A 71,414-nucleotide genomic window follows, 5' to 3' on the forward strand; every position below is an offset into this window, starting at 1 on the left:
TCCGTCCTATAACTATCACCCCTTAATTTAAAGCTATGTCCCCTCGTGCTAGCTTTCTCCATCCGAGGAAAAAGGCTATCACTGTCCACCCTATCTAAACCTCTAATCATCTTGTATGTTTCAATAATGTCCCCTCTTAGCCGCCTTCTTTCTAACGAAAACAACCTCAAATCCCTCAGTCTCTCCTCATAGGACCTCCCCTCCATACCAGGCAACATCCTGGTAAACCTCTGCACCCTCTCCAAAGCCTCCACATCCTTCCTATAATGTGGGGACCAGAACTGCACACAATACTCCAAGTGCGGACGCACCAGAGTTTTATACAGTTGCAACATGACGTTGCGGCTCCTAAATTCAATCCCCCTACCAATAAACGCCAAGACACCGTATGCCTTCCTAACAACCTTATCTACTTAATTCCCAACTTTCAGGGATCTATGCACACATACACCTAGATCCCTCTGTTCATCAACACTATTCAGAGTCCTACCGTTAGCCCTATACTCTACACATCTGTTATTCCTGCCAAAGTGAATTACCTCACACTTTTCCACATTAAACTCCATCTGCCACCTCTCGGCCCAGCTCTGCAACTTGTCCAAGTCCCTCTGTAAACTATGACACCCCTCTTCACTATCTACCACTCCTCCGACTTTGGTGTCATCAGCAAATTTACTGATCCACCCAACTATACCCTCATCCAGATCATTTATAAAAATTACAAACAGCAGTGGCCCCAAAACAGATCCCTGAGGCACACCACTTGTAACTGAACTCCATGACGAATACTTACCATCAACCACCACCCTCTGTCTCCTATCTGCTAGCCAATTCCTGATCCAATTAACTAAATCACCCTCAATCCCATACATCTGCATTTTCTGCAGAAGCCTTCTATGGTGAACCTTATCAAACGCCTTACTAAAGTCCATATATACCACGTCAACTGCCTTACCCCCATCCACCTCTTTGGTCACTTTTTCAAAAAACTCAATAAGGTTAGTAAGGCACGACCTACCCTTCACAAAACCGTGCTGACTATCTCCAATCAATTCATTACCCTCTAAATAACTATAAATCCTATCCCTAATAATTTTTTCTAAAACTTTGCCCACAACAGAAGTAAGACTCACCGGTCTATAATTCCCGGGGAAGTCTCTGTTCCCCTTCTTAAACAATGGGACAACATTCGCTAAGCTCCAATCTTCTGGCACTATACCTGTGACCAACGACGACCTGAAGATCAGAGCCAGAGGCTCTGCAATCGCCTCTCTTGCCTCCCAGAGAATCCTAGGGTAAATCCCGTCCGGCCCAGGGGACTTATCTATTTTCAAACCCTCAAGGATATCTAGCACATCCTCCTTATCTACTGTAATACTATCCAGTTTACAACTCTGTAACCCAGTGTTCTCCACAGCTACATTTATGTCTCCCTGCGTGAATACCAAAGAGAAATACTGGTTCAGTGCCTCTCCAATGTCTTCCGGTTCCACACATAACTTCCCACTGCTGTCTCTAACTGGCCCTAATCTTGCCCTAACCAATCTTCTGTTCTTAACATATCTATAGAACGCCTTAGGATTCTCCTTAATCCTACCAGCCAAAGTCTTCTTGTGTCCTCTTTTAGCCCTTCTTAACTCACTCTTTAACTCCCTCCTAGCTAATCTAAAGCTTTCCCGTGCACTACCTGAGCCCTCAAGCCTCATCCTGACATAAGCCTCCTTTTTCCTTTTAACCAGCGAATCAACTTTTTTAGTGCACCACAGTTCCCTTGCTCAACCATTTCCTCCTTGCCTGACAGGGACATACATATCAAGGACTCGCAGTAGCTGCTCCTTGAATAAACTCCACATTTCGGACGTTCCCAGCCCCTGTAGTCTCCTAGTCCAACCTATGCCCCCTAATTCTCTCCTAATAGCCTCATAATTACCCTTCCCCCAGCTAAAACTACTGTCCTGAGGTTCATGCCTAACACCTGGTCTGGCTCATTTCCCAGCACCAAATCCAATATAGCCTCACCTCTAGTTGGCCTATCTACATACTGAGTCAAAAAACCTTCCTGTATGCTTTGTGTAAAAACTGACCCCTCTAACGAGCTAGAGCTATAGCTATTCCAATCAATATTAGTAAAGTTAAAGTCCCCCATAACAATTACCCTATTACTTTCACTCCTGTCCAGTATTGTCTCCGCAATCCTTTCCTCAACCTCTCTAGAACTTTTAGGAGGTCTATAAAAGATTCCCAACAAGGTGACCTCTCCTCTCCTATGAATTGGAATGAATGTGTTGGGATTGAGGGAGTGAGGGGATTGGGATTGAGGGGATGAGGGGATTGGGATGTACTGACGGGATTTACAGTACAGTTTGATGAAATTCCCAGTTGTGACACAGGATCTGGGCCATGACTGACTTCGGGTTGAACATATTGGGAAGTGTAAATTTATCCCAATACTTGGAATGAACATTGAGGATCCGGATGATTTCTACTCTGCGATCTCCAATATCTTTTCCCTTCTCACAGATCCAGGGACAACACCAACTCTGGGAGCCGAGGATAAATCCCAGCCGGAATCCAGTGACCCAGATTCCCCAATCCCGACAGAATCTCCAACCTCAGGTATCAATGTCCCACAAGTTTGTCTGGATTAAATATTCCCCAAATATAGTGCTGGGATCCCGGACTCGGATGAATGTGTGTGGAGACTGAGTGGAAGTGGGGTGTAGTGAGTGAGGGGAGTGGGGTGTAGTGAGTGAGGGCAGTGGGGTGTAGTGAGTGAGGGCAGTGGGGTGTAGTGAGTGAGGGCAGTGGGGTGTAGTGAGTGAGGGCAGTGGGGTGTAGTGAGTGAGGGCAGTGGGGTGTAGTGAGTGAGGGCAGTGGGGTGTAGTGAGTGAGGGCAGTGGGGTGTAGTGAGTGAGGGCAGTGGGGTGTAGTGAGTGAGGGCAGTGGGGTGTAGTGAGTGAGGGCAGTGGGGTGTAGTGAGTGAGGGCAGTGGGGTGTAGTGAGTGAGGGCAGTGGGGTGTAGTGAGTGAGGGCAGTGGGGTGTAGTGAGTGAGGGCAGTGGGGTGTAGTGAGTGAGGGCAGTGGGGTGTAGTGAGTGAGGGCAGTGGGGTGTAGTGAGTGAGGGCAGTGGGGTGTAGTGAGTGAGGGCAGTGGGGTGTAGTGAGTGAGGGCAGTGGGGTGTAGTGAGTGAGGGCAGTGGGGTGTAGTGGGGGGGGACGGTGTGTTGTAGTGGGGGAGGGGCGGTGTGTCGTGGGGGGGGCGGTGTGTCGTGGGTGAGGGGGGGCGGTGTGTCGTGGGTGAGGGGGGGCGGTGTGTCGTGGGTGAGGGGGGGCGGTGTGTCGTGGGTGAGGGGGGGCGGTGTGTCGTGGGTGAGGGGGGGCGGTGTGTCGTGGGTGAGGGGGGGCGGTGTGTCGTGGGTGGGGGGGGGGCGGTGTGTCGTGGGTGAGGGGGGGCGGTGTGTCGTGGGTGAGGGGATTGGGATTGAGGGGCTGAGGGGAAAAAATAATAAGCTATTGACGGGGGGAATGGAAGGAAAGACTTTGATGGGTGATAGGAATTTTGAAGCATAATTTAAAAGGATTATAAAATTATAGAGTCGTATACAGGGATGAAGGGGCCCTTCGGCCCATCCAGTCTGTGTCAATATGTCACAAAAACATGTCCTCCGAGCCATTTATCAGCAGTTGGCCCAATGCTTGGAATATTATGACATTCCAAGGGGACATCCAGGTTCTCTCTGACCCCCGAGTTCTTTACTCCCCCACCGTTGGGAACATTCTTTCTGATCTAACCCTCTTATCATTTTATAACTTTCGATGAGGTTTCCCTTTTCTAACCTCCTGGAGACCCCCCCCCCCCCCCACCCGCAGTGAGACGAGGGCTCTACTGATGTTTCTGGGTTGCCTGAGTGAGTCTTGCTTATGATGTACAATGTTCAATCGTTCTACCTGAAGACTGTCTGTATTTTGGGGATGCCTCAAAGGAAGCTTTCAGAGAGAAAAAAAAATCTATTGACAGGGAAGGGAAGGAGAGGCTTCGATGGGTGATTAGAACGTTGAAGCAGAATTGTAAAAGTTTATAGCATTATAAAATCGTACTGGGAAGAAGAATCCCTCCAGACCAACACGGACATGTGAGGAACACTTTCCCTCCCACGTCCCAGGTGATTATCCAGGTAATCTCTGACCCCGAGTTCTGGACTCCCCACTATTGGGAACATTCTTTCTTAGTCTACCTTATTAACTCTCTTATAATCATATACATTTCCATCAGATCCCCTCTCACTCTTCTAAACTCCAGTGAATATAATCCTAACCGACTCAGCCTCTCCTCGTATGACAGACCTGCCATCCCAGGAATCAGCCTGGTAAACCCTCGCTGCGCTCCCCTCTATAGCAAGGACATCCTTCCTCAGATAAGGAGACCAGAACCACACACAATACTCCAGGGGTGGCCTCACCAAAGCCCTGTACACATTGCAGGGGATGTTCTGACGGTTATGAGTGCAGACAGATAAGGGCCAGTCCAACAAACAGGACAAAAGTGGAGAGGGAAATGAATGTGTTAAAGTCTGCAGCCTGTACAAGAATAACCAACCTGAATAGTGCAATATTCAAGCAGGAAATAAAATACCAATACCTCAGCATTTATATAGCCTGTAACAGAGGGAGAAATGGGATTGGAAAGGTTGAGAAATGGCTTGTTGACATAAATTGCAGAATTTAGGTGTACCTTCCATTTCTGAACATCATTCGTTGCTACATTTTTGTTTGTATTTACTGATTATCTGGATTTAACGTCTTTATGTATGAATAATATCAAGATTCATATCATTGAATAACATTTATCGTCATCATTCTTGTACTTTGCTTTCATAGTAAGAGATTAGTGTAATTGTTCTATCGTTGAGGGACCCTGAAATCATTGTTCTTGAATTGAATTTGGGTGCTAATAATTCTCCAGTTACATTTGTACATTACTCAGATGTATTTTGCTGTCGTATGTGTTATTTTAATTTATTATTGAAATTCATACATGTGTATATTGACATGTTGGTTTAATTTATTTATTCAATTCTCGTTTTTATCATCTCGTTATAATGCAATTAATATTTGATATGTTAACTGTGTATAAGTGCAGGGTGAGGATGTTCTCGGTTGTATTGGGTGCAGTGTAGAAGAGATAGTTCACAGAATCCGACAGTGCAGAACGAGGACGTTCGGCCCATCTTGTCTGCACCCACCACAAACCCACCCATCCCCATAGCCCCGTACATGTAAACTAGCTAGTCCCCTATTTAGCATGACCAATCCATCTAACCCGCCCATTGCAGGGTGTGGGTTCCCCCTTGTTATTGGAAAGAAATTGATAAACAGGAAAGATGATTCGCGAGGATATTGCCACAACGAGCGGGCCTGAGTTATAGGGAGAGGGTACCAAGCGACGAATTTATTCGTTGGAAAGTCGGAGAATGAGAGGTGACCCTTATTGCCATGTACAAAATAATGAGGGGCATCGATAGGATGAACGCACACGCTCTTTTCTTCCAAGGATTCGAACCCGGGTCCCCAGAACATTGGGAGATTTTCTGGATTAATAGTCTAGTGTTAACACCATGAGGCTACCACCTCCCCACATGCCAAAATATTATTGCCTTCTGCATTTATTGCTTTTCGAGCCTACTAAACAGTTAGTCTTTAGTGCTATAGCACTATAGAACGTTACAGCACAGAAACAGGCCTTTTGGCCCTTCTTGTCTGTGCTGACCCATTTTTCCGCCTAGTCCCACTGACCTGCACTTGGACCATATCCCTCCCCACCCCTCTCACCCATGTACCTGTCCAAGCTTTTCTTCAATGTTAAAAGTGACCCCGCTTTATCCGTCAGCTCATTCCACACTCCCACCACTCTCTGTGTGAAGAATACCCCCTCAATATTCCCTTTAAACTTTTCTCCTTTCACCCTTAACCCATGCCCTCTGGTTTTTTTCTCCCTTAGCCTCAGTGGAAAAAGCCTGCTTGCATTCACTCTATCTATACCCATCGTAATCTTATACACCTCTTTCAAATCTCCCCTCATTCTTCTACGCTCCAGGGAATAAAGTCCTAACCTCTTCAATCTCTCTCTGTTACTCCTTCCAAAGTGAATCACTTCACTCTTTTCCGCATTAAACTCCCTTTGCCACTGAGACTGACACTGAGGGAGAACATAGCATGGCCCAAAGCACCCTAACCAGCACGTCTCTCGGACTGCAGGAGGGAACTGGAGCACCCGGAGGAAACCCATGCAGACATGGTGAGAATGTGCAGACTCCGCACAAACCCAAGGCTGGAATCGAATGCTAGCCCCGGGCACTGAGAGGCAGCAGTGTTAGCCACGGTGCCATCAGACAGGGAGAATAGATATGAACGATATCATCGCCAGTTCCTCTTACAGCATTTCCTTGTATTAACTACGCAATCTTCCCCGTTATCTAACCAATGCGCACTGGTGATATAAGTTACCTGTTTAGATGCTTGTGGAGGGGTTTGCTGCCTGTTCAAATGTGTTCCCCACACTCCAAATTCTGTCCGATTATCGATAATCCTTCATTGGTTTCGAGAATTCTCCTTCTGTTCTGGCCTATCGCGAATACTGACAATACAGTGTCGCTGTCTCTTTAATTCACTGCTACCCTTCCCTTCTGTAGTTAGTCATGGATGTCTATCCTTGTTTTGGGATTTATCTTTCACAATGGAGTATGTTTTTTTATTGGAAGTTATAGTTTATCTGCTTCTATAATGTCCACTGATTCTCTGCAGTTCTACCTTTTACCCTACTTACTGAGTACGGGTCAGCCAACTCAAATAGAACCCCAACAGTGCAGGAGGGGGTCATTCAGCCGATTCAGCTCTCTGAAAGGGAATCTAATCAGGGATTTCACTCTGCACTATCCCAGTTAACCTGTGCAGTTATCAAGGGCATTCACCCAGCCAACACAACTTTAGACATTAAGGGGCAATTTAGCATGGCCAATCCATCTAACCTGCACATCTTTGGACACTAAGGGGTAATTTAGCATGGCCAATTCACCCAACGCGCAGATCTTTGGACACTAAGAGGCAATTTAGCATTGCCAATCCACCCAACCTGCACATCTTTGGACACTAAGGGGACAATTTAGCATGGCCAATCCACCTAACCTGCACAGCTCTGGACACTAAGGGACAATTTAGCATCTTTTGACATTCAGGTCCCCTCCCCCTCAGCCTTCTCTTCCCCAAGTAGAACGAGCCCAGCCTCACCAGCCTCTCTCTCCATATTTGCAATGCTCCAGCCCAGGCAGTGTCCTGGTAAATCTCCTCTGCACCCTCTCGCTGTCCAGTGCAATCACATTCTTCCTGTAGTGTGACAATCGGAGATACACACAGTACTCGAGCTGTGTCTGACCTGATCCATTGTAATCTTCCTCCTCTGATATTCCGCACCATCCCTCTCCCTTCAGTCACTCTGTCCCTCTACGCTCAATCACTCCATTCCTCTCCCCTCAATCATTCCGTCCCTCTCCCTTCAGTCACTCCGTCCCTCTCCCCTCAGTCACTCCGTGCCTCTCTCCTCAATCACTCCATCCCTCTACCCTCAGTCACTCCGTCCCTCCACTCCTCAATCACTCCGTTCCTCTCCCCTCAGTCACTCTGTCCCTCTCACTTCAGTCACTCTGTCCCTCTCACTTCAGTCACTCTGTCCCTCTCACTTCAGTCACTCTGTCCCTCTCACTTCAGTCACTCTGTCCCTCTCACTTCAGTCACTCTGTCCCTCTCACTTCAGTCACTCTGTCCCTCTCACTTCAGTCACTCTGTCCCTCTCCCCTCAGTCACTCTGTCCCTCTCCCCTCAGTCACTCCGTGCCTCTCCCCTCAATCACAACGTCCCTCTACCCCTCAATCACTCCATCCCTTTCCCCCTCAGTCACTCAGTCCCTGCCCCCTCAATCACTCTGTTCCTCTCCCCTCAATCACTCTGTCCCTATCTCCTCATTTACTCCGTTCCTCTCCCCTCAATCACTCCATTCCTCTCCCCCTCAGTCACCCCGTCCCTCTCCCCTCAGTCACTCCATCCTTCTCCCCTCAATCACTCTGTTCCTCTCCCCTCAGTCACTCTGTCCCTATCTCCTCAATCGCTCCGTTTCTCTCCCCTCAGTCACTCTGTCCCTCTCCCCTCAGTCACTCTGTCCCTCTCCCCTCAGTCACTCTGTCCCTCTCCCCTCAGTCACTCTGTCCCTCTCCCCTCAGTCACTCTGTCCCTCTCCCCTCAGTCACTCTGTCCCTCTCCCCTCAGTCACTCTGTCCCTCTCCCCTCAGTCACTCTGTCCCTCTCCCCTCAGTCACTCTGTCCCTCTCCCCCTCGGTCATTAGCCATGTTAAATTGTCCCTTAGTGTCCAATCATGTGTAGGTTAGTTGGATGGCTAATAAAGACAGTTAGCCCATTTTTAACCACCTTATCTCCGGGTCCTGCTGCCTTCAGGGATCGATGGGCAAACACGCCAAGGTTGCTCTGGTCCGCTGTCCTTGCATCCTAGGGTTCATTGTGCTTTCCCCTGTCCTTTTGCGTCCCCCACTGAAAATACCTCACCTCACCCTTTTCAGCGTCAAATTCCATTTGCCGGCGGTTTTGCCTCTCTGCCCAGCCTGACCATTTGTGGTGTCTCTGTTGGGTTTATTGCCGTGTTCCCATAGCCTCGGCTTCAATTGTTCATCTGGAACAGAGGGTGCCGTGTCTGAGGTGTGAGGTAGAGGGTCAGGATTTCACTGGGAGACAGATAGAAACCTGGTTCGAACAAGGGGGGTAAAGATTTGAGATTGAGTGTGTAATATTTTCAATCGGGTGGTGTCAGGAGCAGAGCAGGTGTCGAAGGCGAGGTTTTCGGTTCTTTGATAATCAGAATTCTCTTTGGAAAACGAACTGCAGATTGTATTAACATTAAACCTGTCTCTGTGTCTCAGTTCTGGACTCCGCACACACTGACCCTTGTGAGGATCACACTGTGCTGAGCGATACCTGGAGGAGCACAAGTTGCAGACGGACAGAATGTGTCAGGGACGTGAAGTGTGATTATGATCTTCGTCCAGGCTGGTACCGGTTTAAAAGGTAGAGGCAGCGACATTTCCTGATAAACTGGGCACAGCGGGAGGGAAGGGTCAGTGTGGATACAGTCACTGCAGAGAGACTGCGATGGTCAGAGATACCAGTGCGGGGTGGGGGGGGCGTGGGGGTGTGTGGTGAGCCGGGGGTGGGAAACAGCAGTCGGTAAATTCTTCCCGTGATGATGTGAATGGTTGTTGGTGAGAAATGAGTGGCCTGCGGGGAGATTTCACACTCAGCCAGGTTGCTGTGTGTGTGGAGTCTTACGCAGGCCAGACCGAGTAAGGATGGCAGATTTCCCTCCCCATCAGTGGTGAGTAACATTCACCCCACACAAGTGCCAGGCAATGACCATCTCCAGCAAGGGAGGATCTGACCGTCTCCCTCCTCCACATTCAACCATCACTGCATACTCCCCCACCACCACCACCACCACCACCACCACCACCCCCACTGTCACCCTCCTGGGCGTTACCATTGACCAGAAACTGACCCAGGGCCCAGCCAGTTAGAGAGAACTTAATCATCTCCCCGCTTGACATTCAATGGCTTTGCCGTCACTGAATCCCTCCCTGTCAAACACCCTCCTGGAGGTTACCATTGACCAGAAACTGAACAGTCATTGATACACTGTGGCTACCAGAGCAGGTCAGAGGCTGGCAATCTGCAGAAAGGAACCCACCTCCTGACTCATAAGAACATAAGAAATAGGAGCAGGAGTAGGCTATCCATCCCTTTGAGCCTGCCCCGCCATTCAATAAGATCATGGCTGATCTGAAGTGGATCAGTTCCACTTTCCCGCTTTCTCCCTGTAACCCTTAATTCTCTTGTCTATCAGAAACCTCTCTACCCGTGACCCTTAAATATATTCAGCGAGGTAGCCTCCACCACTTCAACGGGCAGAGAATTCCAGAGACTCACCACCCTTTGAGTGAAGAAGTTCCTCCTCAACTCCGTTCTAAACTGCACCCCCACTTATCTTGAGGCTGTGCCCTCTAGTCCTGCTGTCCTTTCTAAGCAGGAAGAATCTCTCTACCTCTACCCTATCCATCCTTTTCATTATCTTGTAAGTCTCTATAAGATCCCCCCTCAGCCTTCTAAACTCCAACGAATACAGACCCAGTCTATTCAATCTCTCCTCATAGTCCAACCCCTCATCTCCGGTATCAGCTTGGTGAACCTTCTCTGATTCCCTGCCAAAGCCAGTCCACCACGTACAAGCACAAAAGTCACGAGTCTGTTGGGATCCTCTCCATTTACCTGGACGAGTGGGGCTCCCGACAACACTCGAGAAAGCTCAACACCATTCGGGACAGGACAGGACAGCTGGATCGACACGCTAACTACAAACATTCACTCTCTCCACCACCAACACATAGAGATGGTGGGCCGAAGGGCCAGCAAAGTAGATGAAATGGAAACATTTGGAAAGGACGTTGGGTAAATGCTGGAAGGAGAGGCGTAAAATCCAGTGGGGAGAGGAATGGGAGGAGAGTGAGACAACATTGGATAGATCATTCACAGGGGCTAGCAGGGACACAGAGGACCGAATGGCTCTCAATCCCAGCTGTATCCCTCTGTAATTTTCTGTCTCTGTGATTGTTGTTCCAGTTCTGGAGGATGGAAGATTCCGGAGTTTCGGGTCGCACCGGGACACTGCTCCACAGGATCTCCAGGCTGGTTAAAGGGTAGAGTCAGACTTTCCAATATCAGATTTACTCTCACTGTCCAGCACTGTTCACATCGCTGACACTCTCCAATATTTATACACCTCATTTCAGGATCACGTCCCACCCTGGAACAGGGGGAAGTAAAACGGACAGTTTGTTTTAACTGGGATGGGAATCACTGCAGGTGGAAGCGAGAGATAAAGATTAAAAACTGCAGCAGTTACTTTGTCTATGAGCTGAAACCGACACCAGACTGTAATGCTGCTTATTGCACAGGTACATTGCTGTTTCAAAATGACCCAGGAGGGTGAGACTGGATATACCGGGACACTGACACACCCAGTGACTGAGGGGGAGAGGGACGGAGTGCCCGAGGGGGAGAGGGACGGAGTGCCCGAGGGGGAGAGGGACGGAGTGCCCGAGGGGGAGAGGGACGGAGTGCCCGAGGGGGAGAGGGACGGAGTGCCCGAGGGGGAGAGGGACGGAGTGCCCGAGGGGGAGAGGGACGGAGTGCCCGAGGGGGAGAGGGACGGAGTGCCCGAGGGGGAGAGGGACGGAGTGCCCGAGGGGGAGAGGGACGGAGTGCCCGAGGGGGAGAGGGACGGAGTGCCCGAGGGGGAGAGGGACGGAGTGCCCGAGGGGGAGAGGGACGGAGTGCCCGAGGGGGAGAGGGACGGAGTGCCCGAGGGGGAGAGGGACGGAGTGCCCGAGGGGGAGAGGGACGGAGTGCCCGAGGGGGAGAGGGACGGAGTGCCCGAGGGGGAGAGGGACGGAGTGCCCGAGGGGGAGAGGGACGGAGTGCCCGAGGGGGAGAGGGACGGAGTGCCCGAGGGGGAGAGGGACGGAGTGCCCGAGGGGGAGAGGGACGGAGTGCCCGAGGGGGAGAGGGACGGAGTGCCCGAGGGGGAGAGGGACGGAGTGCCCGAGGGGGAGAGGGACGGAGTGCCCGAGGGGGAGAGGGACGGAGTGCCCGAGGGGGAGAGGGACGGAGTGCCCGAGGGGGAGAGGGACGGAGTGCCCGAGGGGGAGAGGGACGGAGTGCCCGAGGGGGAGAGGGACGGAGTGCCCGAGGGGGAGAGGGACGGAGTGCCCGAGGGGGAGAGGGACGGAGTGCCCGAGGGGGAGAGGGACGGAGTGCCCGAGGGGGAGAGGGACGGAGTGCCCGAGGGGGAGAGGGACGGAGTGCCCGAGGGGGAGAGGGACGGAGTGCCCGAGGGGGAGAGGGACGGAGTGCCCGAGGGGGAGAGGGACGGAGTGCCCGAGGGGGAGAGGGACGGAGTGCCCGAGGGGGAGAGGGACGGAGTGCCCGAGGGGGAGAGGGACGGAGTGCCCGAGGGGGAGAGGGACGGAGTGCCCGAGGGGGAGAGGGACGGAGTGCCCGAGGGGGAGAGGGACGGAGTGCCCGAGGGGGAGAGGGACGGAGTGCCCGAGGGGGAGAGGGACGGAGTGCCCGAGGGGGAGAGGGACGGAGTGCCCGAGGGGAGTGGGAGTGTGACCTCGGCACATTCTTCCTTTCTGGGTAACAGTCTAATTCTCTCTCGAATCCCTCGATGGTACCTCCCTCCCCCGAAACTCAGAGACAGCTCGCTCCACACCCTAACCACCCGCCGTGTGAACACATTTCTCATCGCTTCTCTGACCAATCCCTTTAACTTGTCTCTTCCCCTCTCGTTCTTGACCCTACCCCCTCAGCAGGGACCTTTTATCACTCTTGACTCTGTCCCAGACCCCACCCATCCTGAACTGAACCCCTGGATCAAATCTCCTCTCCGCCTTCACTTCTTCCCCACGGGGAACATTCCCCGACTTTCTCCAATCCCTCCACGTCACTGAGATTCCTCCATCCCCCCGACACTCTCCCCTGCATTGAGGTTGTGCTGTCTTAATGAGGGGGAGGGTCACGTGTCTCTGTGTGAGATTGACTGTACTTTATCTGTTAACATTAAACATCTCTCTGTCACTCAGACCCAAACTCAGCGCTCACTGACCCATGTGTAGATCACACGGTGCTGAACCAGCCCTGGAGAAGCAGCGATTGTACTGAGACAGAGTGTGTGGGACAGGTGCAGTGTGACAGGGATCTTGTCTACGGATGGTACAGGTTCAACAGGTAAGGTGTAGGGACACCCCCAGCTCAACCACCTGGGAATGTGGGTGTTAGTGGCAGGTAGTGGCGATGATGGGTGGGGTTTTCTGTGCTGTCCTCTCCCTCAATTGTCCAATCCGGCCAGCGGACATTGCTCCAAGTCCCACAGTAGTCCCACTGCGATGGGGTCAGACAGTGCCAGCCCATAACACTGCAACCCCTGAGATGGTAAATATCAGTGAATTACCTGGAGTCCTCCTCCTCTTCTGAACTCGAAGTATGAGGGAAGGTGGAACTCAAAAGTTCGATCGTTAAGGCGATCAGATGCACTGATTCAAAGACACGTGACAGGGTGTGAAACAATTGAAGTAACAAGTCTCTTCAGCCCCCTCCGCCCACAGTGGACACGCAGTGTGTTTTGGAGCAGGCTAACGGTGAGATCATTCACAGCAACTGGAACGTCCTGCCTGGGCTGGTCTGGTTATGAGGAGGGAAAGAGATAGAGAAATAAATAGAAAAATAAGCCAAGAGAGGGAGGGTGGAGGGGGGTGGGGGGCGGTGGCAGAGAGAGACAAGGGGTAGAGAGAGAGTGCGCAGAGAGATTGGGGAAGAGAGGCATGGAGAGATGGGCAGAGACAAACGGGGTGTAGGGGGTGCAGGCAGAGAGAGAGGGGTGGGCAGAGAGAGATGGAGGGGTGGCAGAGTGAGATGGGGAGACAGAGAGCAAGGGGGAGCGGAGAGAGAGATGGGGAGACGGAGGGAGGAGGGGAGAGAGAGAGATGGGGGGTGCAGAGAGAGGGAGGGTGGGCAGAGAAGAGAGAGTGTGACAGAAGGGAGTAGAGAGGGAGGGGCAGAGAGAGATAGTGCGAGGGGGGAGAGAGAGAGAGTTAGAGCGAGGGGGGAGAGAGAGAGACGGGGGTACGCAGAGAGAGGGAGAGTGGGCAGAGAAGAGGGAGAGAGTGTGACAGAAGGGAGGAGAGAGGGAGGGGCAGAGAGAGAGATAGAGAGAGAAGAGCAGAGAAAGAAAGGGATAGAGACAGAGAGAGAGGTGGGGGGTGGAAGAGAAAGAGAGGGCCCCAGAGAGAGAGAGAGAGAGAGGGGTATGCAGATAGATGGGCAGAAAGGGAAAAAGAGAGAGGGGCCAGAGAGGGAGAGAGAGGAAGTGACAGGGAGAGAAAGAAGGGGCAGAGAAGTAGAGTGAAGGAGGAGGGAGAGGAGCACAGAGGGAGAGGAAGAACAGAGGGAGGGGGGCACAGGAGGAGGGGGAGAAAAGCAGAGAGACGGGGAGGAAAGCACAGAGAGAGGGAGATATAGGGAGAGAGGGAGGGTGAGAGAGAGTTGAAGTTTTGAGTGTGTAAAAGCGACGTTCAGAGACTGTGAGCTGTAGTCAGAGAATCCGCTCCTCCTGTTAATGCTGTTGATCCCCCCAGCACACCAATCAGACGTGTGATAATTTTCACTGGGGGTGGGGGGCTGGTGTTGGTTGGGTGAGATTAAAGCGAGTGTGTCCTGGGGGGAATCCTTCAACATCCTTCATCCCGAGACTTGCCGGGGAAGCTCAGAGTGACTCTGTGATTGTTGTTCCAGTTCCGGCGGATGGAAGATTCCGGAGACTGCGGTCCCAGTGAGACATTGCTCAACGAGACGTCCAGGCTGGTTAGAGGGTAGAGTCAGACTTTACAATATCAGATTTACTCTCACTGTCCAGCACTGTTCACATCGCTTACACTCTCCAATATTTATACATCTCATTTCAGGATCACATCCCACCCTGGAACAGGGGGAAGTAAAACGGACAGTTTGTTTTAACTGGAAGGGGAATCTCTGCGGCTGGGAGCGAGAGATAAAGATTAAAAACTGCAGCAGTTACTTTGTCTATGAGCTGAAACCGACACCAGTCTGTAACGCTGCTTATTGCACAGGTACATTGCTGTTTCAAAATGACCCAGGAGGGTGAGACTGGATATACCGGGACCCTGACACACCCAGTGACTGAGGGGGAGAGGGACGGAGTGACTGAGGGGGAGAGGGACAGAGTGACTGAGGGGGAGAAGGACGGAGTGACTGAGGGAAGAGTGGCTGAGGGGGAGAGGGGCGGAGAGACTGAGGGGGAAAGGGACGGAGTGACTGAGGGGGAGAGGGACGGAGTGACTGAGGGGGAGAGGGACGGAGTGACTGAGGGGGAGAGGGACGGAGTGACTGAGGGGGAGAGGGACGGAGTGACTGAGGGGGAGAGGGACGGAGTGACTGAGGGGGAGAGGGACGGAGTGACTGAGGGGGAGAGGGACGGAGTGACTGGGGGGGAGAGGGACGGAGTGACTGAGGGGGAGAGGGACAGAGTGACTGAGGGGGAGAAGGACGGAGTGACTGAGGGAAGAGTGGCTGAGGGGGAGAGGGGCGGAGAGACTGAGGGGGAAAGGGACGGAGTGACTGAGGGGGAGAGGGACGGAGTGACTGAGGGGGAGAGGGACGGAGTGACTGAGGGGAGAAGGACGGAGTGACTGAGGGAAGAGTGGCTGAAGGGGAGAGGGACGGAGTGGCTGAGGGGGAGAGGGGCGGAGTGACTGAGGGGGAAAGGGACGGAGTGACTGAGGGGGGGAGGGACGGAGTGACTGAGGGGGAGAGGGACGGAGTGACTGAGGGGGAGAGGGACGGAGTGACTGAGGGGGAGAGGGACGGAGTGACTGAGGGGGAGAGGGACGGAGTGACTGAGGGGGAGAGGGGCGGAGTGACTGAGGGGGAGAGGGACGGAGTGACTGAGGGGGAGAGGGACGGAGTGACTGAGGGGGAGAGGGACGGAGTGACTGAGGGGGAGAGGGACGGAGTGACTGAGGGGGAGAGGGACGGAGTGACTGAGGGGGAGAGGGACGGAGTGACTGAGGGGGAGAGGGACGGAGTGACTGGGGGGGAGAGGGACGGAGTGACTGGGGGGGAGAGGGACGGAGTGACTGGGGGGGAGAGGGACGGAGTGACTGGGGGGAGAGGGACGGAGTGACTGGGGGGAGAGGGACGGAGTGACTGGGGGGAGAGGGACGGAGTGACTGGGGGGCAGAGGGACGGAGTGACTGGGGGGAGAGGGACGGAGTGACTGGGGGGCAGAGGGACGGAGTGACTGGGGGGCAGAGGGACGGAGTGACTGGGGGGGAGAGGGACGGAGTGACTGGGGGGGAGAGGGACGGAGTGACTGGGGGGGAGAGGGACGGAGTGACTGGGGGGAGTGGGAGTGTGACCTCGGCACATTCTTCCTTTCTGGTTAACAGTTTAATTTTCTCTCGAATCCCTCGATGGTACCTACCTCCCCCGAAACTCAGAGACAGCTCGCTCCACACCCTAACCACTCTCCGTGTGGACACATTTCTCATCACTTCTCTGACCAATCCCCTTAATTTGTCTCTTCCCCTCTTGTTCTTGACCCTTCTCCCTCAGCAGGGACCTTTTATCACTCTTGACCCCACCCATCCTGAACTGAACCCCTGGATCAAATCTCCTCTTCGCCTTCACCTCTTCCCCACGGACAACATTGCCCGACTTTCTCCAATCCCTCCACGTCACTGAGGTTCCTCCATCCCCCCGACACTCTCGCCTGCATTGAGGTTGTGCTGTCTTAGTGAGGGGGAGGGTCGCGTGTCTCTGTGTGAGATTGACTGTACTTTATCTGTTAACGTTAAACATCTCTCTGTCACTCAGACCCAAACTCAGCGCTCACTGACCCGTGTGTAGATCACACGGTGCTGAACCAGCCCTGGAGAAGCAGCGATTGTACTGAGACAGAGTGTGTGGGAGAGCTACAGTGTGACAAGGATCTTGTCTACGGATGGTACAGGTTCAACAGGTAAGGTGTAGGGACACCCCCAGCTCAACCACCTGGGAATGTGGGTGTTAGTGGCAGGTAGTGGCGATGATGGGTGGGGTTTCCTGTGCTGTCCACTCCCTCAATTGTCCAATCCGGCCAGCGGACATTGCTCCAAGTCCCACAGTGATGGGGTCAGACAGTGCCAGCCCGTATCACTGCAACCCCTGAGATGGTAAATGTCAGTGAATTACCTGGAGTCCTCCTCCTCTTCTGAAGTCTAAGTATTAGGGAAGGTGGAACTCAAAAGTTCGATCGTTAAGGCGATCAGATGCACTGATTCAAAGACACGTGACAGGGTGTGAAACAATTGAAGTAACAAGTCTCTGCACCCCCCTGTCCACAGTGGACACGCAGTGTGTTTTGGAGCAGGCTAACGGTGAGATCATTCACAGCAACTGGAACGTCCTGACTGGGCTGGTCTGGTTAAGAGGAGGGAAAGAGACAGAAATAAATAGAAAAATAGGCCAAGAGAGGGAGGGTGGAGGGGGGTGGGGGGGCGGTGGCAGAGAGAGATAAGGGGTAGAGAGAGAGTGCACAGCGAGATTGGGGAAGAGAGGCATGGAGAGATGGGCAGAGACAAACGGGGGGTAGGGGGTGCAGGCAGAGAGAGAGGGGTGGGCAGAGAGAGATGGAGGGGTGGCAGAGTGAGATGGGGAGACAGAGAGCAAGGGGGAGCGGAGAGAGAGATGGGGAGACGGAGGGAGGAGGGGAGAGAGAGAGATGGGGGGTGCAGAGAGAGGGAGGGTGGGCAGAGAAGAGAGAGTGTGACAGAAGGGAGTAGAGAGGGAGGGGCAGAGAGAGATAGTGCGAGGGGGGAGAGAGAGAGAGTTAGAGCGAGGGGGGAGAGAGAGAGACGGGGGTACGCAGAGAGAGGGAGAGTGGGCAGAGAAGAGGGAGAGAGTGTGACAGAAGGGAGGAGAGAGGGAGGGGCAGAGAGAGAGATAGAGAGAGAAGAGCAGAGAAAGAAAGGGATAGAGACAGAGAGAGAGGTGGGGGGTGGAAGAGAAAGAGAGGGCCCCAGAGAGAGAGAGGGGTATGCAGATAGATGGGCAGAAAGGGAAAAAGAGAGAGGGGCCAGAGAGGGAGAGAGAGGAAGTGACAGGGAGAGAAAGAAGGGGCAGAGAAGTAGAGTGAAGGAGGAGGGAGAGGAGCACAGAGGGAGAGGAAGAACAGAGGGAGGGGGGCACAGGAGGAGGGGGAGAAAAGCAGAGAGACGGGGAGGAAAGCACAGAGAAAGGGAGATATAGGGAGAGACGGGGTGAGATGGGGAGACAGAGAGCAAAGGGGAGCGGAGAGAGAGATGGGGAGACAGAGGGAGGAGGGGAGAGAGAGAGACGGGGGGTGCAGAGAGAGGGAGAGTGGGCAGAGAGAGAGAGAGAGAGAGTGACAAGGGAGTAGAGAGAGAGGGGGAGAGAGAGAGAGTTAGAGCGAGGGGGGGAGAGAGAGAGAGAGTTAGAGCGAGGGGGGGAGAGAGAGAGAGACGGGGGTACGCAGAGAGAGGGAGAGTGGGCAGAGAAGAGGGAGAGAGAGTGACAGAAGGGAGGAGAGAGGGAGGGGCAGAGAGAGAGATAGAGAGAAAAGAGCAGAGAAAGAAAGGGATAGAGACAGAGAGAGAGACAGAGAGTTGGGGGGGGAAGAGAAAGAGAGGGCCCCAGAGAGAGAGAGAGAGGGGTACGCAGATAGATGGGCAGAAAGGGAAAAAGAGAGAGGGGCCAGAGAGGGAGAGAGAGGAAGTGACAGGGAGAGAAAGAAGGGGCAGAGAAGTATAGTGAAGGAGGAGGGAGAGGAGCACAGAGGGAGAAGTGCACAGAGGGAGAGAGGAGCACAGAGGAAAGGAAGAACAGAGGGAGGGAAGCACAGAGGGAGGTGGCACGGGGGACACAGAAGGGGGGAAGAACAGAGGGAGGGGAGCATAGAGGGAGAGGAAGAACAGAGGAAAGGGAGCACAGAGGGCGGGGAGCACAGAGGGAGGTGGCACGGGGGACACAGAAGGGGGAAGAACAGAGGGAGGGGAGCACAGAGGGAGGTGGCACGGGGGGACACAGAAGGGGGGAAGAATAGAGGGAGGGGGGCATAGAGAGAGGGGGAGAAAAGCACAGAGAGAGGGAGGTACGGGGAGAGAGGGAGGGTGAGAGAGAGTTAAAGTTTTGAGTGTGTAAAAGCGACGTTCAGAGACTGTGAGCTGTAGTCAGAGAATCCACTCCTCCTGTTAACGCTGTCGATCCCCCCAGCACACCAATCAGAAGTGTGATAATTTTCACTGTGGGTGGGGAGGGCTGGTGTTGTGTGGGTGAGATTAAAGCGAGTGTGTCCTGGGGGGAATCCTTCAACATCCTTCATCCCGAGACTTGCCGGGGAAGCTCAGAGTGACTCTGTGATTGTTGTTCCAGTTCCGGCGGATGGAAGATTCCGGAGACTGCGGTCCCAGTGAAACATTGCTCGACGGGTCGTCCAGGCTGGTTAGAGGGTAGAGTCAGACTTTACAATATCAGATTTACTCTCACTGTCCAGCACTGTTCACATCGCTTACGCTATCCAATATTTATACACCTCATTTCAGGATCACATCCCACCCTGGAACAGGGGGAAGGAAGCGGGACAGTTTGTTTCAACTGGATGGGGAATCTCTGCAGCTGGAAGCGAGAGATAAAGATTAAAAACTGCGGCAGTTACTTTGTCTATGAGCTGAAACCGACCCCAGTCTGTAACACTGCTTATTGCACAGGTACATTGCTGTTTCAAAATGACGGTAAGAAGTCTGACAACACCAGGTTTCAAAATGACCCAGGAGGGTGAGACTGGATAAACCGGGACACTGACAGAAAGTGATGTCCCTCAGTGGTGTAAGAAACACAACGGATAAGTGTCTGAAACATTAAGTGATGATGTGACCAAGGCTATGTGGAAAGTGAGCTTGTGACCAAGGCTACACTGAACTAAGTCAGACACTAGTTTACAATGTATGTGGAACTCTGCAGCCCCCATGTGTGGATGTGGGTGTTGTGTGCTCCTTCTGCTGGTCGCAGAGATTGCCTGAGTGGGGGTGTGGGAGGGTGGGGGGAGGGGATTGTTGGGGCAGGGGGGAGCGTTGTGGCAGGTGGGTTACCATCCCTGCATCTTTCAAGTTTTTTTTAGGCTTATTTATTGGTCACAAGTCGGCTTACATTAACACTGCAATGCAGTTACAGTGAAAATCCCCAGAGTCGCCACAGTCTGGCGCCTGGTCGTGTCGACTGAGGGTGAACTTAGTGTGGCCAGTGCACCTCACCGGTACATCTTTGGGCTGCGGGAAGAAACTGGAGCACCGGGAGGAATCCCACGCAGACACGGGGAGAACATGTGGACTATGCACAGACAGTGACCCGGGTTCCTGGCGCTGTGAGGCTGCAATGTTAACCACTGTGCATCTCGGGCAGAAGGACCACGCTCGAGCCCCCCTCTAAGGTTTTAATGGAGTGTGCCCCCACCACACGGTCCTCCCTCAAGTTTTCCACCCCCGTTACCCCCACGACCTGCCTTGCAAACTGTTCTGGGAAATGCGAGTCCATCTCAGCACATTGTGTGTTCCGGGAAGAGGAACATGAACGGAATACGCTGTTTGGATGCGTACGCCCCCGACCCGAATTGGACAACGAGCTTCGGGCAACACCCCCACTCCCCCAACAGCTGCCCCGAGCTCAGTTTTCCGAAGGGAAGGAGAGATGTCCAAACTGAACCAGTTTCTACTGAAGCAATAGATAGTAGGTTTGGTTGCTGCTTTCTGGGGAGTGGGATTGATGTGGAAGCGGTTCCTGTTGTGAGTTACTGAGTTACACCAGAGAGGAGGGAGCGGGGAACAGGCTGTACTGGGAGACCGATGGGAAACAATGTGGATTTGTTATTGGGGGGAAAGGTTCAATCTAATGTTACTGACACCCCCAGATTTCCACTTCTCTACAACAATAAATGGACTTAATATTAAGATGAATCCTCTCTCTGTCAACCAGTCGCAGACCTGTCAATCGCTGACCCATGTGTAAATCACACCATCCTGGACCAGCCCTGGAGGAGTGCAGAGTGTAACGGGACAGATTGCTCTACTCGAAAGTGCGACAATAAACTCAACCACGGGTGGTATCGATTTAAAAGGTAAGGGATTGATGTCGGTTATTAGAGCGGAGCGGCGGTGGGGGAGGGGACATGAGGAGGGATAGAAACAGCACAAAACCATGTTGGGTGGGAGAAGGGAGACAAAGAATAAAAGGTAAAAACACTGGATACAGAGAGAGGGAGAGAGAGAGAGAAAGAGTAAAGGGAGATACAACTGGATAGAAAGAAAACAGGGAGAGAGAGTTAAAGGGAGATAACACTGGATAGAGAGAGAGAAAGAACAGAGGGACAGTGTAAAGGGAGATAACAATCGACAGAGAGAGGGAGAGACAGAAAGAGAGAGCAAAGAGAAAGTAAACAGAGCTAACACTGGATAGAGAGAGAGAATAGAGTGAGAGTAAAATGAGATAAAGCTGGATAAATAAAGAGAGGTAGAAGAGAGAGACAGAGAGTAAAGGGAGATAATACTGGATAGAGAGAGAGAACAGAGGGACAGTGTGAAGGAAATAACACTGAATAGAGAGTGAACAGAGAGTAAAGAGGCATAGCACTGGATAGATAGAGGCAAAGGGAGACAACACAGGAGAGAGAGACAGAGAGGGGGACAGAGAGAGAGAGAGGCAGAAACAGAGAGAGTAGAGGGAGATAATACTGGATAGATGGAGTGAGAGCAGCGAGGAGATAGTAAACGGGGTGGAGGAACATGGTCCCGGGGCAGCACATTAAATGACACATCGGGTCTGGAAGGGAGGGGTTAGGGCTGGGGTTTGAAATTGGGGGTGGAGCGTAGAGAGCAGATTGGAGTGGGGGTGGGGGGTGCGAAAGCAGGATTTGCTGTGGGGTAGAGTCACAGAATTATAGAATCAGTCAAATTTATTGGATTTCTATGAGGATGTGACTCGTGCGGTAGACAGAGGGCAACCAGTGGATGTGGTGTTTTTAGATTTCCAAAAGGTGTTTGATAAGGTGCCTCACAAAAGGTTGCTGCAGAAGGTTAGGGTGCACGGAGTTGGGGGTAAGGTGTTAGCGTGGATAGAGGATTGGTTGTCTAATAGGAGGCAGAGAGTTGGTATCAATGGGTGCTATTCTGGTTGACGGTTGGTGACTAGTGGAGTGCCGCAGGGATTGGTGCTGGGGCCTCAACTATTTACCATTTATATAGATGACCTGGAGGAGGGGGCTGAGTGTAGTGTGACGAAAGTTGCTGATGACACGAAGATGAGTGGAAAAGCAAATTGTGTGGAGAGTGTGGAAAGTCTGCAGAGGGATCTGGATAGGCTGAGTGAGTGGGCGAGGACCTGGCAGATGGAGTATAATGTTAGCAAGTGTGAGGTTATTCACTTTGGCAGAAATAATAGTAGGAGGGATTACTATTTAAAGGGCGAAAAGCTGCAGCATGCTACGGTGCAGAGGGATCTGGGGGTCCTTGTGCATGAGTTGCAAAAACCCAGTCTGCAGGTGCAGCAGGTGATCAAGAAGGCGAATGGGATGCTGGCCTTTCTAGCGAGGGGGATAAAATATAAAAGCAAGGAGGTCTTGCTGCAACTGTACAGGGTACTGGTGAGGCTGCAGCTGGAGTACTGTGTGCAGTTTTGGTCACCGCACTTGCTGAAGGATATATTGGCCTTGGAGAGAGTGCAGAGGAGGTTCACTCGGCTGATACTGGAGATGAGGGGGTTGGACTATGAAGAGAGACTAAATGGACTGGGTCTGTACTTATTGGAGTTTAGAAGGATGAGGGGGGATCTTATAGAGACATATAAGATAATGAAGGGGATGGATAGGGTAGAGGTATCGAGATTTTTCTCGCTTAGAAAGGACAGTAGGACTAGAGGGCACAGCCTCAAGATAAGAGGGGGGGAGACAGTTTAGGTTGGAGTTGAGGAGGAACTTCACACTCAAAGGGTGGTGAGTCTCTGGAATTCTCTGCCCGTTGAAGTGGTGGAGGCTACCTCGCTAAATATATTTCAGTCATGGGTAGATATGTTTCTGATAGACAAGGGAATTAAGGGTTATGGGGAGAAAGCGGGAAAGTGGAACTGATCCACTATCAGATCAGCCACGATCTTATTGAATGGCGGGGCAGGCTCGAAGGGCTAGGTGGCCTACTCCTGTTCCTATTTCTTATGTTCTTACAGTACAGAATGAGGCCATTCAGCTATATGAATTTGCACTGATCACAATCCCATCCAGGCAGCATCCCCATAACCCCCATGCATTTACAGTAACTGTTCCCCTGACACTAAGGGGAAATTTAGCATGGCCAACCAACTAAAATCTCTCTATATCCCCCTTATCGAACTTCCAGGAAGGAGTATTGGAGATATTGTTATTGAAGTTCACAGTTCAGGAGCTGATTGTGTGTGTGTGTGTGTCTGTGTTTGTGTGTTTGTTTGATGTTCCAGTTCTGGCGGATGGAAGATTCCGGAGACTCCTGTCCCAGAGGGACACTGCTCCACAAATCATTCAGGCTGGTTAAATGGCAAGTCAGACTTTACAATATCAGATTTCGTCTCACTGTCCAGCACTGTTCACATCACTTACACTCTCTAATATTTATACACCTCATTTCAGGATCACATCCCACCCTGGAACAGGGAGTGGTGACCAGGACAGTTTGTTTAAGCTGGAAAGGGAAATTCTGTCACCTGCTCCACCAGATAAAGATTAAAAACTGCAGCCGTTACATCGTTTATGAGTTGAAGTCCTTACGGGATTGTGATGCCTATTGCACGGGTAAGCTGTTCCTTCCAAAAGATCAAGAGAAGTGACAGAGACAGAAAGTTCAACATCTCTCTCCATTGTGCAAGGGAATAATACTGACCTGTGTGTCTCTGCTGGGGGATCTATACTGAGCTGTGTGTCTCTGCTGGGGGGTCTATACTTACCTGTGTGTCTCTGCTAATTCTCAGTCTCCACTGGCAGGCCTATATTTATCTATGTGCTTTGACTAGGGAGTCTATATTTACCTGTGTGTCTATGCTGGTGGGGGAGGGGGGGGGGGGGTCATACCCACATGTATAATTGAAAATATCGTTGGTAAGGGAGCGAGGAAAATTGGACAATGAGATCCCGCCGGCCGGATTCCCGTTCTCCAAGTCTGGGGTGAGGTGGCCCTTGTGTTACCTCAGTCTCTCAGGAAGGTTCAGGGAGCAGAGGGTTGGTCCTGCCCCCTCCCCCTCTCCCGTGACCCCTCGCTCTCCAGTGATTGTTGGCTGCTGGCGCTGTTTGCAATCTCTATCACACCCCCATCCCCAGTCCTCACCCCAGAGACTAGAGTTAGGTTGAGCGTAGCCCAGTGCCAAGGCACAAGTCACCACTGCCAGCGGATTGTTAAAGGCTGTGATAGAGATGTTTCAGGTGTCCCACTGCGCGGCACAAGGACGCTGAATGGAAAGACCTTTCAATACGGGATTCACCTCATTCTCTATTCATTGTAGATCCAAAAACGGCCCAGGTTCAGGGAGATCCGGAAGGATTCACGCGACAGGCGGACAAGGAAGTTTCCTCGAGTGTCAGTGTGGCCCCAACCTCAGGTATCAGGTTCAGTACTTCAAAACCAGCTCTGCACTCGCTCAGAACCAATCACAGCTCACTGTGCACATCCCTCCAACTCACACTGATGGGGAGCAAGAGAGTGACTGAGGGAGCATGGATGTAGTGACTGAGGGGGCAGGGATGTAGTGACTGAGGGGGCAGGGATGTAGTGAGTCAGGGGCCAGGGTGTGGAATGAAGTGGGTGAGGGGAGTGGGCTGTAGTAGTGACGGAGGAGAATGGGATGTAGTGACTGTGGCAAGTGGTAGCATTTAGTGAGTGAGGGGAGTGGGATACACTGAGAGCGGGGAGAGGGATGTAGTGACTGAGAGTAATAGTATTTAGTGAGTGAGGAGAGAGGGACATTATCACTGAGGTGAGAGTGAGGGGGATGTAGTGAGTGAAGGGAGAGGGATTTCCCACCCCTAACTGCCCTTCATTTCAGACGGGTGTTTGTGAGTCACCCACATTGCTGTGTTTCTGGAATCACAGCTCGGCCAGGCTGGGTAAGGACAGCAGATTTCCTTTTTCCTAAATGGGCATTTGTGAATTGAATGGGTTTTTAACAACAATCGACCGTGTTTATCATCAGACTTTTAATTCTAGATTTTTTATTGAATTCACATTTCACCGTCTGGGATTCGAACCCGGGTCCCCAGAGGATTCCGCTGGGATTCTGGATAACTAGTCCATTGACAATCCCACCGTACCACTGCCTTCCCTACAGTGACCCCACCGTAAATTCAGTTTGATGGTTGGTTCTGTTGTTCCCCAAAGTTCACTGACGTGATATTCTTTAAACTTTTCTGGATTCAGGAACAATCCCATCTCCCACCCACGAGGAAGAATCGAGTGGACAATCCAGCGACCAGTCATCCTCTGTCCCAGACGGAACTCCGACCTCAGGTAGGCAGCACTGTGAGGAAGACTCAACACAAACACTTCCCTCAACGTGACCCAAACGCACAGCAATCCTGGAGACTGAAATAGGGATTTGTTTATGGAAAGTGAGGAAATGAGTGAGTGATGGGAAAATGGAGGGCTTGAGTGAGATGGAGATTCCTGTTTGAGGCGCTTGAGTGTCTGCAATCCAGGGGAAGGTGTTTCAGAGAATCGGGGAGCTGTGATCCAGTGATGGGGATGAAGGGAAAGGGGTTTGTGTTGCTCAGGGGGTGAGGGAAGGGGTTTCCAATATCACCGTGTGATATTGTTGAGAATCTAGAAACCACACGGTGATGTGTTCTGTTTAACTTCAATCTGCTCTCTCCCCATTTGCCCGAAATTATCTCAGATCCACTGACATCACCAACCCGGTCACACAGCGATCCATCGAGTGAAAAATCCACTGAGAGACCATCGTCAGTCGCAGCAGGATCTCCAACCTCAGGTAACTGAATCCGGGGAACATTCCCAATGAAATCCTGATTTCCGGGGAACACATAGAATATCAGAGTGCGTTCGGAGGGAGTGAGTGAGGGCATTGGGATGTAGTGACTGAAAGGAGTGGGATGTAGTGAGTGAGAGGAGTGGGGTGTATTGAGTGAGGTAACTGGTGGATTGAGTGAGGGGAGTGGGGTGTAGTGAGTGTGCGGTGTGGGGTTTAGTGAGTGAGGGGAGTGTGGTGTATTGTGTGAGAGAAGTGTGGTGTATTGAGGGTGGGGAGTGGGATGTAGTGGGTGAGGGGAGTTGGATGTCGTGAGTGAGGGGAGTGTGATGTAGGGAGCGAGTGGAGTGTGATGTAGTGAGTGAGGGGAATGGGGCGTCGTGAGTGAGGGGAGTGGGGCGTCGTGAGTGAGGGGAGTGGGGCGTCGTGAGTGAGGGGAGTGGGGCGTCGTGAGTGAGGGGAGTGGGGCGTCGTGAGTGAGGGGAGTGGGGCGTCGTGAGTGAGGGGAGTGGGGCGTCGTGAGTGAGGGGAGTGGGGCGTCGTGAGTGAGGGGAGTGGGGCGTCGTGAGTGAGGGGAGTGGGGCGTCGTGAGTGAGGGGAGTGGGGCGTCGTGAGTGAGGGGAGTGGGGCGTCGTGAGTGAGGGGAGTGGGGCGTCGTGAGTGAGGTGAGGGGCGTGGAGTGTTTCCAGTGAGGGAGGGGATTGGGATATTCTGAAAGAGGGGAGAGAGATGTAGTGAGTGAGGGGAGAGAGACATTATCACTGAGGTGAGAGTGAGGGGGATGTAGTGAGTGAAGGGTGAGGGATTTCCCTCCCCTAACTGCCCTCCATTTCAGACGGGTGTTTGTGAGTCACCCACATTGCTGTGTTTCTGGAATCACAGCTCGGCCAGGCTGGGTAAGGACAGCAGATTTCCTTTTTCCTAAATGGACGTTCGTGAACTGAATGGGTTTTTACAACAATCCACCGTGTTCGTCATCAGAGTTTGCATTCGAGATTTTTTAAATTGAATTCACATTTCACCGTCTGGGATTCGAACCCAGGTCCCCAGAGGATTCCACTGGCATTCTAGATAAGTCGTCCACTGACAATCCCACCGCACCACTGCCTTCTCTATAGTGACCCCACCGTAAATTCAGTTTGATGGTTGGTTCTGTTGTTCCCCAAAGTTGACTGACGTGATATTCTTTAACCTTTTCTGGATTCAGGAGCAATCCCATCTCCCACCCACGAGGAAGAATCGAGTGGACAATCCAGCGACCAGTCATCCTCTGTCCCAGACGGAACTCCGACCTCAGGTAGGCAGCACTGTGAGGAAGACTCAACACAAACACTTCCCTCAACGTGACCCAAGGGCACAGCAATCCCGGAGACTGAAGTAGGCACTTACTGATGGAAAGTGAGGCTGTGAGTGAGTGATGTGGAAATGGAGTGCTTGAGTGAGATGGAGATTCCTGTTTGAGGAGATTGAGTGTCTGCAATCCAGGGGAAGGGGTTTCAGAGAATCGGGGAGCTGTGATCCAGTGATGGGGATGAAGGGAAAGGGGTTTGTGTTGCTCAGGGGGTGAGGGAAGGGTTTCCAATATCACCGTGTGATATTGTTGAGAATCTAGAAACCACACGGTGATGTGTTCTGTTTAACTCCAATCTGCTCTTTCCCCATTTGCCTGATATTATCTCAGATCCACTGACATCACCAACCCGGTCACACATAAGAACGTAACATAAGAACATAAGAATTCGGAGCAGGAGTAGGCCATCTAGCCCTTCGAGCCTGCCCCGCCATTCAATAAGATCATGGCTTATCTGAAGTGGCTCAGTTCCACATTCCCGCTTTCTCCCCATAACCCTTAATTCCCTTGTCTACCAAAAACCTATCTACCCGTGTCTTAAATATATTTAGCGAGGTAGTCTCCACCATTTCAATGGGCAGAGAATTCCAGAGATTCACCACCCTTTGAGTGAAGAAGTTCCTCCTCAGTTCTGTTCTAAACTGCACCCCCCCTTATCTTGAGGCTGTGCTCTCTTGACCTGCTGTCCTTTCTGAGCGGGAAGAATCTCTCTACCTCTACCCCATCCATCCCTTTCATTGTCTTATACGTCTCTATACGATTCCCCCTCATCCTTCTAAACGCCAACGAATACAGACCCAGTCTATTTAGTTTCTCTTCATAGTCCAACCCCCTCATTTCCGGTATCAGCCTAGTGAACCTCCTCTGCACTCCCTCCAAGGCCAAAATATCCTTGCGCAAGTGCGGCAACCAAAACTGCACACAGTACTCCAGCTGCAGCCTCACCAGTGCCCTGTACAGTTGCAGCAAGACCTTCCTGCTTTTATATTCTATCCCCCTCGCCATGAAGGCCAGCATCCCATTCGCCTTCTTGATCGCCTGCTGCACCTGCAGACTGGGTTTTTGCGACTCATGCACAAGGACCCCCAGGTCCCTCTGCACCGTAGCATGCTGCAGCTTTTCGCCCTTGAAATAGTAATCCCTCCTAGTATTATTCCTGCCAAAGTGGATAACCTCACACAGCGATCCATCGAGTGAAAAATCCACTGAGAGATCATCGTCAGTGCCAGCAGGATCTCCAACCTCAGGTAACTGAATCCGGGGAACATTCCCAATGAAATCCTCCTGGGAACACATAGAATATCAGATTGCGTTCGGGGAGTGAGTGGGGCATTGGGATGTAGTGACTGAAAGGATTGGGCTGTCTTGACTGAGGGGAGCGTGATGTCTGGGAGAGTGAGGGCAGTGGGATATAGGGAGTGAGAGGTGTGGGGTGCAGTGTGAGGGGAGTGGAGCGTATGGAGTGAGGGGAGTGGAGCGTATGGAGCGAGGGGAGTGGAGCGTATGGAGCGAGGGGAGTGGAGCGTATGGAGCGAGGGGAGTGGAGCGTATGGAGCGAGGGGAGTGGAGCGTATGGAGCGAGGGGAGTGGAGCGTATGGAGCGAGGGGAGTGGAGCGTATGGAGCGAGGGGAGTGGAGCGTATGGAGCGAGGGGAGTGGAGCGTATGGAGCGAGGGGAGTGGGGCGTATGGAGTGAGGGGAGTGGGGTGTAGTGAGTGAGGTAGTGGTGTGTATTGAGTGAGGGGAGAGGGAAGTAGTGAGTGAGGGGAGTGGGGTGCAGTGAGTGAGGGGAGTGGGGTGCAGTGAGTGAGGGGAGTGGGGTGTAGTGAGTGAGGGGAGTGGGATGTAGTGACTGAGGGCAATAGCATTTAGTGAGTGAGGGGAGAGGGACATTATCACTGAGGTGAGAGTGAGGGGGATGTAGTGAGTGAAGGGAGAGGGATTTCCCACCCCTAACTGCCCTCCATTTCAGACGGGTGTTTGTGAGTCACCCACATTGCTGTGTTTCTGGAATCACAGCTCGGCCAGGCTGGGTAAGGACAGCAGATTTCCTTTTTCCTAAATGGGCGTTCGTGAACTGAATGGGTTTTTACAACAATCGACCGTGTTCATCATCAGACTTTTAATTGGAGATTTTTTATTGAATTCACGTTTCACCGTCTGGGATTCGAACCCGGGTCCCCAGTGGATTCCGCTGGGATTCTGGATAACTAGTCCATTGACAATCCCACCGCACCACTGCCTTCCCTACAGTGACCCCACCGTAAATTCAGTTTGATGGTTGGTTCTGTTGTTCCCCAAAATTGACTGACGTGATATTCTTTAACCTTTTCTGGATTCAGGAACAATCCCATCTCCCACGCACGAGGAAGAATCGAGTGGACAATCCAGCGACGAGTCATCCTCTGTCCCAGACGGAACTCCAACCTCAGGTAGGCAGCACTGTGAGGAAGACTCAACACAAACACTTCCCTCAACGTGGCCCAAGGGCACAGCAATCCCGGAGACTGAAATAGGGATTTATTGATGGAAAGTGAGGGAGTGAGTGAGTGATGGGGAAATGGAGGGCTTGAGTGAGATGGAGATTCCTGTTTGAGGAGATTGAGTGTCTGCAATCCAGGGGAAAGGGTTTCAGAGAATCGGGGAGCTGTGGTCCAGTGATGGGGATGAAAGGAAAGGGGTTTGTGTTACTCAGGGGGTGAGGGATGGGTTTCCAATATCACTGTGTGATATTGTTGAGAATCTAGAAACCACACGGTGATGTGTTCTGTTTAACTTCAATCTGCTCTCTCCCCATTTGCCTGATATTATCTCAGATCCACTGACATCACCAACCCGGTCACACATAAGAACGTAACATAAGAACATGAGAAATAGGAGCAGGAGTAGGCCATCTAGCCCTTCGAGCCTGCCCCGCCATTCAATAAGATCTTGGCTTATCTGAAGTGGATCAGTTCCGCATTCCCGCTTTCTCCCCATAACCCTTAATTCCCTTGTCTACCAAAAACCTATCTACCCGTGCCTTAAATATATTTAGCGAGGTAGTCTCCACCATTTCAACAGGCAGAGAATTCCAGAGATTCACCACCCTTTGAGTGAAGAAGTTCCTCCTCAACTCCGTTCTAAACTGCCCCCCCCACTTGAGGCTGTGCCCTCTTGTCCTGCTGTCCTTTCTGAGCGGGAAGAATTTCTTGATCTCTACCCCATCCATCCCTTTCACTGTCTTATACTTATCTATAAGATCCCCCCTCATCCTTCTAAACGCCAACGAATACAGACCCAGTCTATTTAGTCTCTCTTCATAGTCCAACCCTCTCATCTCCAGTATCAGGCTAGCGAACCTCCTCTGCACTCCCTCCCAGGCCAAAATATCCTTGCGCAAGTGCGGCAACCAAAACTGCACACAGTACTCCAGCTGCGGCCTCACCAGTGCCCTGTACAGTTGCAGCAAGACCTTCCTGCTTTTATATTCTATCCCCCTCGCCATGAAGGCCAGCATCCCATTCGCCTTCTTGATCGCCTGCTGCACCTGCAGACTGGGTTTTTGCGACTCATGCACCAGGACCCCCAGGTCCCTCTGCACTGGAGCATGCTGCAGCTTTTCGCCCTTGAAATAGTAATCCCTCCTAGTATTATTCCTGCCAAAGTGGATAACCTCACACAGCGATCCATCGAGTGAAAAATCCACTGAGAGATCATCGTCAGTGCCAGCAGGATCTCCAACCTCAGGTAACTGAATCCGGGGGACATTCCCAATGAAATCCTCATTTCCTGGGAACACATAGAATTTCAGAGTGCGTTTGGGGAGTGAGTGGGGCATTGGGATGTAGTGACTGAAAGGATTGGGCTGTCTTGACTGAGGGGAGTGTGATGTAGTGAGTGAGGGCAGTGGGATATAGGGAGTGAGAGGTGTGGGGTGTAGTGAGTGAGGGGAGTGCAGCGTATGGAGTGAGGGGAGGGGAGTGGAGCGTATGGAGCGAGGGGAGTGGGGCGTATGGAGTGAGGGGAGGGGAGTGGAGCGTATGGAGCGAGGGGAGTGGAGCGTACGGAGCGAGGGGAGTGGGGCGTACGGAGCGAGGGGAGTGGGGCGTACGGAGCGAGGGGAGTGGGGCGTAGTGTGAGCGAGGGGAGTGGGGCGTAGTGTGAGCGAGGGGAGTGGGGCGTAGTGTGAGCGAGGGGAGTGGGGCGTAGTGTGAGCGAGGGGAGTGGGGCGTAGTGTGAGCGAGGGGAGTGGGGCGTAGTGTGAGCGAGGGGAGTGGGGCGTAGTGTGAGCGAGGGGAGTGGAATGCGATGAGTGAGCGAGGGGAGTGGAATGCGATGAGTGAGCGAGGGGAGTGGAATGCGATGAGTGAGCGAGGGGAGTGGAATGCGATGAGTGAGCGAGGGGAGTGGAATGCGATGAGTGAGCGAGGGGAGTGGAATGCGATGAGTGAGCGAGGGGAGTGGAATGCGATGAGTGAGCGAGGGGAGTGGAATGCGATGAGTGAGCGAGGGGAGTGGAATGCGATGAGTGAGCGAGGGGAGTGGAATGCGATGAGTGAGCGAGGGGAGTGGAATGCGATGAGTGAGCGAGGGGAGTGGAATGCGATGAGTGAGCGAGGGGAGTGGAATGCGATGAGTGAGCGAGGGGAGTGGAATGCGATGAGTGAGCGAGGGGAGTGGAATGCGATGAGTGAGCGAGGGGAGTGGAATGCGATGAGTGAGCGAGGGGAGTGGAATGCGATGAGTGAGCGAGGGGAGTGGAATGCGATGAGTGAGCGAGGGGAGTGGAATATTCTGAAAGAGGCGAGAGGGATGTAGTGACTGAGGGCGATCGCATTTGTAAGTGAGGGGAGAGGGACATTATCACTGAGGTGAGAGTGAGTGGGATGTAGTGAGTGAAGGGAGAGGGATTTCCCACCCCTAACTGCCCTCCATTTCAGACGGGTGTTTGTGAGTCACCCACATTGCTGTGTTTCTGGAATCACAGCTCGGCCAGGCTGGGTAAGGACAGCAGATTTCCTTTTTCCTAAATGGACGTTCGTGAACTGAATGGGTTTTTACAACAATCGACCGTGTTCATCATCAGACTTTTAATTGGAGATTTTTTATTGAATTCACATTTCGCCGTCTGGGATTTGAACCCGGGTCCCCAGAGGATTCCACTGGGATTCTGGATAACGAGTCCATTGACAATCCCACCGCACCAATGCCTTCCCTACAGTGACCCCACCGTAAATTCAGTTTGATGGTTGGTTCTGTGGTTCCCCAAAATTCACTGACGTGATATTCTTTAACCTTTTCTGGATTCAGGAACAATCCCATCTCCCACCCACGAGGAACTATCGAGTGGACAATCCAGTGACCAGTCATCCTCTGTCCCAGACAGAACTCCAACCTCAGGTAGGCAGCACTGTGAGGAAGACTCAACACAAACACTTCCCTCAACGTGACCCAAGGGCACAGCAATCCCGGAGACTGAAATAGGGATTTATTGATGGAAAGTGAGGCAGTGAGTGAGTGATGGGGAAATGGAGGGCTTGAGTGAGATGGAGATTCCTGTTTGAGGAGATTGAGTGTCTGCAATCCAGGGGAAGTGGTTTCAGAGAATCGGGGAGCTGTGATCCAGTGATGGGGATGAAGGGAAAGGGGTTTGTGTTACTCAGCGGGTGAGGGAAGGGGTTTCCAATATCACCGTGTGATATTGTTGAGAATCTAGAAACCACACGGTGATGTGTTCTGTTTAACTTCAATCTGCTCCCTCCTCATTTGCCCGAAATTATCTCAGATCCACTGACATCACCAACCCGGTCACACAGCGATCCATCGAGTGAAAAATCCACTGAGAGATCATCGTCAGTCCCAGCAGGATCTCCAACCTCAGGTAACTGAATCCGGGGAACATTCCCAATGAAATCCTCATTTCCTGGGAACACATAGAATATCAGATTGCGTTCGGGGAGTGAGTGGGGCATTGGGATGTAGTGACTGAAAGGATTGGGCTGTCTTGACTGAGGGGAGTGTGATGTAGTGAGTGAGGGCGCTGGGATATAGGGAGTGAGAGGTGTGGGGTGTAGTGAGTGAGGGGAGTGGAGCGTATGGAGTGAGGGGAGTGGAGCGTATGGAGCGAGGGGAGTGGAGCGTATGGAGCGAGGGGAGTGGAGCGTATGGAGCGAGGGGAGTGGAGCGTATGGAGCGAGGGGAGTGGAGCGTATGGAGCGAGGGGAGTGGGGCGTATGGAGCGAGGGGAGTGGAGCGTATGGAGCGAGGGGAGTGGGGCGTATGGAGCGAGGGGAGTGGAGCGTATGGAGCGAGGGGAGTGGGGCGTATGGAGCGAGGGGAGTGGGGCGTATGGAGCGAGGGGAGTGGAGTGTATGGAGCGAGGGGAGTGGGGCGTATGGAGCGAGGGGAGTGGAGCGTATGGAGCGAGGGGAGTGGGGCGTATGGAGCGAGGGGAGTGGGGCGTATGGAGCGAGGGGAGTGGGGCGTATGGAGCGAGGGGAGTGGGGCGTATGGAGCGAGGGGAGTGGGGCGTATGGAGCGAGGGGAGTGGGGCGTATGGAGCGAGGGGAGTGGAGCGTATGGAGCGAGGGGAGTGGAGCGTATGGAGCGAGGGGAGTGGGGCGTATGGAGCGAGGGGAGGGGGATGCAGTGAGTGAGGGGAGTGGGGTGCAGTGAGTGAGGGGAGTGGGGTGCAGTGAGTGAGGGGAGTGGGGTGCAGTGAGTGAGGGGAGTGGGGTGCAGTGAGTGAGGGGAGTGGGGTGCAGTGAGTGAGGGGAGTGGGGTGCAGTGAGTGAGGGGAGTGGGGTGCAGGGAGTGAGGGGAGTGGGGTGCAGGGAGTGAGGGGAGTGGGGTGCAGGGAGTGAGGGGAGTGGGGTGCAGGGAGTGAGGGGAGTGGGGTGCAGGGAGTGAGGGGAGTGGGGTGAGGGGAGTGGGGTGCAGGGAGTGAGGGGAGTGGGGTGCAGGGAGTGAGGGGAGGTGGGGTGCAGGGAGTGAGGGGAGTGGGGTGCAGGGAGTGAGGGGAGTGGGGTGCAGGGAGTGAGGGGAGTGGGGTGCAGGGAGTGAGGGGAGTGGGGTGCAGGGAGTGAGGGGAGTGGGGTGCAGGGAGTGAGGGGAGTGGGGTGCAGGGAGTGAGGGGAGTGGGGTGCAGTGAGTGAGGGGAGTGGGATATTCTGGATGAGGGAAGTAGTGACTTAGGGCAATAGCATTTAGTGATTGAGGGGAGAGGGACATTATCACTGAGGTGAGAGTGAGGGGGATGTAGTGAGTGAAGGGAGAGGGATTTCCCACCCCTAACTGCCCTCCATTTCAGACGGGTGTTTGTGAGTCACCCACATTGCTGTGTTTCTGGAATCACAGCTCGGCCAGGCTGGGTAAGGACAGCAGATTTCCTTTTTCCTAAATGGGCGTTCGTGAACTGAATGGGTTTTTACAACAATTGACCGTGTTCATCATCAGACTTTTAATTGGAGATTTTTTATTGAATTCACATTTCACCGTCTGGGATTCGAACCCGGGTCCCCAGAGGATTCCGCTGGGATTCTGGATAACTAGTTTATTGACAATCCCACCGCATCACTGCCTTCCCTACAGTGACCCCACCGTAAATTCAGTTTGATGGTTGGTTCTGTTGTTCCCCAAAGTTCACTGACATGATATTCTTTAACCTTTTCTGGATTCAGGAACAATCCCATCTCCCACCCCCAGGGAAGTATCGAGTGGACAATCCAGCGACCAGTCATCCTCTGTCCCAGACGGAACTCCGACCTCAGGTAGGCAACACTGTGAGGAAGACTCAACACAAACTCTTCCCTCAACGTGACCCAAGGGCACAGCAGTCCCGGAGACTGAAATAGGGATTTATTGATGGAAAGTGAGGGAGTGAGTGAGTGACGGGGAAATGAAGGGCTTGAGTGAGATGGAGATTCTTGTTTGAGGAGATTGAGTGTCTGCAATCCAGGGGAAGGGGTTTCAGAGAATCGGGGAGCTGTGATCCAGTGATGGGGATGAAAGGAAAGGGGTTTGTGTTACTCAGGGGGTGAGGGAAGGGGTTTCCAATATCACCGTGTGATATTGTTGAGAATCTAGAAACCACACGGTGATGTGTTCTGTTTAACTTCAATCTGCTCTCTCCCCATTTGCCCGAAATTATCTCAGATCCACTGACATCACCAACCCGGTCACACATAAGAACGGAACATAAGAAATCGGAGCAGGAGTGGGCCATCTAGCCCTTCGAGCCTGCCCCGCCATTGAATAAGATCATGGCTGATCTGATAGTGGATGAGTTCCACTTTCCCACTTTCTCCCCATAGCGCTTAATTCCCTTGTGTGTCAAAAACCTATCTACCCGTGACTTAAATATATTCAGCGAGGTAGTCTCCACCACTTCAATGGGCAGAGAATTCCAGAGATTCACCTCCCTTTGAGTGAAGAACTTCCTCCTCAATTCTGTTCTAAACTGCTCCCCCCCCCACCTTGAGGCTGTGCCCTCTAGTCCTGCTGTCCTTTCTGAGCGGGAAGAATCTCTCGACCTCTACCCCATCCATCCCTTTCATTGTCTTATACGTCTCAATAAGATCCCCCCTCATCCTTCTAAACACCAACGAGTACAGACCCAGTCTATTTAGTCTCTCTTCATAGTCCAACCCCCTCATCTCTGGTATCAGCCTAGTGAACCTCCTCTGCACTCCCTCCAAGGCCAAAATATCCTTGCGTAAGTGCGGCAACCAAAACTGCACACAGTACTCCAGCTGCGGCCTCACCAGTGCCCTATACAGCTGCAGCAAGACCTCCCTACTTGTATATTCAATCCCCCTCGCTTTAAAGGCCAGCATCCCATTCGCCTTCCTGACCACCTGCAGACTGGGTTTTTGCGACTCATGCACAAGGACCCCCAGGTCCCTCTGCACCGTAGCATGCTGCAGCTTTTCGCCCTTGAAATAGTAATCCCTCCTACTATTATTCCTGCCAAAGTGGATAAGTGGATAACCTCACACAGCGATCCATCGAGTGAAAAATCCACTGAGAGATCATCGTCAGTGCCAGCTGGATCTCCAACCTCAGGTAACTGAATCCGGGGAACATTCCCAATGAAATCCTCATTTCCTGGGAACACATAGAATATCAGATTGCGTTCGGGGAGTGAGTGGGGCATTGGGATGTAGTGACTGAAAGGATTGGGCTGTCTTGACTGAGGGGAGTGTGATGTAGTGAGTGAGGGCGCTGGGATATCGGGAGTGAGAGGTGTGGGGTGTAGTGAGTGAGGGGACTGGAGCGTATGGAGTGAGGGGAGTGGGGCGTATGGAGTGAGGGGAGTGGAGCGTGTGGAGTGAGGGGAGTGGGTCGTGTGGAGTGAGGGGAGTGGGGTGTAGTGAGTGAGGGGAGTGGAGCGTGTGGAGTGAGGGGAGTGGGGCGTGTGGAGTGAGGGGAGTGGGGCGTGTGGAGTGAGGGGAGTGGGGCGTGTGGAGTGAGGGGAGTGGGGCGTGTGGAGTGAGGGGAGTGGGGCGTGTGGAGTGAGGGGAGTGGGGCGTGTGGAGTGAGGGGAGTGGGGCGTGTGGAGTGAGGGGAGTGGGGCGTGTGGAGTGAGGGGAGTGGGGCGTGTGGAGTGAGGGGAGTGGGGCGTGTGGAGTGAGGGGAGTGGGGCGTGTGGAGTGAGGGGAGTGGGGCGTGTGGAGTGAGGGGAGTGGGGCGTGTGGAGTGAGGGGAGTGGGGCGTGTGGAGTGAGGGGAGTGGGGCGTGTGGAGTGAGGGGAGTGGGGCGTGTGGAGTGAGGGGAGTGGGGCGTGTGGAGTGAGGGGAGTGGGGCGTGTGGAGTGAGGGGAGTGGGGCGTGTGGAGTGAGGGGAGTGGGGCGTGTGGAGTGAGGGGAGTGGGGCGTGTGGAGTGAGGGGAGTGGGGCGTGTGGAGTGAGGGGAGTGGGGCGTGTGGAGTGAGGGGAGTGGGGCGTGTGGAGTGAGGGGAGTGGGGCGTGTGGAGTGAGGGGAGTGGGGCGTGTGGAGTGAGGGGAGTGGGGCGTGTGGAGTGAGGGGAGTGGGGCGTGTGGAGTGAGGGGAGTGGGGCGTGTGGAGTGAGGGGAGTGGGGCGTGTGGAGTGAGGTAGTGGTGTGTATTGAGTGAGGTAGTGGTGTGTATTGAGTGAGGTAGTGGTGTGTATTGAGTGAGGGGAGTGGGGTGCAGTGAGTGAGGGGAGTGGGGTGCAGTGAGTGAGGGGAGTGGGATATTCTGAAAGAGGCGAGAGGGATATAGTGACTGAGGGCGATCGCATTTAGTGAGTGAGGGGAGAGGGACATTATCACTGAGGTGAGAGTGAGGGGGATGTAGTGAGTGAAGGGAGAGGGATTTCCCACCCCTAACTGCCCTCCATTTCAGACGGGTGTTTGTGAGTCACCCACATTGCTGTGTTTCTGGAATCACAGCTCGGCCAGGCTGGGTAAGGACAGCAGATTTCCTTTTTCCTAAATGGACGTTCGTGAACTGAATGGGTTTTTACAACAATCGACCGTGTTCATCATCAGACTTTTAATTGGAGATTTTTTATTGAATTCACATTTCACCGTCTGGGATTCGAACCCGGGTCCCCAGAGGATTCCGCTGGGATGCTGGATAACTAGTCCATTGACAATCCCACCGCACCACTGCCTTCCCTACAGTGACCCCACCGTAAATTCAGTTTGATGGTTGGTTCTGTTGTTCCCCAAAGTTCACTGACGTGATATTCTTTACCCTTTTCTGGATTCAGGAACAATCCCATCTCCCACCCATGAGGAAGAATCGAGTGGACAATCCAGCGACGAGTCATCCTCTGTCCCAGACGGAACTCCGACCTCAGGTAGGCAGCACTGTGAGGAAGACTCAACACAAACACTTCCCTCAACGTGGCCCAAGGGCACAGCAATCCCGGAGACTGAAATAGGGATTTATTGATGGAAAGTGAGGGAGTGAGTGAGTGATGGGGAAATGGACGGCTTGAGTGAGATGGAGATTCCTGGTTGAGGAGATTGAGTGTCTGCAATCCAGGGGAAGGGGTTTCAGAGAATCGGGGAGCTGTGATCCAGTGATGGGGTTGAAGGGAAAGGGGTTTGTGTTACTCAGGGGGTGAGGGAAGGGGTTTCCAATATCACCGTGTGATATTGTTGAGAATCTAGAAACCACACGGTGATGTGTTCTGTTTAACTTCAATCTGCTCTCTCCCCATTTGCCCGAAATTATCTCAGATCCGCTGGCATCTCCTACCCGGTCACACAGCGATCCATCGAGTGAAAATTCCACTGAGAGATCATCGTCAGTCCCAGCAGGATCTCCAACCTCAGGTAACTGAATCCGGGGAACATTCCCAATGAAATCCTCATTTCCTGGGAATACATAGAATATCAGAGTGCGTTCGGAGGGAGTGAGTGGGGGCATTGGGATGTCGTGAGTGAGGGGAGTGGGATGGAGTGAGCGAGGGGAGCAGAGTGCACTGAGCGAGGGCAGCGGTGTGCACTGAGTGAGGGGAGCGGTGTGCACTGAGCGAGGGGAGCGGGGCGCACTGAGCGAGGGGAGCGGGGCGCACTGAGCGAGGGGAGCGGGGCGCACTGAGCGAGGGGAGCGGGGCGCACTGAGCGAGGGGAGCGGGGCGCACTGAGCGAGGGGAGCGGGGCGCACTGAGCGAGGGGAGCGGGGCGCACTGAGCGAGGGGAGCGGGGCGCACTGAGCGAGGGGAGCGGGGCGCACTGAGCGAGGGGAGCGGGGCGCACTGAGCGAGGGGAGCGGGGCGCACTGAGCGAGGGGAGCGGGGCGCACTGAGCGAGGGGAGCGGGGCGCACTGAGCGAGGGGAGCGGGGCGCACTGAGCGAGGGGAGCGGGGCGCACTGAGCGAGGGGAGCGGGGCGCACTGAGCGAGGGGAATGGGATATGACAGTAGTGAATATCCACCGAGTGGGGCTCGTACTCTGTTGAGTGACGTTGATGTTCTGGGTTTATGTGGGAGACACAGAGAGTAATGGAGAATGGAGATGATATTAAACAGACGGGACGGGGAGGTACATTCTCTGCGAGGGATATTTCTCGATCGATGCTGCTTCCTACACTAAACCCTGGCTGTGTGGACCTTGCTGACGATGTGTGTGTTGTGTTTAGATTCTGGGTCCCAGACCATTAATGTGGAGATCTATTCAATGATGGAACTGGACGATGACACAGCAAAGAAGGTGGCCGTGAGGAAGGTGAGAGTTTGTATTGTACTGAGCTCAACACCAGAGAGAGAGAGAGGACCCCCACCCCCTCACTGTCAGCACTCACTGACTGCTGATTCCAGCTCACAATCATTAACCCTTCCCATCACGTCCCCTCTGCCCATTCTCACCCCCACACCTGTAACAAGAGGGGCTGAATGGCCTCACAGTTTTAATAACAGTCTCCAGATGGGCTGAATGGCCTACTGCGCTCTCTGTCTCCCTCCCCCTGTTCTTCCCTCTCTCTCTGTTCTTCTCTCTCTCTCTGTCTCTACCTCTGGCTTTCTCTTTCTATCTCTCCGCTCTCATCCTTTCTCCTGTGTCCTTTCCAGGTGCAGCAGATGTTCCAGGATCAGTGTCCAAAGCAGCCAATCGATTGGGATCAGGTGGAGGTCCAGTGCTGGGATGTGGACGAGCCGGATCCCTGATGGAGATCACCCTGTGAGCGAGCAACCGGATCCTGTGATCCGGTCTGGGTGCGATTCCCAGACTCGCTCCAGGACCGTTTGACCTTAATCTCAGCTCGTTTCCCGCAAGTACAGGGTATATCTCCAATGAGAAGTGTGTGAGAGTTAAAGCTATATTTACTGTGTGTTAGGCTGCAGGGTGTGGGAGCTTGAAGCATTTGTTTCCGATCGCTTTCAGTAGGGAATTAAAGTCCTGTTTTGTAAAGAATGCCTGCTGCTCAGTTGGAACCAGACTGACCCTCCAGTTGTGTCCCGTTCCGGGGTGTTCGGGTTCTGCCTCTGACTGAGGGAACTGGATGAAAGATCTCCCATTGCTTCCGGCCCTTTGAGATTCAGGGAGTTGTCAGCACTGATATCAGGGACAAGGGCAGGCACCGTGGGACAGTGGGTTATCACTGCAGCCTCACAGCGCCAGGGTTCGATTCCCAGCCTCGGGTCACTGTCTGTGCAGAGTATGCATATTCCCCCCGTGTCTGTGTGGGTTTCCTCCGGTTTCCTCCCACTGTCCGAAAGACGTGCTGGTGAGGGTGCATTGGCCGTGCTAAATTCTCCCTCAGTGTAACCCAAACAGGCACCAGAGTGTGGCGACTAGGGGATTTTCATAGCAACTTCATTGCTGTGTTAATGTAAGCCTACCCGTGACACGATTAAAGAAACTTTAAGCATGAAGGACACCAGACAGCCCCTGTGGAAGGTGAAACATCTCCGATATCCCCACTTGAATGGAGGTTGGTGTAGAATGGAGAAATTGAACAGGTTCAGTGAGAGAGAACGAATGAGAGAAAGATAGAGGGAGAAATAGACAGTAGAGAGAGAGAGATGGTGAGATAGACAGGCAGAGAGAGGGGAAAGAGAGAATGAAAGGGACAGAGAGATAGAGGGAGAGCTAGAGAAGAGAGTGAGAGAGATGTTGACAAAGAGTGGTTGAGAGAGAGAATGAAAGAGAGAGATGGAGAGATAGAAGAGAGAGAGAGATGTTGAGATAGGCAGAGAGAGAGAGAGGGAATGAAAGAGAGAGAGATGGAAGGAGAGCTCGAGAAAGTGAGAGAGATGGTGACATAGGCAGAGAGAGAGGGGTAGAGAGAAAGCGAGAGGCAGAGAGAGAGATACAGGGAGAGGAGAGGGACCAGAGAGAGATAGTCATCGAGGTTTACAGCAGGGAAACAGGCCCTTCAGCCCAACTTGTCCGTGCTGCCCTTTTTTCTTAAATCCCTAAGCTAGTCCCAGTTACCCGTGTTTGGCCCATATCTCTGAATACCCATCTTACCCATGCAACTGTCTCAATGCTTTTTAAAGGGCATAATTGTACGCGTCTCTACAACTACCTCTGTTAGCTTGTTCCAGACACAGAGAGAAAGTGAGTCAGAGACAGTCAGAGAGGGTCAGTGAGAGAGAGAGAGACAGAGAGAAGGAGAGTCAGTGACAGACAAAGAGAGGCAGAGAGAGAAAGTCAGAGAGAGGGTCAGAGACAGAGGCAGTGAGAGAGAGGCAGATAGAGAGAGAGTGAGAGAAAAGGAGAGTCAGAGACAGAGAGGCACCGAGAGGAAGAGAAAGGGAGAGTCAGAGAGAAAGAGAGAGAGGGGCAGAGAGAGAGAGATTGAGAGAGGAGAGGGTCAAATGAAACAAATCCTCTGATTAGTTTTGAATATTAGTGATGTCTGAGCAGAGGACAAATGATTTAGAGAATGACTGTTCATCTGAGTCTGGATGTCAGGTTGCTGCTTTATAAAACTCTGCTCAGGCCGCACTTACAGAGTCTCGCGTTTGATTCTGGTCACCACATCACAGGGAAGGATGTGCCGGCTTTGGAGAGGGTGCAGAAGAGGTTTCCCAGGAATACTGTCTGGATTAGAGGGTGGGAGCGATAAGGAGAAGCTGGACAAAGTCGGGCTGTTATCTCTGGAGCAGAGAAGACCTGATGGAGGTGTATAAGATTATGAGGGACATGGACAGAGTGGATAGGGAGCAGCTGTTCCCCTGAGTCGAAGGGTCAGTCACCAGGGGACATAGAGCCAAGGTGAGGGGGCGAGGGATGTGGGGAAAAGCTTTTTCACCCAGAGGGTGGTGAGGGTCTGGAATGCGCTGCCTGGGAGGGTGGTGGAGGCAGGATGCCTCACATCCTTTAAAAAGTACCTGGATGGATACTTGGCACGTCAGAACATTCAGGGATACGGGCCCAGTGCTGGTAGATGGGATTAGGTGGGAGGGCTAGGCGTTTGTCGTGTGTTGGTGCAGACTGAATAGGCCGAATGGCCTCTTCAGCACTGTGCGGTTCTATGATGGGGCTAGTTACAGTTCTCACTGGGCCTTGCACCGTACTCCCCTCATCTCATTGAGACATATAAGATGATGAATGGGATGGATAGGATAGAGGTGGAGAGGCTCTTCCCGCTCAGAAAGGACAGTAGGACTAGGGGGCACAGCCTCAAGATAAAAGGGGGGCGGTTTAGAACGGAGTTGAGGAGGAACTTCTTCACTCAAAGGGTGGTGAATCTCTGGAATTCTCTGCCCGTTGAAGTGGTGGAGGCTGCCTTGCTAAATATATTTAAGACGCCGGTTGATAGGTTTTTGATAGGCAAGGGGATTAAGGGTTATGGGGAGAAAGCGGGAAAGTGGAACTGAGACGCAACAGATCAGCCATGATCTTATTGAATGGCAGGACAGGCTCGAGGGGCTAGATGGCCTACTCCTGCTCCTATTTCTTATGTTCTCCCACCATTCCCATAAATCAAACTGTACAGCACCATGAATTGACGTTCCGAGTTAGCACACCCTTACAGGTAACATCAGCCATGTCCAGTTAACAAGAGGTGGAGAGTTGGTGTGAAGAGGTGTAATGATAGCTGCTTTTAAATAGGTGAGATGGTAAAGTATAAGGAGGACATAAATGGTTCAAGGGTGTTAGAAGATGATGGAGTCCAGTTAAGACGGTGGGCACAGTTCTGGCAAAAGGGGCGTAGTGTAGAAAAATGTTATTTGTTCAATTACCGGTGCCTCTAGGTTTTAATCCAGCATCCTGTGTTGTTACTGCAGCAGGATAAGTGCTCCTCATGGTTAGAATGTTTTAATCTGAACTAACACACTGCTCTGTTGTGTTTAGTCTTTTCCCATGGGCTTGTGTAGAGGAGGACTTGATTGGGGATGATTGACAGTAATATCATGTAACTGGGTGGAGCTAGGCTTACACGGAGAACTCAAGCTCAGTTACTTTTACGGCAGTTGTGGTAAAATGGGGTGGGATTTTCTGGCCATGCTCGCCCTGACAGTGGAAGATCCTGCCCGAGGTCAGTGCACCTTTCTGTGGTCCACCCCTCAGAATGGCAGAATTTGTCCTTAGATGTTGGGAGGCTGAGATTAGGTTCATTACTGTGAAGTTCTGCTGCTTGAGGATATATCTTTCTCTGGAAACTGCTGTCTGGATCTCTGACCGGAGGTGTTAAAAGTCTGGAAATCCAACATCCACGTGAGCATATTGGTCTTTATTGCTAACTGGTTCTGAAGACGGTTTACGTCTGTGAAGAAATACTGATAAATTGGAACAACAGAGATAGCTTGCTGTTAAGAATTGCGCTTTGTCATGTTTAAGTGCTTTAAGTGAGGTGAAAGTGAGGCTAATTTTTCTTATATCCTGTGATCTTAAATAAACTTTGTTTGGTCAAAGCTCCTTAGTGGGTCAGTTGAATCAAACCTGGAGTGAAACACCTTACGCTCACCCGAATTCCCAAATCAAAAGGAAAAGTTGGGTTCGAGGCTAACTTCAGAATGTGCCCTGGAATTCCTGATCTGGTCACTAACAGGGGTCTTTTATTGCTTGCTATCTTGTTATCAGTTCCAGACTCCCACCATCCTCTGGCTGAACAAGTTTTTCTTCACTTTCTCCTTATATATAAGCTTTTTTAAGTTTAAAGTTTCAATTTGTTGAAGCAGATGGGTTTTTTCTGACAATGGTTTCATTGTTGTCTGTAGATTCTTAATTCCAGATTTTTGTTTTATTGAATTCAAATTCCACCACCTGCCATGATGAGATTTGAACCCAGGTCCCCAGCTGAGTTTATGCATTAATAGCCAGCGATAAGATAAGGCCACTAGGCCATCACCTTTCCCATTAATTGACCCAGTTTCAAAAGACTTTCCAAGCACCAGTTGACAAAAAGAAACACTGTCTCCATGATTTCACAGCAGCATCTTTCATCCTGGCGACTGCCCGATCTGACCATCGGAATGTACATGATCCGACCGACTATGCATGTCGTCAGCAGGAGACTCATCCCTGACTGTCATTCCACTGGAAAACACTGGAAACCTCCTCAGGGCTCTCCTCTGTTCAGTTTGTTCAATAACTTGGTCATTGCTGTGAAAGGATATTTCAGTGCCTTCTTGGACTGAGTCGCCCCATAAATAAATGTGTTTGTGCAGCAGTTCAGATTCTGCAGCATGTTGCCCACTTGCTGCAATGTGTATTCTGAATAGGTGTAGGAAATGGACCATTTGCTTTTATGTATAAGAAAATGATCGCAAACGTTGACCACAGGAGGATAAAGCTGCCGGATATGCCGAAGAGTAAAATCATTGATTTCCTTCTGGTCTCCATCTCTGGGTTGCTGCGATTCCCTCCCTTACTCTGAGCCCTCAGTCCCTCTCAGACGCGACTGGCCACCAAAACGTGCCTGAGTATCAAAGCTTTGATCCACAGAATTAAACCGAAGGCAGCAATGGGGCCAGAACTCTGTGAAACCAGTTAAATGCCACCCACTCTGGATCAGTGAAAGAGCCGGGCTTGATACTACAGCCCCAGGGTATCTTTCTGATCGTCACAATAGATTGAAATGAGAAGTAGTGGGGGATGTTGTTGGAACACAGCAGAATGCCGATGGTAGTGAGAACCCCCACCGCGGTTCTTCCGGTGGGATATTTCACCTCAGTTTCTGACAACAGATGGCCACAAATCGGTCGGAGGAGAAGGCGACAGTGAACCAGACGGAACAGTCAGTCGCTGTGCTCATCAGGATGGTGCCGGCACTGCACACGGGGGGGGCTGATGGCCAAGAAGGTGAGTGGGAAATAATAATAAACAGTCTGGTTCAGTATGTCCTGAGTGACAATGACCAGCAGATCCGCCGTCGCCATTGTAACCAGGTAGACAGAGGTGCAGGTGGAGAGGCCACACTTTCCCTGTGACAGGATCACGACTCTCAGCAAGTTAACTGCGAGGGAGAGAAGGGCGGAGACATAAGACCATAAGACATAGGAGCAGAATTAGGCCACTCAGCCTATCGAGTCTGCTCTGCCTCTCTATCATGGCTGATATTTTTCTCATCCCCGTTCTCCTGCCTTTTCTCCATAACCCCTGATCTCCTTATTAATCAGGAACCTATCTATCTCTGTCTTAAAGACAGTCAATGATCCAGCCTCCACAGCCTTCTGCGGCAAAGAGTTCCACAGATTCCCCACTCTCTTGCTAAAGAAATTCCTCCTCATCTCTGTTTAAAGGATCGTCCCTTTCGCCTGAGGTTGTGCCCCTCTGGTTCTAGTATTTCCTACTCGTGGAAACATCCTCTCCACGTCCACTCTATCCAGGGCCTCACAATATCCTGTAAGTTTCAATAAGATCCCCTCCTCCTCATCCTTCTAAACTCCAACAAGTACAGACCCAGAGTCCTCAACCCGTTCCTCGCACACGACAAGCTCTTCATTCCAGGGAATCATTCTGGTGAACCTCTGGTGGACCCTTTCCAAGGCCCAGCACACCCTTCCTTATGCATTGTGCATTTGTATAAAGTGGAGGTGGAACCCTCTCCCCCACCACGCCCAACCCTCTGAGAACTAACACTGAACCCCTCAAAGACGAGTAGGTCACTGTATAATCTGTTAACGTGAGTGTGAATTGGGACAATCTGAACCTCAGCAACTTGGTGGTTAAATGAAAATAACCCGGTGACTCTCTGTGTAAAATCAACAGGGAACAATGTACCTCACTAACACAGAGCAAGCTGACTAAATATGAACAAACCCAATAAAACAGCATTCCAATGGAACGCTGCTCAGATAAATACAATTCCTGCTCATTCACCAAAACATCACATTTTTACTCACTCTCTAAATTACAACCAGGTTTTGTGTCTTCCAGAATACTCTGGGTCTTCCCTCTTGATTCTTCTTCTTTGGTAGCTTTGCTATTGGGATGAGACTTTGAGTTAAGAGCGGTGAGCTGTGTCAGATGGCAGGTGTCCTTCCCTCTTTGTCCCACTGCCCCCTTCCTTTTATACCTGTGATGACGTATCGATATCTTTCTCAAAAGGCTAAGGAAATTGGGCACGTCCGCTCCGACTCTCACCAACTCTTACAGATGTACCATAGAAAGCATCCTTTCTGGTTGTGTCACAGCTTGGTATGGGCTCCTGCTCTGCCCAAGACCATAAGGAACTACAATGGGTCATGAAAGTCGCCCAGTCCATCACGCAAAGCAGCCCCGACCATCCATTGACTCTGTCTACACTTACTGCTGCCTCATGGAAAAGCAGCCAGCATAATCAAGGATCCCACGCACCCCAGACATTCTCTCTTCCACCTTCTTCCATCAGGAAAAAGATACAAAAGTCTGAGGTCATGTACTGACCGACTCAAGAACTGCTTCTTCCCTGTTGCCATCAGACTTTTGAATGCACCTACCTCGCACTAAATTGATCTTTTTCTACATCCTAGCTGTGACTGTGACACTACATTCTATACTCTCCTTCCCTCCTCTATGAATGGTATGCTTTTTCTGTATAGCACACAAGAAACAATACTTGTTGCTGTATCCCAATAAATCAAATCAAATATTAAGTTTATCTTTCTGTACAGTCTTGCTGTGACTGTAACACTGCACGCTGCACCATCTCCTTTCCATCTCCCCCTCTCCTTCCCTTCTCCCCCTACATACTCTCAGATGGTTTGCTTTGTCTGTATGATGCATCAGAAACAATGCTTTTCACTATACAGTAATACATGTGACGATAATAAATCAAACCAAATATTAAGCTGATCTTTCTCTACATGCTAGCTGTGACTGTAATACCACATTCTGCACTCTTTCCTTTCCTTCTGTATGAACGGTATGCTTTGTCTGTACAGCATGCAAGAAATGATACTTTTCTTGTATAGTAACACGTGACAATAATAAATCAAATCAAATGTCCCCACAATAGGATTGGTGTTCTGTTGCCAACACCATCAGATTTTAATTTAATAGGTTCTCCTACGTGTCCAACGATGTGCAGGTTGTGAGGATTGTCCATGCTACATTGCCCCTCACTGTCCAAAGATATGCATTTTGGGTATATCAGCCATACTAAATTAGCCCTTAGTGTCCAAAAATGTGCAGCTTGGGTGGATTGACCATGCTAAATTGCCCCTTAGTGTCCAAAGGTGTGAAGTTTAAGTGGATTGCCATATATCTTGCCCCTTGGTGTGCAAAAATGTGCAAGTTCAGTGGATTGGCCATGCAGAATTGCCCCTTAGTGAGCAGGTTGGGTGGATTGGGCATGCTAAGTTGCCCGTTGGTGACCAAAGATGTGCAGGTTTGGTGGATAGGCCATGCTAAACTGTCCCTTAGTTGTCCAAAGATGCGCTGGTTGAGTGGAATGGCCATGCTAAATTGCCCCTCAGTGTGTAAAGATGTGCAAATTGGGTGGATTGGCCATGCTAATTGCCCCTTAGTGACCAAAGATGTGCAGGTTGGGTGGATTGGCCATGCTAAATTACCTCTTAGTGTCCAATGATATGCGGGTTAGGTGGATTGGCTATGCTAATTTGATCCTCAGTGTCAAAGGATGTGCAGATTGGGTGGCATGGCCATGCTAAATTGCCCATTCGTGTCCAAGGTTGATCAGTTTGGATGGATTGACCAACTGAATTTTCCATCAGTGTCCAAAGATGTGCAGGTTGGGTGGATAGGCCATGCTAAATTGTCCATTTGTGTCTAAGGATGTGCAGGTTGTGTGGATTGGCCATGCTAAATTGTCCCTTAGTGCCCAAAGGTGTGAAGGTTAAGTGGAATAGCCGTGCTATATTGGCCCTTAGTGACCAAAGATGTGCAGGTTAGTGGATTGGCCATGCTAAATTGTCACGTAGTGTTCAAAGGTGTGCCAGTTGGGTGGATTGGCAATGCTAAATTGTACCTTCGTGTCCAAGGATGTGCAGTTTGGGTGGATTGGGTATGCTAAATTGCCACTTCGTGTTCAAAGATATGCAAATTGGGTGGATTGGCCATGCTAAATTGCCCCTTAGTGTCCAAAGATGTGCAGGTTGGGTGGGTTGGCCATGCTAAATTGTCCTGCAGTGTTCAAAGATGTGCAGGTTGGGTGGATTGGCCATGCTAAATTGCCCCTTCGTGTCTAAAGGTGTGAAGGTTAAGTGGAATAGCCATGCTAAATTGGTCCTTAGTGTCCAAAGATGTGCAGGTTGGGTGGATTGGCCATGCTAAATTGCCCATTAGTGTCCAAAGAAGTGCAGGTTGGGTGGATTGGCCATGCTAAATTGCCCCTTTGTGTCCAATGATGTGCAGGTTGGGTGTAATGTCCATGTTAAATTGCCCCAACGTGCCCAAAGATTGCAGGTTGGGTGGTTTGGCCACGCTAAATTGCCCTTCAGTGTCCAGAGATGTGCAGATTAGATTGCCATGCTAAATTGTCCCTTAGTGTCCAACGATGTGCAGTTTGGGTGGATTGGCCATGTTAAATTGCCTCATAGTGTGCAATGATCTGCGGGTTGTGTGGATTGGCCATGCTAAATTGCCTCTTCGTGTCCAAAGGTGTGAAGGTTAAGTGGAATAGACATGCTATATTGGCCATTAAAGTCCAAAGATATGCAGCTTCGTTGGATTGGCCATGCTACATTGGCCCTTAGTGTCCAAAGATGTGCAGGTTTGGTGGATTGGCCATGCTAAATTCCCCCTTAATTTCCAAAGACGTGCAAGTTAGGGGGATTGGCCATGGTACGTTGTCCCCTTCGTGAGTGCTGGGTTGGATGCTCTGTCAGAGAGTTGGTGCTGACCTGATGGGCACTGCTCCCTCACCAGGTGGGTGACAGGAAACTTGGTTTGGGTTTGTGCTCTGACCAAGACAGCAACAAACTACAAAAGGTCATGAATGTAGCCCAATCCTTCATGCAAACCAACCTCCCATCCATTGACACTGTCTACACTTCCCACTGCCTCAGCAAAGCAGCCAGCATAATCACGGATCCCCCCATTGCACCTCAGACATTCTCTCTTCCACCTTCTTCCATGGGGGAAAAGATACAAAAGTCTGAGGTCACATACGAACCAACAGAAGAGCAGCTTCTTCCCCACTGCCATCAGATTTGAATGGGTCTACCTTGCATTAAGTTGATCTTTCACTGCACCCTAGCTATGACAGATCTTTCTCTACATCCTAGCTTGCAGATGACACCAAGATTGGTGGCGTAATGGATAGTGAAGAAAGTTATCTCTGATTGCAAAGAGATCTTGAACAATTGGGCCAGTGGTCTCATGAATGGCAAATGGAGTTTATTTTGGGTAAATGAGAGGTGATGCATTTTAGTAGATTGAACCAGGGCAGAACTTACTCATTAATAGGGCGTTGGAGAGAGTTACTGAACAAAAAGATCTGGGGATACATGTTCATAGCTCCTTGAAAGTGGAGTCACAGGTGGACAGAATGGTGAAGAATGCATTCTGCAAGCTTGGTTTCATTGGTCAGAACACTGAATACAGGAGTTGGGACATCTTGTTAAAGTTGTACAAGACATTGGTAAGGCCACACTTGGAATACTGTGTGCAATTCTGGTCACCCTATTATAGGATATTATTAAACTAGAAAGAGTGCAGAAAAGATTTACTAGGATGCTACCGGGACTTGGTGGTTTGAGTTATAAGGAGAGGCTGGATAGACTGGGACTTTTTTCTCTGGAGCATAGGGGGCTCAGGGGTGACCTTATGGAGGTCTATAAAATAATGAGAGGCACAGATCAGTGAGATAGTCAATATCTTTTCCCAAAGGTAGGGGAGTCTTAAACTAGAGGGCATAGGTTTAAGGTGAGAGGGGAGAGGTACAAAAGTGTCTAGAGGGGCAGTTTTTTCACACAGAGGGTGGTGAGTGTCTGGAACAAACTGCCAGAAATAGTAGTAGAGTAGTAGACAGTTTTGTCCTTTGAAAAGTATTTAGATAGTTATATGATAAGATGGGTATAGAGGGATGTGGGCCAAATGTGGGCAATTGGGATTAGGGTTTAAAGAAAAGGCGGCATGGACGAGTTGGGCCGAAGGGCCTGTTTCCGAGCTGTAACCCTGTATGACTGTAACATTACATTCTGCACTCTCTCGTTTCCTTCTCTATGAACGGTATGCTTTGTCTGTGTAGTGCGCAAGGAACAAAACTGTTCACTGTATCCCAATACATGTGACAATATTAAATCAAATCAAAATGGACTATAACCTGGTGCTATGAGGCTCCTTACTGTGTCCGCCCCCTCCCCAGTCCAACGCCAGCATCTCTCCATCCTGTCTACCCATCAAGGTCGAGGAGTTACCTCGATCCACTCTCAGTTATTGATTAAGGTTACGTCATTCATAAGATACAGATGTTACAACCAATCACAATCTCCTCACATTTGCTTACTTACAACACCCAATCAGCGTGAAGACTGGATCATGTCAGCTGAGCTAATCCATCCTTGTTACGAGCTCTCAGTGATGTCCCAGTTTTTGATCGGTCTCTGTGGCCATCACTCCCTTTTCCTGCTTCCAGGTGCCCGACTTCGTGAATTATCTCAGACTAAGCGCCAAGAAGCTTATCTGTGAAGACTTTTATCAAGACCTTTTAGACCAAAGACCAAGGAAAAGTGCAGCACAGGAACAGGCCCTTCGGCCCTCCAAGCCCATGCTGTACAGAATGCCTGAACTAAACTAAAAATAATCTTCAGCCCTTACTCGTTCCAGATCCCTCTAACTTCTCCCTATTCATGCACCCATCCAGATGTCTCTTACATGTTACTAATGTGCCTGCTTACCCCACCTCCTCTGGCAGCGCGTTCCAGGCACGCACCACTCTCTGAATGAAAAACATCCTCCCCCACCGCAGATCTCCCTTAAACCCTCTCACCTTGTACTTGTGTCCCCCCCGCGTAATTGACACTTCCACCCTGGAACTTCCCACCCTGTCTACGCCTCTCAGAATGTTATGGACCTCGATCAGGTCTCCCCTCAGCCTCCGTCTTTGCAGTGAAAACAATCCCAGTTTATCTGACCTCTCCTCATAGCCAACACCCTCGAGACCAGGCAATGTCCTGGTGAACCTTCTTTCCAAAGCTTTCCGTGTTCTTCTGGTAATGTGGTGTCCAGTAAAAACCGAGGAGAAGTATTCATTAAAAATACCAGGTCAACTTGTCCACATTCCTCCACACTGGCAGGGTGGCACCAGTGGGTTAGCACTGCTACCTCACAGTGTCAGGGAGCTGGGTTCGATTCCTGGCTCGGGTCACTGTCTGTGTGGAGTCTGCATGTTCTCACCGTGTCTGTGTGGGTTCTCTCCAGGTGCTCCGGATTCCTCCCACAGTCCAACAACGTGTGGGATAGGTGCATTGGTCAGGCGAAATTCTCCCTCAGTGTATCTCAACAGGTAAAGTGGTTGGTGCAGACAGACCAAATGACCTGCTTCTGCACTGTTCTTTCCATAAAAGGAGATTTTTTTTGTTTCTTTCTGGGCACTGGGAAGTGTTTGTGATGCATTTTTCCCAGACAAATTGTTATCGGTTGTGTTCAGCCTTTCTCACAGACGTTAGCGAGTCCATTTGGGGAAACTCGGGAAGCCAGTGGTATCCAGAAGTTTCAGGATCCTGGAATCGGCTCATTGGAAAGATCACTAGTCATTGCATTTGGTATGATATTTCAATAGATGTACTTAAATCATCGAATCCCTCAGATGCAAATCCATACACTAAACGGAGATTTTAAACAGTGTCCTACGCTAAACGGAGATTTTAAACAGTGTCCTACAGTAAACGGAGATTTTAAACAGTGTCCTACAGTAAACGGAGATTTTAAACAGTGTCATAGAACATAGAACATTACAGCGCAGAACAGGCCCTTCGGCCCACGATGTTGCGCCGACCAGTTACAAAAACAATGACCCACTAGCCTATACCAATCCCTTTTCGTCCATAAACCTATCCAGAGATCTCTTAAACGCCCCCAAACTAGACGCATTTACAACTGCAGCAGGCAGGGCATTCCAATCCCTCACCACCCGCTGGGTAAAGAACCTACCCCTGACATCCGTCCTGTAGCTACCCCCCCTTAATTTAAAGCCATGCCCCCTCGTGCTAGCTTTCTCCATCCGAGGAAAAAGGCTATCACTATCCACCCTATCTAAACCTCCAATCATCTTATATGTTTCAATAAGATCCCCTCTTAGCTGCCTTCTTTCCAACGAAAACAACCCTAAATCCCTCAGTCTCTCCTCATAGGACCTCCCCACCATACCAGGCAACATCCTAGTAAACCTCCTCTGCACCCTCTCCAACGCCTCCACATCCTTCTTGTAATGCGGGGACCAGAACTGCACACAGTACTCCAAGTGCGGCCGCACTAGAGTAGTGTACAGTTGCAACATTACACTGCGACTCCTAAATTCAATCCCCCTACCAATAAACGCCAAGACACCGTACGCCTTCTTAACAACCTTATCTACTTGATTCCCAACTTTCAGGGATCTATGTACACACACACCTAGATCCCTCAGTGTCCCACACTAAACGGAGATTTTAAACAGTGTCCCACGCTAAACGGAGATTTTAAACAGTGTCCTACGCTAAACGGAGATTTTAAACAGTGTCCTACGCTAAACGGAGATTTTAAACAGTGCCCTACACTAAACACAGAATTTAAACAGTGCCCTACACTAAACGAAGATTTTAAACAGTGTCTGTCCTACGCTAAACGGAGATTTTAAACAGTGCCCTACACTAAATGGAGATTTTAAACAGTGCCCTACACTAAATGGAGAATTTGAACAGTGCCCTACACTAAACGGAGAATTTGAACAGTGCCCTACACTAAACGGAGAATTTGAACAGTGCCCTACACTAAACGGAGAATTTGAACAGTGCCCTACACTAAACGGAGAATTTAAACAGTGCCCTACACTAAACGGAGATTTTAAACAGTGCTCGACACTAAACGGAGATTTTAAACAGTGCCCGACACTAAACGGAGATTTTAAACAGTGTGCTAAGCTAAACAGAGATTTTAAGCAGTGTGCTAAGCTGAACGGAGATTTTAAACAGTGCCCTACACTAAATGGAGATTTTAAACAGTGTCCTACACTAAACGGAGATTTTAAACAGTGCCCTACACTAAATGGAGAATTTAAACAGTGCCCGACACTAAACGGAGAATTTAAACAGTGCCCTACACTAAACAGAGATTTTAAACAGTGCCGGAGACTAAACACAGAATTTAAACAGTGCCCGACACTAAACGGAGATTTTAAACAGTGCCCTACACTAAACGGAGATTTTAAACAGTGCCCTACACTAAACGGAGATTTTAAACAGTGCCCTACACTAAACGGAGATTTTAAACAGTGCTCGACACTAAATGGAGATTTTAAACAGTGTGCTAAGCTAAACAGAGATTTTAAACAGTGTGCTAAGCTAAACAGAGATTTTAAACAGTGTGCTAAGCTAAACAGAGATTTTAAACAGTGTCCTACACTAGACGGAGATTTTAAACAGTCTCCTACACTAAACGGAGATTTTAAACAATGCCCTACTAAACGGAGAATTTAAACAGTACCCTACGCTAAACGGAGATTTTAAACAGTGTCCTACGCTAAACGGAGATTTTAAACAGTGTCCTACACTAAACAGAGATTTAAACTGCTCGACACTAAATGGAGATTTTAAACAGTGTGCTAAACTAAAAGGAGATTTTAAACAGTGTGCTAAACTAAACAGATTTTAAGCAGTGCCCTACACTAAACGGAATGGATCCTTGCTTCCAAAAGGACTGGAACAACTCGGTGAGCTTCTCATTAAGTGCAGGATCAGCAGCTTTATAGATCTCTGCGGGTATGATATCTGTCCCTGGGGCTTTGCCACTGGATAGTTGGCCGACAGCATTTGTGACTTCGGCTACTACCGGTGGGTCATCCATGGCGCTGTCGATATCGACCTGGGGAATCCTGTTTATTGCCTCATCGTTAATAGATGACGGTCGGTTGAGGATGGCTTCAAAGTGTTCAGCCCATCTCTGCAGGATCTGAGCCCTCTCTGTAATCAGAGTTGTACCATCTGTACTCAGGAGGGGGGATCTCCTTGAGAGATTGAGGTCCGTAGAGAGTGTTGAGGGCTTTGTAGAACCGTTCCAAGTCGTTTCTGTCAGCGTATCCCCCTGTATTTCATCTGCCTTGGCGCTCAGCCAGGCATCCTGCATTTTACGCAGTTTATTCTGGACTGCCCTGCGAGCACCGGTGAAAGCATTTTTCTTGGCAGCTGAAGATGGGTCGTTCTGACAGGCCCGATGAAGACGGTGCTTTTCAACAAATAAAGCCTGTATCTCCTCGTCATTCTCATCAAACCAATCATGCTGCCTGCAGGTGGAGGGCCTGAGCATCTTCAGTGCAGATGTATGGACAGCATCCCTGAAGTGTTCCCAGTCGTCTTAGTGCTGCCTGCGTGGTATAGGTCAGCAAGCTTGATTTCTGAGTCTTCAGCCAGTGCTGATGCAATGCTGGGGTTCTTTAGCTTGGCCGCGTTGATTCTTTTCATAACCTCGCTTCCTTGTGGTCACCTCTCGGGTCTGATGCGGAGCTTCATTTTGGAGACAATGAGCCTGTGAACTGTCCAGCAGTCAGCACCACACATGGCCTTGGTCACTCTGACATCCTGCCTGTCTTTTCTCCTGACAATGACATAGTCGATAAGATGTCAATGCTTAGAGCGGGGGTGCATCCAGGAGGTCTTGTTATGGGTGGGCAGACAGAAGGTTGTGTTGGTGATGAGGAGGTCGTGTGCTGCACAGGTCTTCATTAAGAGTAGGCCGTTACTGTTACACTTGCCCATTCCATACCTCCCAATGACTCCCTGCCAGATTGCAGACTCACACCCTATTCTTGCATTGAAATCGCCAAGATCAGCTTGTCGGTACTGCTCACTGCTGATAGTAGGGCATCTAGTTCTTCGGAGAACTTTCATCTCGTCCGGGTTGTTCATTGTGGGGACATAGGCGCTGATCAGGGTGGCTTGACTTCTGTAGCAGAAGCTGTAATGTCATAAGCTGGTCGTTCACACCCTTGGGTAGACTATCAAGTTTCTGAACAAGGTGACTCCTGACGGCGAATCCAACTCCAGCATCACGACGCTCATCGCTGCCGCGATGCTCCAGAAAAAAGTATCCACCTCCAGTTTCAGTCAACTGACCTACGTTGGCAAGATGAGTTTCTCTCAGGGCTGCAATGTCAATGTTGTATCTTGCAGGCTGTCTGGCAACTAAGGCTGTTCTTCTCTCTGGCCTGTCTGCTGTAGGGTTGTCCAAAAGCGTGCGCACGTTCCAAGTGCCAATAGTGAGCGGTGTCACCTTGTGTTTTATTTTGTTTGTTTGACTGCAAGATGGAATCCCCGCCAGCCGCGATAAACTGGCCAGGGTGTAGTGAAGCAGGCAATGTTTAGGGCACCTTTCCTAGCCCCTTCCTTATTCTACGGAGGTGAGCAGTGGTCTCCTGAAGAGGACTGCTCAGTCGCCCAGGTAGACGCCGAGTTCCACTGCTGCTTCAGTCAGTGGAAAACGACCATTAGACCTGAGCTGCCTGTGTGCAGGTCCGTGACTACAGCTCCCAGTGTATCCACATCTGCTGCTTCATCGCTCGCCCATCACCACAGGAATTCAAGGATCGAACAGGACACATGATGATGATGGTGTCGAAACTAGCGCTTGATTTGGATTAAAGTGAGGGAGTTGCACAGCGTCAGCCTCACTCTCTCTTCCCAATTCCCATCTAGATCCAGTGGCAAGACAAGAGTCAGGATGGCTGGAGGTGGGACTAGGCGCAGTGGATGGCCAGGACGTCTTCTGTGTCTTGTCCTGCTCTTCGCGTTCCACGTCGCTTGCAGAGACCGCCTTCTTGACCGTTGGACCTTCCATTGGTCTCTTCCACTCAATCCGCCGGACTCTGTCTTCACGTGCTGGGATAGACATCTCCCTATCTCACCGAGGGTTGAGACCCATCAGCTACCCTCACCTGGTTTAGCCGGCTTGTCGAGGCCCTTGTCCGGGGTGTGGCCGCTGTCGCGTGCAAACAGCTACGGGGAGCCACAGGTGAGAGCTGAGTGGGGACAAAGGATGGACAAACCACCCTGAAAGGACGCGACATGTTCCCCCACCAAAGGTACTACCCCCCCCCTCCCTGACACCCCATACACGCCCAATCATCTGGTCACTCATCTGGAGCTGGGCCTGCTTCCAGAGTCACAGTGTGGCTTCCGCAAAGGTCGTGGGACTACTGACATGATTTTTGCTGCTAGCCAACTTCAGGAGAAGTGTCAGGAGCAGAATCGCGAGCTCTACACAACCTTTGTCGACCTCGCGAAAGCCTTCGAAACTGTAAGTCGACAAGGCCTGTGGAGGACCATGTCAAAGTTCGGCCGCACCACCCCCCCCCGCCCCAAATTCATTCAGATGGTCTGCCAGTTCCATGATGGCCCGGAGTACTGGATGGTGGAGAATCCTCTGAGGCATTCCCAGTCACCAGTGGCGTTAAACAGGGCTGCGAGCTCGCACCCACACTGTTCAGCATGATGTTTACTGCCATGCTGAATGATGCCTTCCAGGACAGTGTTGCTGGAATCAGCCTCAAGTACAGAGTGGATGGGAAGTTTTTCAACCTGAGGAGACTTCATGCTATTACCAAAGTGTAAGAGACTGTTCTGAGAGTTTTCCTCTCTGCCGATGACTGCACCCTGGCTCAGAGCCAGAGATGCAAGTCAGGATGGACAAATTTTCCCCGGCTGTGACAACTTTGGACTCAACCATCAACATTAAAAAGACTGAAGTCATGCACCAGCCTGCTCCTCATGCACCGTACACAGAACCCATAATCACAATCAAAGGGCAGAATCTACAGGGAGTGGTCCAGTTCACTTATCTTGGCAGCACCCTCTCCCAAGCAGTGACTATTTGATACTGAAGTTAACTGCAGAATAGCAAAGGCAAGTTCTGCTTTCGGTAGACTGCGCTCCACTGTATGGGAACGTCGAGGAATCAGCCCAGCAACAAAACTGAAGGTCTACAGCGCCGCGGTACTCGCTACCCTCCTGTATGCCTATGAAACGTGGACTGTGTATCGAAGGCGTGCAAACAGCTCAATCATTTCCACATGACTTGTCTTTGCAGAATATTACACATCGGATGGCAAGGCAAAGTACCAGACCCTGAAGTTCTCTCTAAGCAAGTCTACCATCAGTCCACACACTGCTGATGAGAGCGCAGACCCGGTGGGCAGGTCATGTCACCCGTACGTCAGACCCAAGCAGCTCCTTTTTGGGGAACTCTCTGTTGGATAACGCTCGCATGGAGGGCAGAAGAAACCTTTCAAAGACACTCACTCAAATCCTCCCTGAAGTCGCTTGACATTGACACGACCACCTGGGAAACGCTGGCACAAAATGGCCCTACCTGGCACTGCCTCATCCACAAGGGCTGTCAAGCTCACGAAGCAAGGTGTATTTGCTGAAGCACAACTTAAGCGTGAGCTGTGCAAGTCCAGAGCCACCAGTGCAACAACTACAGTGTCCACACAAGTCTGTCCAGTATGTGCCAGGACATTCCATACCTGAATTGGCCCTGATCAGTCATCATCGGACACACTGCAATCAAATGACTAATGGTGTCGAGGTTCCCATCGATGATGATGGACGAACGAACAAGGGAGAGTTATGCATGCCCAATCCATCTAACCAGCACATCTTTGGACAGTAAGGGGCAATGCAGCATGGCTAATCCACCTAAACTGTGCAGGTTTGGACAGTAAAGGGCAATTTAGCATGGCTAATCTCCCTAATGTGCACGAGTTTGGATACTCGGGCAATTATTCATGGTAAGAAGTCTCACAACACCAAGTCCAACAGGTTTATTTGTTAGCACGAGCTTTCAGAGAATTTCCTTTCATCAGGTAATGAGGCAGGTAGAATTAGGGACCTTGTGGTGAAGGATCCTCTTGGGAAGAGTGATCATTGTATGGTGGAGTTTCTGATGCAGATGGAGGAGGAGAAAGTGGGTTCCCAGACATGTGTCCTTTGTTTGAACAGAGGGGAGTATGGTAGGATGAGAGAGGAATTTGCGATGTTGATTGGGGGAGCACGTTGGAAGGTAGGTCTGCTGAGGAACAATGGAGGATCTTTAAGGAGATCTTTCTTGGTGCCCCGATGGTTAAAAAGGATCGTAGGAGGAGAGATAATCAGTCGTGAATAACGAAGGAGATAAAGGAAAGTGTTAAATTAAAAGTGGATGCGTTTAGAGTAGCTAAGAGTAGTGGGCGAGAAGAGGATTGGGAGAGGTTTAAATGTCAACAAAGAATGACAAAGAAGTTGATAAAGAAGGGTAGGATAAACTATGAAGCTGGGCTAGTGCTCAATATAAAAAAGGATAACAAGAGTTTTTATAAATATATAAAAAGGAAGAGGCTGGCTAGGGTGAACGTTGGACCCTTAGAGGATGAGAGGGGGGATTTAGTGGTAGGGGATGGGGAAATGGCTGAGGCCTTGAATAACTTTTTTGTTTCGGTCTTCATGGAGGAGGACGTGAATAATTTGCCGGGTGTTAGCGATGGAAAGATGGTAGGAGTGGAGGGCCTGAATGACATTATTGTTACTAGCGAGGCGGTGCTCGACAGACTGGAGGGGCTGATTGTGGACAAGTCGCCAGGACCAGATGGAATGCATCCAAGGGTTCTGAAAGAAATGGCGGAGGTGATAGTGGATGCCTTGGTGATTATTTTCCAAACGTCACTGGATTCCGGGGAAGTGCCGGAAGATTGGAAAACGGCTAATGTTACGCCGTTGTTTAAGAAGGGTGGCAGGCAAAAGGCAGGGAATTATAGGCCGGTTAGTTTAACGTCTGTTGTAGGTAAAATGTTAGAATCCGTGATCAAGGAGAAAATAGTGAGGCATCTTGAGGAGAATTGTTTGATAGAGCAGATGCAGCACGGTTTCGTTCAGGGGAAGTCGTGTCTGACGAATTTATTGGAGTTCTATGAGGATGTGTCTAGGGTGGTGGATAGAGGAGAGCCGGTGGATGTGGTGTTTCTTGATCTTCAGAAGGCATTTGACAAGGTACCTCACAAGAGGTTATTACAGAAGGTTAGGGGGCATGAAGTTGGGGGTAGGGTGTTAGCGTGGATAGAGGATTGGCTGTCAAATAGGAGGCAGAGAGTGGGGGTCAATGGGTGCTATTCGGATTGGCGGTTGGTGACTAGTGGAGTTCCCCAGGGGTCGGTGCTGGGACCTCAACTATTTACCATTTATATAGATGATCTGGAGGAGGGAACCGAGTGTATGGTGTCTAAATTTGCTGATGATACCAAGATTGGTGGAACGGCAAATTGTGCGGAGGGTGTGGAGAGTCTGCAGAAGGATCTAGATAGGCTGGGCGAATGGGCCAGGAACTGGCAAATGGAATTTAATGTTGGCAAATGTGAGGTTGTCCACTTTGGTAGGAGTAATGGTAGGAAGGACTATTACTTACATGGCGAAAAACTGCAGCATGCGACGGTGCAGAGGGACCTCAGAGTCCTTGTGCATGAGTCGCAAAAACCCAGCCTGCAGGTGCAGCAGGTGGTCAGGAAGGCAAATGGGATGCTGGCCTTCGTAGCGAGGGGGATTGAATATAAAAGTAGGGAGGTCTTGCTGCAGCTGTATAGGGCACTGGTGAGGCCGCAGCTGGAGTACTTGGTGCAGTTTTGGTCGCCGCACTTATGCAAGGATATTTTGGCCTTGGAGGAAGTGCAGAGGAGGTTTACTAGGCTGATACCGGAGTTGAGGGCGTTGAACTATGAGGAGAGGCTGAATAAACTAGGCTTGTGCTCGTTAGAGTTTAGAAGAATGAGGGGAGATCTCATTGAGACGTATAAGATGATGAATAGGATGGATAGGATTGAGGTGGAGAGGCTCTTCCCGCTCAGAAAGGACAGTCGGACGAGAGGGCACAGCCTCAAGATAAAGGGGGGGCGGTTTAGAACGGAGTTGAGGAGGAACTTCTTCACTCAAAGGGTGGTGAATCTCCGGAATTCTCTGCCTGTTGAAGTGGTGGAGGCTGCCTCGCTAAATATTTTTAAGACGCGGGTTGATAGGTTTTTGATAGGCAAGGGCATTAAGGGCTATGGGGAGAGGGCGGGAATGTGGAACTGAGCCACGACAGATCAGCCATGATCTTATTGAATGGCGGGGCAGGCTCGAGGGGCTAGATGGCCTACTCCTGCACCTATTTCTTATGTTCTTCTGTAGGTGAGTGGGAGTTCTATTCACAAACTGGACATATAAAGACACAAACTCAACTTACAAAGTAATGATTGGAATGGGTAGCACTCCGGAAGCTATGGCTTGTGCAACTAAATAAACCTGTTGGACTTTAACCTGGTGTTGTGAGACTTCTTACTGTGTCCAACAGTCCAACGCCAGCATCGATTTATCATGGCCAATCCATCTAACCTGCAAATCTTTGGAGACGAAGAAGCCATTTAGCATGGGCCAACCCATTCACAGATTTGGACACTAAGGGGCAGTGAATGACGATCTCAATGGCTGTAAAGTGGGAGAGGAGAGCGTACAGCCCACCCTGGGCTTCCTTGGGCACCAGTCACTGAAGGTAAGCGTGCAGGAGCAGCAGACGGTAAAGGGGGGAAACAGCACGTTGATCTTCATCGCGAGCAGTTTCAAGTACAGGAGGAGGGTTGTGTTGTTACTGAATCTAGAGATGACGGGATATATGAGGAGAGAATGACTAGGTTAGGATTACTTTCGCTGGAGTTCAGACGAATGGGTGGGGGGTACCTCCAAGAGATTTATAAAATTTTAACAGGATGAGCCAGGGTATTCCCGATGGTGGGTGAGTCCAAAATCAGGGCTTGAGGGCAGACCATTTAGGACGGAGGCGAGGAGACATTTCTTCACTCAAAGTGTGTGGTGAACCTGTGGAATCCATTCCCACAGGAAGTAATTGATATCAGGACTTTGAATGCATTCAAGAGGCAGCTGGACAGAGGGGCGAATGGGATCAAAGGATATGAGGGAAAAAGCAGGATCAGAGTATGGATGATCAGACATGATCGTAACAAATGGACCAAAAGGTCACCTTCTGCTTCTATCTGTTATGTGTCTATGTGTATTCATGCAAGAGGATGGTGTTCCCTTCAGGGGAGAATAGGGATCTGTCCACCTGAAGTGGTTAAAATAATCAGATGATTTAATACACAGGGAATGGTGGCCTCAAATGTAAAACCATACGGTCCAAGCTATCTGTATAACACACCTTGGAGTTTCTGGCCTGGGTATTCAGTGCGGTCTCTCTCTCTCCATCTTGTCAAAAATCGTTAATGCCATGGTTTCCTGACACTCTCCTCAATGTCCCTCTTCAGGCTCATTGTGTAGACTGTCCTCTAACTTGCTAACACAGGCCGATGATTGTCCCCAGTGTTAACACACTTCAGGCCCTATGGGCATCTAGTGAGCAATTGGAGAATTGTGAGGTCCATTCACACCTAACGGACGTCCGAGTTGTCAACAGGGTTTGTGACTGTGTGAGATACAGTGACTCCCTCCTCACACTCGGGTACAATAAGTAGGGCAAGTTATGAAGCTCAGTGACAGCATATCAAACACCCCTCCCTAAATCAGTACTGTTCAGTTGAAACATTCTTGTCCATCAATGTTTTACAGCATTGAAGCATGCTTTCAAATTGTCAGGGGCCAGTGATGAACAAGGAACTGGACATGTCTCTGCTATCCTTTGGGACCAGATGGGAATGTGTTCAGCAACATCAGTTCCCCGAGATTGCTGGGGGAGGTTTAGGGCCTGAGTTGGGCAAATATTTCAGAGAATATAAACCCTACAGTGTAGAAGGAGGATCCTCGATCAGTCGAGTCTTGCGCCATCTCTCTGAGAGAGCTTGTTATCCAGCCCACCCCCTGCCTATCCCCCTCATAAACCCACTAAACACTCTAAATGAACACAAAGGAACAGTCTCACATGCCAAATCCACCAACTCTACACATCTGGTACGTGAAGGGGCAAGTTACCATGTCAATCTACCTAACCTGAACACCCTTTGACACGAAGGGGCAGTTTATCACGGCCAATCCCCCCTAATTTGCATGTCCTCGGGCACGAAGGGAAACTTTAACATGACCATTACACCTAACCAACATCCTCAGACCCAAAGGGACAATTCAGCATCACCAATCTATCTAATCTATACATCTTGAGTCACTAAATTTTAGCAGGGCCAATCCCCCTTCCTTCCAAATGTTTGTTCACAAAGTGACAAGTTAGCTTGGCCAATCCTCTTCATCTGCACACTTTGGAAACTAAGGGGAATTTAACGTGGCCAATTCCTTAACATACACATCTTTAGAGTCTAAGGGGCAACTTAGCGTAGCCAATCTCATTAATTTTCGTATTTTGGGACACTAGGAGACAGTTTAGCATGGCTAATGTCCCTAACGGATGCATCTTGACACAATAAGGGTCAATTTAGCATGGTCAATTCCACTAAGCTGCACATGTTGGCACACCAAAAGGCAATTTGAACATCTAATCTCTCTAACCTTCGCATTTTAAGCTACTAAGGGGCAATTGAGTATGACCAATCCAATCAATCTGCACATCTTTGGGGGAAAAAAAGGGGGAAATTTGCAATGGCCAATCGACCTAACCTGCAGATTTTTGAATTGTGGGTGGAAGATGGAACAGCGGGATGAAACCAGCGTAGACACAGGGATAAGGTGCAAACTTCACATTGACAGTAAAATAAGTTTGGATTTGAACCCAGGCGCTTTGAGGAAGCAATGCTAACCACTGTGCAACAATCAACGTTTTACATTTTCACCCAGGCACCCCTCGCCCACACACAGGATACATCCCTCCCATTGCTATTGGTCTAATGATGGGAGGTGATTATTGATATTCAGAAACGAGCAAAGCCGAATGTTCAGAGAAGCTAGGGAAGAACTCCCACGTGTGTTTATTCAGCAGGTCAGAGAATTTTTGGTCTATTTTGTAAATAAATGAGGAGGAAGTGGCGTTCGTCAGAGAATGTTCATTCACTGAGTATAATGGCTGTTCACATCAGGAACATAGACAAAAAAAAACTCATTCAGTAACACATGCAAACCAGGCAGGAGGAAGTGAAATAGCTGGGGTTATGTGTGTGCGTTCAACATCAGAAACATTGTGAGATGCCAAAGCCCCGTTGAGGTGGGCACGGAAAATCAAGGTCCCCGTGTCCAATGTGAAAGTCAAGCATGATTGGTGAAAGTGTCTGGGATAGACAACAGCTGTGGGAGGAGTGCAATGAGAGAATTACCCAACTATGAACAATGAGTGAGATGCGTGGGGTATAATCAGTGAATAATCTGTCATACTCCGTATCCCTTGGACTCCCCAATAGTATTGTCAATGTTAATATAATACAGTAATTATAATAAAATATAATGAGCTCTTCCCAACACCCTACCATTAACTGAGTAAGTTCTGCCCTGGTTCAATCTACCAAAATGCATCATCTCGCATTTATGTGAATTAAACTCCATCTACCTTTCATCAACCCACTGGCCCAATTGGTCAAGATCCCATTGCAATCCAAGGTAACTTTCTTCACTGCCCGCTATGCCACCAATCTTGCTGTCATCTGAAAACTTACTAACCACTTTCATCATTTGTTTGACCAGAAATCATTCCAACTTATTCTTCCTGCCGCTGGTGTAGATTGAAAAGCCTTACAAGTTGTTGCTGAGTCTGCTTGGCCACACTCTGAATGTTCATCTGTTGGCCACCAGATCCTGGCGTGAGACTTGTACCCAGATATTCTGGCTCAAATGTAGGGACGCTGCTCAATGCATTGCCAGTCCCCCATGCAGACAATAGTGGTTCTCTCTCTATGGGTTCTAAAGGCACGATCACCAATGGCAAGGCGATCATGTATTATTTGTTATTCGTTCATGGGGCATGGACGTTGCTGGCTGGGCTAGCATTTATTGCCCATCCCTCGTTTCCCGAGGGCAGTTGTGAGTCAACCACATTGCTGTAGCTCTGGGGTTACATGTAGGGCAGATCAGATACGGACGGCAGATTCACTTCCCTGAAGGGCATTAGTGAACCAAATGGGTTTTACTGACAATCGGCAATAGTTTCATGGTCCTCGGTAGATACTTTTTTTTTATTATACTCAAAATCCAACATCCGCCATTCGGATCTTGGTTCCCAGAGCATGAGCTGAGCTTCTGGATCAATAGTCAAGAGATAATACCACCAGATCATTGCCAAGAGTAATCCCATGGAAATAGGGTTATTTTTAGGCCACCAAGTCAATATTGAACGACTTGAGTTTAATTACCACTGCATCATCCAGGTTCCATCGGGTTCTTGACGTGTGTTTTGTAGATGGTGGAAATGAGGCAGGCAGGCCAGAGGCAAATTACTGAGATGGAATATGCAGTTTTAGAGCTGACCTCCCTGCATGTGGGAGATTTATTGTTAGAGGAATTCTGATTGGAAATAAACGCTGCCTAATGATGAGCAAATATCTCCACGGGTAGACCGATGATAGAGCTAAACTGAGATTACAGGAAGGCAGCACAAGGAATAGTCAGCAGGTCAGGGAGCACTTGTTGGCCGGGTGTGGGGCAGAACTGTGGCTTCATGTCCATAGTAATGTAAGTGATGGTACAATGGGATATATTCTGGGCCTTGAGGATGGAATGGAATCTAGTCCTTATGTTGGCCCACAGAACAGATGGAGCTCAGAGCTGAGCTGTTTCTGACTCTCAATCTCAATTGTTTACACAAATACCTTTGCAGACGTTAGTTTTATTATTCTATATTTACTTAAACCCGAACAGTCCCGGGCAGGGTCCTGAACTCAATTCCCTACAACGCAGAAAGATAGAAAGTAAAAGGATGAGCAGGTGTTCTTGCCCTTCGAGCATGTTCCGCCATTCATTGTGACCGTGGCTGTTCATCAAATTCAATATCCTGATCCCCCCCTTCCCTCCCATACCTCCTTGGTCCATTTCGATTCAAGAGTGGTTACAGTGGGTTAGCACTGCTGCTTCACAGCTCCAGGGACCCGGGTTCAATTCCCGGCTCGGGTCACTGCCTGTGTGGAGTTTGCCCATTCTCCTCATGTCTGCGTGGGTTTCCTCCGGGTGCTCCGGTTTCCCTCCCACAGTCCAAAGATGCGCGGGTTAGGTTGATTGGCCTTGCTAAAATTGTCCCTCAGTGTCCAGGGATGTGTAGGTTAGAGGGATTAGTGGGTAAAATATGTAGGGATATACAGATAGGGCCTGGGTGGGATTGTGTTCGGTGCAGACTCGATGGGCCGAAGGGCCTCTCTCTGCGCTGTAGGGTTTCTATGATTTGTTCTCAAAAATCACACAATGTTTTGACCAGAACTCCTTTTTGCGGTAGATTATTCCACACTCACCACCATCTGGGGGAAGAAATTTCTCCTCATCTCATTTCTAAAAGGTTTACCCCTTATCCTCAAACCATGACCCTTTTTACAGGACTCCCCCAAAATGGGAATCATCCTTTCTGAATCTAGTCTGCCCAACCCTATTTCCAATGTTACAACAACACATGTGGCCCTCTCTCAGCCTTCTAAACTCCAACGAATGCAGTCCTCACCAACCTAGTCTCTCCTCATATGACATTATTCCACATTGCCAATGCAATGTACCCATAATGTTGGCATACCCAGTGAGGGATTTCAGAGACAGTACACTGAGGAAGCTACCCCTACAGTCTGGGGCATTGAAATCATGCCAGGGACCTCACTATGTTGCGTGCTGTGGACATATAAACAACCCGCCTGCTATTTCCCTTTGCTGATATTTATTTGCATGTGTTGCTAAACGTGAACCTATTGTTTTCAACAGCAGTGAGCTCGGAGCTGAACAGTCCAAAGTTCTCAGTATGTGTTTAACCTCTGACACACACACATAGACAGAAAGAAGTCTCAAACACCAGCTTAAAAAATTGCAATTTGCTACAAATAAACCTGGTTGACTTTAAGCTGGTGTTGTGAGACTTCTTTCTGTTTTTACCCCAGTCCAACACCGGCATCTCCACGTCGCACCTAGAGTCAGATATACACACAAACACCACCCCCCCAAAACACACACACATGCGTGCACACACACACTCTCACACACTTATAGACATACATACTCTTTCTTTCACACACGTTAGCTCTCTCACAACGACACAAATACTGACAGACACACACAGACACACCACATATACACACACACACATACACACTCACAAAACAACACACCTTCACTCGCTCACAGTCTCACACATATACACACACACACACATGGACGCACTGGCTTTCACACGCAGACAAACACACACACACATTCACAAGTGAACAAAACACGCTCACACACAAACACACACACACATTGAAAGATCTTCACACAACCAGACTCTCCATCTCTCTCTCACACACACACACACACACACACACACACACACAATACACTGAACAGGTTGCAACTGAATAAAATGCTCGTTAGGCCTCGGCTGCTGTAATGTGCACAGTTCTGGTCCCACTTTACAGTAAGGGTCTGACTCACTAGACAATATGGCAAACAGATCCCCCAGACTGCAGCTGGACTGGATCATTTCAGCTGTGAAGCAGAAACAAGATTCCACCATTTGGTCCTTCCAAACTGCTCCATCATTCATTTTGAACATGTCTGATCATCAAATCCAACATCCTGATCCCACCTTCCCTCCCATATCCCTGCACCCCTTTGGCCCCAAGAGCTATTGGTAATTTATTCTTGAAAACACACAACGCTTTGACCTCAACTACATTGTGGGGCAGTGAAATCCACACCTTCACCCAATTTCTGGGTGAAGAAACTTCTCACTTTAGTCCGAAATGTTTTTGCTCCTTTATCCTCAAACTCTGACCCCTGAGTTTCCAGAGGGTGGAAATGTTGAGGTGTTACTGCAATTGAACGTAGACTGCTTCAGTATCTGAGGAGCGGCGAATGACGCTGAACATTGTGCAGACATCAGTGAACATCCCCGCTCCTGACCTTATGATGGAAGGAAGGTCATTGATGAAGTAGATGAAGATGGTTGGGCCCAGGACAATAACCCTGAGGAATTCCTGCACTGATGTCCTGGAGTTAGTGATGAAGGTGAATAAAATGTGCAAATATTTTCTCCCGAGCGTTTAGTGTCTTTTAATATTCAAATACACCAACAATTATCAAACAATGACACAATGCTGACTATACCAATCTCGGATCAGGATCTTTTCACTCAAGTTGTTGAAACTGCATGGATTATGGAGCATAATGTCCCCATTGATAATATTCCAGCCAAGCAGCAATACTGCCAGTCCCACGTCACTATCAGATCATGGAGGGCGTGGTTCCCCAGGGAGTGACAACCCTCAGAGGGAGATTGTACCTGTCATTGAGGAGGAAGGGATTGGATTGAACTCATTGTATCTCACACAGCGGGACTGCCTCAGGAGGGATCCGGTAAGGGAGTGGGTTTAAAACGATTTTTATATCAACAGTATGTTATTTCTCTGTATTTACTCGTGTGTGTGTGTGTGTGTGTGTGTATAGCTGGTCATGTATCATAGAATCATAAAATCCCTACAGTGGAGAAAGAGACCATTTGGCCCATCGAGCCTGCACCGACAGCAATCCCTCCCAGGCCGTATTCCCCTAAGGCCCAATATTTACCTTCATCCCCCTGACACTCAGGGACAACTTAGATAGTCCACCGAACCCACACAACTTTTGGACTGTGGGAGGAAACCGGAACACCCGGAGAAAACCCACACAGACACGGGGAGGATGTGCAAACGCCACCCAAAGAGTCACCCAAGGCTGCAACTTAACCCAGGTCCCTGGTGCTGTGAGGCAGCAGCGCTAACCCCTGTGTACAGTGCCGCCCAAAAGCTGTATCGATGCAGCGTTTACTAATGGGGATGTGTTGGAATATTTGGAAGATTTCTATGTGGGTGAAAACTGAAAGGGAATTGAAAGACAGTGAGAAGAACTCAGTAGAACACATTGTATATTGGGTGGGCACAGTGGCTAGCGATGCTACCTCCCAAGATCAGGGAACCTGGTTCGATTCCCGGCTTAGGTCACTGTGTGTTTGGGTTTTCCTATTTCCTCCCTCAGTCCGAAGCTGTGCGAGTTGGGTTGATTGACCTGCTAAATTTCCATTAGAGTCTAGGGTAAATATGCGGGCTCAGGCCAATAGGGCTTGGTTGGATAGCTCTCGGTACAGGTTCGATGGGCTGAATGGCTTATTTCTGCATTGTCAGTATTCTACAATGTAGTCAATGGAAGCTGGAATTGAACAGATATGATGTGGGTATGCCGGTGTTGGACTGGCGTAAACACAGTAAAAAGTCTGACAACACCAGGTTTTAGTCCAACCTATTTATTTGATAATATTCTCACAAGCTTTCGAGGGGTTACCCTCTTCGTCAGGTGAATGGAGAGTTCTGGGGAAGCATTGAAATCAAGGAATTTTTTTTATCAATTACACTGAAGGATGTTGGTCACAACGGTGATACCATGAACTCACCGTCTTTCAGGGCAACGGGAAGGACAGAATGTAGAGCTAATTTATAACTGGGGGGATTCGGTGAGGGAGACATATCGCTCACTTTACATATCATTTCCCTTTCCAAGTTTCTGTGTTTGATTGGATCCCCTTCCCTTTCACTGACTCCAGTACTAACACTGAGTTCTCCTTTCTAGAATATCCACGGGTGAGATGGGGACTCTGCTGCTGCTGCTTCTGAGTTACCTGAGTGAGTTGTGCTTATGATGCACAATGTTCATTATCTCTACCTGAAGATTGGGTGCTTTTTGTTCACTTTTCTGGGGCAGGGGGGGAAATGGCTCTCAAAAAAAATGTGTTCAGGACAATGCAATCTAGCGATAGGGGATGGAAAGAGAGGCTTTGATGGGTGATCAGAATTTTGAAGGATATTTTTAAAGGATCAGAGAATCAAACAGTGATGAAGAGGCCCTTTGGCCCATCCAGACTGTACCATCATGTCAGAAACACACGCCCTCCAAACCATTTACCAGCATTTGGCTCAAGTCCTTGAGTATTACGATATGCCCAGCGCTCATCCAGGTACTCCCTGACCCCCCCTAGTTCTTTACTTCCCCACCATCGGGAACATTCTCTCTGAATCTACCCTGTCTAACACTCTGGAAAACTTTATACATTTCTATGAGGTCCCCTCTCACTGTGCTAAACTCCAGGGAACCCCAGTGGGATGAGGACTCTGCTGCTGTTTCTGAGTTAGCTGAGTGAGTCGTGCTCATGTTGTACAATATTCCTCCCTTCTACCTGAAGATTGCCTGTTTTGTCTCAACGTTTTATTGGCCTGGGAATGCCTCAAAAGAAGTATTCTGGAAAAAAAGAATCTATGGACAGGCAATGGAAGGAAAGGCTTTGATGGGTGATTAGAATGTTGAAGCACAACTTAAAATGATAATAGAATCGAATAATCATCCAGTTTGGCCCATCAGGTCTACACCGACACGTGAGAAACATTTGCCCTCCCACCCACTAATCAACACTTGACCCAAAGCCTTGAATGTTATGATGTTTCAGGTGCTCATCCAGGTAATCTCCGACTCCTAGTTCTGTACTCCACTGGGAACATTCTACCCTGTCTAACCCTGTTATAACCTGATAAAGTCCTCTGAGATCCCCTCTCACTCATCTAAACTCCGGTGAATATAATCCTAACTGACTCAGCCTCTCCTCATATGACGGACCAGGGGTCAGCCTGGTAAATGTTTGCTTTACTCTCTATCTCTCTCTCTCTCTCTCTCTGGAGAAAGGACATTCTTCTTCAGAGAAGGACACCCAAGCTTCACACACACTAGCCAGCTGTGGCCTCCCCAGTGCCTGACACTCTGCAGGGGATTTTCTGACTGTGATGAGTTGGGAACAGGAAAGGACCACCCCCAACAAACAGGACAGAAGTGGAGAGCGGTTGGATGAGGCTGGTGTTGTGAAGGGTGTAAAGGTCTGCGGCCTTCTGCATAAGGAGGGCCATTCTGAACAGCACAACAGGCAAGCAGGAAAGAAAATAACAATTGTTCAGCATTTATATAGCCCCTAGCAGAGAGTGAAGTGAGATTGGAAAGGTTGGAAAATGGAACGTACGTTGCAGAATTTAAGAATATATTCCATTTCTGAAAATTTCCATTGCTACATTGTTGTTTATATTTTACCAATTAGCTGGATTTAATATGTCTTTATGTATAAATGATTTCAAGTTTCATATTATTGATCCCTCATTCCTTTTTCTCACAGCAAGAGATTTGTGGGATTGTTCACGGCCGTTGAGGGGCCCTGAAATCATTGTTGTTGATTTGAACATGGGAACTAATGAGATTGTCAATTCCCTAATTATATATTTAACAAGACTCATCTGTATTTTGGTGTCGTACGTGCTATTTAAAATCCACGTCGAAATTCATATATGTGTATATTGATGTGTTGTTTTAACGTATTTACTCAATTCTCGTTCCATTTTCATATGTTATTATCCAATTAATACATGATAATATTATGTTACGTTCGTATAAGTTGTTGGTGAGGCCGCATTTGGAGTATTGTGTTGAGTGTAGAAGGGATGGTTTAGAGAATCCTACAGTGCAGAAGGAGGACATTCTTCCCATCGAGTCTAGAACAACCACCCAGGCCTTATCGCCATAACCCAATGCATTTAAGCCAGCTAGTTCCCCTGGCACTCATTGGCAAGTTAGCACGGCCAATCCATCTAACCCGCACATCTTATGGCATTGGCACCCCCCCCACCCCTCCATCCCGTTTTGGGAAACACATTGATAAACTGGAAAGAGAATTAAAAAAGATTCACCAGGATGTTGCCAGAACTACAGGGCATGAGTTATAAGGGGAGGAGGGTTAGGCTATGACTTTATTCCTTGCAAGGTAGGAGAATGGGAGGTCACCTTATTGAGGTGCATAAAGTCATGAGGGGCATACATCTGAAGAACGCACATAATCTTTCCTCCAAGGATTTGAACTAGTGCCCCCAAACATTAACTGATTTTATGGATTGTTAGTCCAGCAAAAGTCCAATGGACCATCACCTTCCCATATGACAACATTTTCTTTACATTTTGTATTTATTGCTTTTCGAGCACTCTGCTAGCCTTTTATGATTAACATACAAAGACACCCCATCCTCTGTAATGTACTATTCCTGAATCTTTGCCTACACAATATTTTGTTTTGCAAACTATTAAATAGAGTGCATGGGTTCATATTTTCACACATTGGCAGTGTCTAAAATGCTTGACTTGCTCACTTAGTCCACCTATATCCATTTACAA

At 50.1% G+C, this 71,414-nt stretch overlaps 1 protein-coding gene across 1 annotated transcript; it reads left to right on the plus strand.

Moving 5' to 3' along the window:
* The first annotated feature begins 2,456 nt into the window (after positions 1 to 2,456).
* LOC145338591 (uncharacterized) lies at positions 2,457 to 40,157 on the plus strand. Its single transcript, XM_080182952.1, has 20 exons — positions 2,457 to 2,616; positions 8,982 to 9,126; positions 10,732 to 10,808; positions 10,902 to 11,066; positions 12,756 to 12,900; positions 14,464 to 14,540; positions 14,634 to 14,798; positions 16,564 to 16,708; positions 19,120 to 19,196; positions 19,290 to 19,454; positions 20,716 to 20,857; positions 23,224 to 23,300; positions 23,393 to 23,554; positions 24,259 to 24,354; positions 25,170 to 25,259; positions 25,645 to 25,740; positions 26,945 to 27,034; positions 32,856 to 32,951; positions 39,185 to 39,270; positions 39,612 to 40,157. The coding sequence occupies exons 1-20, from the start codon at positions 2,457 to 2,459 to the stop codon at positions 39,705 to 39,707; spliced, it is 2,352 nt and encodes a 783-aa protein (XP_080039078.1). The 3' UTR covers positions 39,708 to 40,157.
* Positions 40,158 to 71,414: the final 31,257 nt, after the last annotated feature.

The sequence above is a fragment of the Carcharhinus amblyrhynchos genome, unplaced genomic scaffold, assembly GCF_965287045.1.
Source record: "Carcharhinus amblyrhynchos unplaced genomic scaffold, sCarAmb.v2.hapA chromosome_104, whole genome shotgun sequence".
Classification (NCBI taxonomy): Eukaryota; Metazoa; Chordata; class Chondrichthyes; order Carcharhiniformes; family Carcharhinidae; genus Carcharhinus; species Carcharhinus amblyrhynchos.

Coding starts and splice junctions, on each gene's coding strand:
- LOC145338591 (XM_080182952.1), top strand. CDS start 2,457: ATGAACATTGAGGATCCGGATGATTTCTACTCTGCGATCTCCAATATC. Junction 10,809..10,901: donor ATCTCCAGGCTGGTTAAAGG/GTAGAGTCAGAC, acceptor ACCTCATTTCAG/GATCACGTCCCACCCTGGAA. Junction 14,541..14,633: donor ACGTCCAGGCTGGTTAGAGG/GTAGAGTCAGAC, acceptor ATCTCATTTCAG/GATCACATCCCACCCTGGAA.